The sequence below is a fragment of the Corvus hawaiiensis genome, chromosome 1 (assembly GCF_020740725.1).
Source record: "Corvus hawaiiensis isolate bCorHaw1 chromosome 1, bCorHaw1.pri.cur, whole genome shotgun sequence".
Lineage (NCBI taxonomy): Eukaryota > Metazoa > Chordata > Aves > Passeriformes > Corvidae > Corvus > Corvus hawaiiensis.
The window spans coordinates 4,955,181-5,016,128 of record NC_063213.1 but is presented as its reverse complement, the minus strand read 5'-3'; the positions used below and the strand labels follow the sequence as shown (position 1 = coordinate 5,016,128).

At 48.0% G+C, this 60,948-nt stretch overlaps 2 protein-coding genes and 2 long non-coding RNA genes across 6 annotated transcripts; 3 read left to right on the top strand and 1 right to left on the bottom strand.

The window, feature by feature from the left end:
• The first annotated feature begins 2,229 nt into the window (after window positions 1-2,229).
• LOC125334985 (chymotrypsin-like elastase family member 1) lies at window positions 2,230-7,874 on the top strand. Its single transcript, XM_048322226.1, has 7 exons — window positions 2,230-2,284; window positions 2,438-2,547; window positions 3,755-3,886; window positions 4,548-4,684; window positions 4,799-4,944; window positions 6,844-6,993; window positions 7,737-7,874. The coding sequence occupies exons 2-7, from the start codon at window positions 2,468-2,470 to the stop codon at window positions 7,761-7,763; spliced, it is 672 nt and encodes a 223-aa protein (XP_048178183.1). The 5' UTR covers window positions 2,230-2,284; window positions 2,438-2,467; the 3' UTR covers window positions 7,764-7,874.
• A 9,071-nt stretch (window positions 7,875-16,945) lies between these two features.
• On the bottom strand, window positions 16,946-30,954 carry CSRNP1 (cysteine and serine rich nuclear protein 1). Of its 2 annotated transcripts, none has more exons than XM_048318684.1 (5): window positions 30,884-30,954; window positions 23,818-24,013; window positions 21,234-21,493; window positions 20,457-20,753; window positions 16,946-19,443 (listed from the first exon to the last, which is right to left on the bottom strand). In XM_048318684.1, the coding sequence occupies exons 2-5, from the start codon at window positions 23,987-23,989 to the stop codon at window positions 18,460-18,462; spliced, it is 1,713 nt and encodes a 570-aa protein (XP_048174641.1). In that variant the 5' UTR covers window positions 23,990-24,013; window positions 30,884-30,954; the 3' UTR covers window positions 16,946-18,459. The 2 variants fall into 2 exon arrangements, with proteins under 2 accessions (XP_048174641.1, XP_048174549.1); XM_048318592.1 differs by lacking the exon at window positions 30,884-30,954 and adding an exon at window positions 29,837-30,117.
• Window positions 30,955-31,253: 299 nt separating this feature from the next.
• On the top strand, window positions 31,254-40,479 carry LOC125335110. Of its 2 annotated transcripts, none has more exons than XR_007207344.1 (3): window positions 31,254-31,338; window positions 32,938-33,092; window positions 40,104-40,479. It is a non-coding gene; the product is annotated as an uncharacterized LOC125335110 (long non-coding RNA). The 2 variants fall into 2 exon arrangements; XR_007207345.1 differs by having other exon boundaries at window positions 32,938-33,117.
• A 12,425-nt stretch (window positions 40,480-52,904) lies between these two features.
• On the top strand, window positions 52,905-60,518 carry LOC125335086. Its single transcript, XR_007207337.1, has 3 exons — window positions 52,905-53,111; window positions 58,465-58,632; window positions 60,238-60,518. It is a non-coding gene; the product is annotated as an uncharacterized LOC125335086 (long non-coding RNA).
• The last annotated feature ends 430 nt before the right edge of the window (window positions 60,519-60,948 follow it).

The window sequence follows — 60,948 nt, the reverse complement described above, 5'->3', positions numbered from 1 at the left end:
TGGACAGAAAAATGCTCACACACACTCTGGAATAACACTGGTTTGCACCAGCCCATGCTCTTCATAGCAACTTTTACACACGGTTTGGAAAGCCAGTATGGATAAGGATGCATAAGCAACATGGATGAGACCTTTCTGTTTCAGAGATAAAACAGTTTTACTGTATGGACACAAAAAGGGACCACTTGAGTTGGTTTTGTGGTGTTGGAGTTGGACATGATGATCCTTGTGGGTGCCAAGGGGAAACGCAGACATCCCTCAAGAGCTCTGCACTGAAACAATGCCTGGAGTGGAGGAATTCTGAAAACAGCTGTAATTCATCATCCCCAGTGTAATTTATTTCTCCTCTGGGCATTTACAACACAGCCCAGCATCAAAGCCACAGCGATGATAGCATGTGCATGGCTGTGGAGGACAGATTACAGACAAACAACTGCTCGAGATAAATGCCTGATGTCCAAAAGGAGAATAAGCCACTGCATTCTTAAACACGGTTGTTTGTAGGGAACACATAAAGCCTTTGGAAAAATAAATTAGTGGTGGAAAACGAGTGAGCTGGCCAGGCCTAACTGGGATGATGAGTGCAGTGAAGGTGAGGGGAAGAGACTGCTTGGGTAGGAGGCTGCTTTCTGACCTCCCACCAAAACTAACTGGAAGCTAAAAGTGGTCTGTGATGTGAGGGGGAAAATGTGCTCAATGACTAAAAGAGGGTCTCAGTGCTGAAATATCACACTGAACTTTTTATGGCTCCCACTAAAATAAAAATGATTTGTGAAAGAGGTCTGTAGGGGTTATATGGGAAAGGTCCTTGCTCGTGCATTCCATGGAGAGTGGATCCCATTAACACAACTGGGTGGGTGACCCTTGCTGTCTTCTCCGGTTCATTTCCTTAACTCTCCCTTTTTTTACTTGACAGCTACTCTCTGACTGCAGTTCAAGGTGAGCTTTACTTCCCACCCATTGATGACCTGTGTGTCCCAAGGAGATTTCCCCTGATCATGAACCCAAATCTCTGGGTTTCCATCAGCTGCAGGAATTTCTTGTTTTCTTCCTGTCTGGACACAAAAAGCAGAGCTGTGTTTATATTTATATTTATATTTATATTTATATTTATATTTATATTTATATTTATCTGAAGAACTTATGCATCTACTATGCTCCCTGATTGCACCTTTAACCATTACATGGATATAAATCATGACGTTCCACCAGCACAAAATATAAGGGACTGCAGTTAATGAGGATATGAAAAAAGCTGTGGTTTTGTTTATCTATTTTACAAAGATCAGTTCATGTCACATGGAGTAGCACAAAGCTGGACTGACACATAAATCTCTTACAAGGGACTAATACAACACGTGCACCCACAATTGCTGGTCTGAAGCATTGGCCTCTCCAGCCTGGATCTGCCCTACCTTGTTTTTACTTGATCTGAAAGAACTCCAAATTTCTCAGAATTTTTCTGCCTCGTGGCTCTGGGGGAACCATACAATGTGGAGGTGTTTGTGTAGCCTTGGCTCCACATTGAGCAGTTGGGTTCTTTTCCCAAGGCAACATTTTTTATCAGTTTAATAAGTTATGGGTATAGATAAGCTGTATTGATCCCAAATTTAGACACAGCTGCTTAGCAGATATTTTAGTATGAAAAGACGTTTTCCTGGAACAGTGTGACCATTTCATTAAAGATGTTTCAGCTTCTGGTTCTTCTCGGCTGCCTGGGTAAGTAGCAATTTATTTGAGCTGGGGAAGGGTGAACCTCTCAGCCTCTAAGTGGTAAAGATTAGATTTTTTTTTTTCTCTGCGGTTTCTGTGCTAGGGCAAAACCTAATGTGGAAGGGTTTTCCTCTATTATGGAAGCATTATCTCCATGGGAAAGGTTTGGGAGTTCTCTGAGGGAGCAAAAACCTGCAACCTGAAAGAAAGAGGATGTAGGTTGGTGCATCAGGGTGGGGTTGGAGTATGGGAAACAACTCAATTTATATCAGAGCTCTGTATCTTGAAGCCTGTTTATGGTCTTTTTCACTCATGGAGGCTTAAAGAAGCCTCCAGGATGGAGAGTGACCACAGTGTCACCACGTGCAAACATCAACCACTCCATCTTTCAGACCCGGCTGGCTGTGGTGACTATTTCTCTTTAGGAATCCACACAACAAACTGCTCTCCTTCCTTATTTGTGTTAGGGGCAATCTCTGGGACTCCCCTGAGGGATGCTCTTCAGAAAGATGCACTGGCAGAGCGAATAATTGGAGGCCATGAAGCCCAACCAAACAGCTGGAAGTGGCAGGTAAAGCTGGTGTCTTATATTTGAAAAACAGACTTAAATTTGAAAAAAAAAACCAGTGAGAAAATAACAGCTTCCACTGTCCAAAGCCACACACATTGTTTGTGCAGAGGCATGGCATGGCTTGGGTGTAAAATATGTTGTTGTTTGATCCAGGTGTCACTTCAGATTTCCTACCCCGAGGACATGGGATACTACGGCCACATTTGTGGTGGAACCCTTATCAGCAGCAAATGGGTCATGACTGCAGCCCACTGTGTCAGCATGTGAGTAGGATAAAAAGTGTTAAAACTCCTGTTCTGCTCCTCATTCTTGCTGCAGATGGGAGCCAGACCCTTTTCCTCCTCAGAGGTCCCCAGTTGTGCCCTGCCTTGCACAGCTGGACGTCTCCCTGCTCACTTAATCAGGGGCGCTGGAAAACTCTGCTTTAGCCTTGATTTTACATATTAATGGCTAACTTCCTGGGAGTGGAAATCAAGCTGATTGCTGATTTGCATAAGAGGAGGTGCATTTGCATGAGTGTGAGCATTCCTCATGGGTTTGCATCCCGAGGGCCTGCAGAGAGATGGGAAGATGGAACAAAAGGGGTGTTTGCTTGCTCTCAGGCCGTGCTGTACAACAAGTCTGACGTGCACGCCTCCAACAATGCCATGGGACACCAGAAAGCCAACAGTCCCCTTTAATTGCTCCTGCCTTTAGTGATTGCACTTACAAAGTGTGACCAGCTGGTCCTTCACACTCTGCTCCAGAAAGGTGCAGAGATGCAAAATGAGTCTTCTTGTTCAAGACCAAGCTCAGCACTGTGGTAGCTGATGCTTCACCTTCAGTTTCTTCATCAGCAAACTGCAGACAGCATGTGCCTGATTTGTAAAACCACTTAGAATCATAATTTAGGTTAGAAAAGGCCACTAACTAAAGGCCACTAACTAAAAGGCCACGAAAAGTCCAGCCATTAACCCAGCTCTGCCAAGCCCATCATTAAACCTTGTGGACAAGTGCCACACCTACACATCCCTCCAGGGATTTAAAACCACTCCACCACTGCCCCGGGCAGCCTGTTCCAGTACCTGACCACCCTTTCAGTGAAGAAATTTTTCCCAATATCTATTGGACATTTCCTCTCATTTTGTACTTTTTACGTGGGAGAAGAGACCGACTCCCACCTTGCCAGAACCCTCTTTTCAGGTAGTTGCAGGGAGCAACAAGGTCCCCTCTGAGCCTCCTTTTTCCCAGGCTAAACACCCCCAGCTCCCTCAGCCGCTCCTCATCAGACTTGTGCTCCTTCACCAGCTTCCCTGCCCTTCTCCAGACCCACTCACAGCAGATTTGGCTACAGTCTATTGGAAATCCTCTGATGGAAGGTGCTTTGGAAATGATGACACTGGTAGAAGGTCTGGGTGGTGCAGGACTTGCGCTGCAAACCACTCAGTGGGGAGTAGATTTTGCATCAATTACTCTGTGATTCCTTTGCAGGCCCCCAGATGTATCCTACCGGGTGGCTCTGGGCGAGCACAACCTCATGCAGGTGGATGGCACTGAGTACTACATTGATGTGGATGCAATCTTCACTCATGAGGGCTGGAATCCCAATGCCATTGCCAACGGGTAATTATTTTTAATGACATCGGGTGTTTGAATGACACTGAGCTTCCTGTCCCACTAGGGTTTATATGCATGTTCAGTCCAGCTCCCAGTGAGGCTGGATTTGTGGGAAGCACTGGGAGATGCTGCAAAGGAGATTCCCCAAATGGCTTCCTCTCTTGGAGGTGTTCCATGGTGTCCACATGGATGATCTCAGTCCTGTTTTGCCCAAGATGGGGAAAAGATGGGCCTGTTTTACCCATCTATGGGAAAAACAGATGAATCCAGGATGTACAGAAGATTGGTGGACTTGCCATAAATCACAGCACTGTGTGCATCTGATGAAGGAAAGCCAACAAGAAGATGCTGAAGGACTGTCTCAAACCCCCCTCAGAGACATGCCTGTCCACCCAGGGTCCACCAAAATTCACCTCAAACCTGTAGGAGACTTTTGGGGACTGTTATCCCCTTATCAGCCTGTACCATGGCCTCCTCTTTCTTAATTGCTTTTATTTTCCTGTCACCTGTGATAGCTGTAAGGAATAATTAATTATGTTTGCAAGGTGCTTGTCTGTTGTGCAGAGGCTAGAGCCCTGTGTGAGTGCTGAAATTGGACTGAGGATGTCTGATTCATGCCTCATCCAGGATTTTCAGTAAGGAATCTTTCACCTGTGGCCTGTTTCAGCTACGACATTGCCCTCCTGCGCCTCAGATCTCATGCCTATGACAATGGATTCGTTCAGATTGGAACACTTCCGCCTAATGGACAAATTTTGCCCAATGACTATCCCTGCTATATTACCGGCTGGGGAGTGATCAGTGGTGAGTAAGGGGGAAGGAGGATTCAGATCACCATTCAGATAAAGCCTCTTTCCTCAACCCCTGAAGCTGCTGGGCTAAGATGTCACCCTTTCTCGTGTCCCCTTTTCTGTGTAGTGAATGGTGACAGCCCAGACAGGCTGCAGGAGGTGGTGGTGCCCGTGGTGGACCACGAGATCTGCTCCCAGCCAGACTGGTGGGGATCCCAGGCAAAGGAGACCATGATCTGTGCAGGTGGAGACGGCGTGAGGGCAGGATGCAGCGTAAGAGCTCTTATAATCTTATAATCAGAGGGTTTTCAAGCCGCCCTCTTTCTTTTTTCTTTCTCTTTCACCTTGCTGTGCCTTCAGTTCTGGTTTTGCCATTTCTCCACCTGCAAGAGCTCTCCTGCAAACCCTGGCCCCTTGGCCGCTTTCTGCTGAGTATCTTCTGAACCAGGCCTTCTCCACATTCCTCCATCTCCCCAGAGATCAGAGAACAGAGAGAAAAACATGCAGATCCTCAGGGTGCGCTTCTCCCCTCTGATTTGGGAGAGTAGATTGGCCCTGTCTTTCAGCAGCATGTCCCAAGTGATCCTGGGGACAAGGCAGTCACCTCTGTCCTGACCCAAAGGATGAAGCTGCGGGGAAGTTTGTCCACTCTTCCAATGCTGTTGTGTTGTTGCACCCTGGGCCAGGCAGTGCTACCCCCTGCTTGTAATCCTTCTCCTTCCCATCCACTCTGTTTACAGCTGAGGTTGCTGCAATTTTGGGCTACGTCCAACAGCTCCCTCTGGCCCAGGTTAGGTGGAAAAAGATGATGTTGTGAGATTCCCATTATCCCAGGGGATCCAGGTGGCCTCAGCATCAAGGCAAGGAGGTTTGGCATGTGAAGTCAAGAAATACTTGCTACCTCTCCCTGTATTCCTTTCACTGTAGAGGTGGCTTCTGATAAAAGCAGCCATGCAGAGCCCTTAAAATATTGTGGGAAAATGCATAATGTGTGATTATGTAAATATAGGAATATAATATAGAAATATATAGAAATAAAACAGGTTGTACAATTGTCTCGGTTTTGAAAGACAGGTGTCTGCTAAGGAAGGCAGAGGCCCCCCTTGAAGTGGCAGATATAACCCCTTTTCCCTCCAAGTTATTATATTTTGAAATCAAGAGCCTTTAGGCGAAGATGTGGGGAATAGGAATAACAGTTCTTTACTATATATATATATGTATATAACCAGTCAAACAAAACGACAACAACTCTGGCAGTAACAGCAATCACAAACCCAGTGCCAGCCTTCTCGGCTGTCGGGCCCTTTCCCCTCGGGTGCAGTTCCGCTCGCAGCCGGCAGGGGCGCTGGCGGCTCCCGGTGAGCAGGGCAGGTGCGATGGTTCCCCCGCGGCTGCAGGGGGCGCTCCGGGGCGAGCTCGGGAAACCCGCGGCTCTGGTGCCCTGGGATCCCGGGAAGGATGGAACAAAGGCTTCACAAACCGCTGGGCAGCTGATCCCGGGCTCTCAGGAACAGCAGGCTGAAACGGCAGGGACGGACGCAAATCCCAGGTGGCAGGCGAGATGTATCCAGATGGGAAAAACCACGGAGGCCCAGGCAGGCAGGGCGAGCAGGGCTACAGCGTAGCGAAAGCTCGAAACAGCAGCGGAGCAGGGCAGCCACAGCTCGGTCTCCAGCAGGGCAGGGAAAGCGGCTTTTGGGGTCCCGGCGTTGTTTCCAGCAGGAAGAAAGAACGGCCAAAAAGAAAGCAGCAGCAGCTCCTTTCTCTGCAGCTTCTCTCTCCGGACGCTCAGAGCGAACTGTCCCCACACCCAGGTGTAGACAAAGGAGTAGCCAGGCCCGCCCCACTCCCCTTTTTGTCTTTCTTAAGTACAGCTATTTGTCCCCTAGCAACATGCATATGGGAGAAAATTCCTTTAACAGGAAAAAAAAACTAAGACTAAACTAAAACCCCAACAACAATTATACACAGTACAGTTATAGGTATGGGATAATTTTAGGTCTGTAGATATTTAGTGTATATTTTTATGTGGCTTAATTATGTCAGAACCTTGTTACAAACCACGTTTTGAGACAAGGAAGAGCCTCATATATTTTAACTCTATAGTGCTCCTTACCCCAGTCATTGCTCAGATAATTTGGCCGAATATTTCGTTTCTTTCCTCCAATCCAGGGGGACTCTGGTGGCCCTCTCAACTGCTACAGGGATGGCCGCTGGGAAATCCACGGGATTGCCAGTTTTGGGTTAGTTCCCTACTGTAACACCTACCATAAGCCCACCGTCTACACACGTGTGTCAGCCTACTTGGACTGGATCCGGAACGTAAGTGTCTTCGTGCCTGTGAGGTAACCTGGTGCATCTCCCCTGAAAGCAAGGGATTGCCAGAGGAATGTTCCATTTATTTTTCATTCAGAGGAGTTTTTTGTTTTTTAAACCATTAGGAGTGGAACTGGGAAATCTGGAGGGGTCTAAAATCAGGATATTTGGAGCTACTTTTGGTGTAGTCAAACAGTTCTAAGGAAGGAGCTGCTGCCTTGTAGCTGAAATGCTCTGCCGAGGACCATGGACAAAATTCAAGCCAGGCAGGAGCTGGGCTCCGTGTCCAAAAAATTATCATCACCATTCACCCAGACAAAACCTTGCTTCAGGAAACCACAGGAGGAATTAGCTGGATGGGAAATGCAGCAAACATAAAGCACCTCTAAAAGTGAAAATCCTTCAAATCTGCACTATCCACCCTCAGCTTTACATTTGGGAATGAACAACGAGCTCTTTGCTCCTGAAATAATGACTGGCACTGCCTTTTCCCAGACACAGGGGATGGTTTTGTGGAAAAGCCTCTGTAAATTGTGGGTTCTTCTGGAAGCAAAGGTGGGGAGAGGTATTTTAAATCAGTGTGGGTTAGAGGGAGGGCACTGTGGTCCATAAACCTTTTTGGATGGGAATAGGTTGTTGCATCAGTCCCCTGGCCCAGCTGGGAACAAGCCCTTCTTCTGAGCATTCCCTGGCATGGAGACTTGCCTTATTCTGCTCTCTGCTGAATTAATCTGTTTTTTGCTTTCCAGACTATAGAGAAAAATGGAGATAACTAGAGAAGGATCGCCTGGTGCATGAATATATGAGAGAAAATGGAGTATCTGTGCTCATTAACCCTTCTCTCATCCCTTCTGCACCTCTCTGGGCTATTAACAGCAAGATTTGGCTAATACTGGTGTAATAAAGTCTCAGTGAATGCAGCTAGTGACCTGTTGGTGTGTTTGCTCACACTTAGGCTCTGGGTCAGAACCCTGTCAGCAGGGAAGGAGGCTCAGGGAATGCCCCAGTCTGTGACAGTGCCCTTAACCTGGGGCTGGGCAAGGCTGTCATTTTGGCACCAAACCTGCAGAAAATGGTCATGATGGACTTTTCTCGTTGAGGGGTCCTTAGGGATAGCCCCACCAGAGGCAGAGGTGGTCAGGTCGGTGCTTCCAGGTCGGTGGGAGCAGAGCAATGTGTGGTGCTGCTGGGCACAAGTGTAAATGCTCCTTTCCTGATCTATTCTCAAGCAACCAGCAGAGGTTTTGCTCACAGAACTGGGTTCTCTTCACATTCCCAAACAAACAGCTTCAATCAATCACTGCTCATGGAGAGAGCATTTGCCTCAAGTGTATTGGCAAACTCAATCCGTAGAAAGCACAATCCATCCAATTTACTCTTAAATTTACTCTGTACAGGATGATTTTTTTAATTCATTTTTTAAGACTGAGAACATAGAAAAGGGCATTGCTGGAGGGTGCTTTTCTAGGCAGGAAGCAATAAATTCCGTGTAAAACAATCCCCTGTGTGGTTAGGTGTGCAGGGGCCCTTACTCAGCCAGCTGAGCAAGCCTGTCTGCAGTGAATATTTCCAAATATTGTCCACTCCCTATTAGAGACTGGCAGGGCTGGTAAATGGAGGGAAGAAGGAGGAAGAGGAGGTGTATGCGCACAATAAGGCAAGATTTATCTTCTGATCAATTTCAAAACCACCCTTTCCCATCCCTGGAAGAGTTTAAAGCCAGGTTGGATGGGGCTTGGAGGACCCTGGTCTGGTGGAAGGTGTCCCTGCTCATGACAAGGGGGATTGGAACGAGGTGACCTTTAAGGTCTCTTCCAACCCAAACTATTTTGTGATTCTGTGAACTACGAAACTATCCTCTTGGAAAACACAGGAAATCCTACATCCCCCCCCCCTTCCCTTTTTCTGTGTATGACATGCACATTTATGGATGAAGGGTTTCGATTTAGCTCTTTAATAATTTTAAAGCACCTATGTCCTATCTCTCCTAAAACCTGCACACACCTAGGGCATAGCACTATTTTAGCAAAATCCTCTCTCTTTGGGGGATGCACAATTCTCCTCTCCAGAAGCCACTAGAGGGCATTGGCCAACCAAGGGAATGTCCCACACGGTTATCACCGACTGCTAAAGGAGTTTTTGTGGGTCAAGACTGATAACGTGCCATGTCTCAGCCTTGCACTCTGCCCTCCGTGTTTGTTTGCAAACCCTCAGATAAGCAATGACACACACAGGAGCTGCTTTTCACCTCTGTTTCCCAGAGCTCTTCTCTGCAAACTGTTAAATCTTCCTTATTATGGCAAACTAAAATGAAACCGGTGGTATTTTCTGTAAGGCTTGTGAAGGAGCAAAGTCCTGGCTGTATTTTTGGCTCTCAACTTTGTTAGGCTGCACTTGGCAGTATCTCCTGGGTTCTCAGCAGTTTGGGAGTTCTCCTCTTCTGACAAAGTAAAAACCCTTCAATCTCAGTTTTTCTACCCCTTAATATTACTGGATGGTTCTTGCTCCTTTTAAGAGCATTTGTGACTTCTGCTGCTATGTCACAGAATCACAGAATGGTTTGGATCGGAAAGAATCTTGAAGTTATCATCTAGTTCCAGCCCCCACTGCCAGGGACAGGGACACTTCTGAAAGAGCCTGGGTGTGGTGTGCTCTGTCCCAGGAATGTCCATTCTAAGAGCACTGAGCAGCCCTGTGTCAGGAGCACACTGGCACCTGAGATCTTGGCTTGACTGTATTCAAGTTTTTCCTTCGCATTTCAGAAGGAATTGAAAGGACTTTGATCAAAGGCTTTGAGAAATGGCAGTTTTTAAAGGGAGCCTCTCGAACGACTTCCAGAATTACTCAGATGCTGAGAAGTGAAGTGTTGCTGTGCCTGATGCCTGGGGGGGTCTAACCTTGTGTGCTTGCTGTATGGGAGGATTTGGGGATGTCCCAGGGGGTCCCAATTTCTCATCAGCCTCCGTCCCTGGCCAGGGCTGAGAAAAGCTGGGAATCACTGGAGATGTTGCTGCTACTGGGACCACGCCAGGAATTTAGTGATTATGCACGTGCCTTGCCACAACCCAAAACACCACAGCCATGCCCAGTTTGTCCCCTGATGTGACAGCAGTGATGGGCTGTCCCTGCTTCTGCCCACAGTTGTCTCCACAGGGCATCAGGTGCTTGAAACCTCTGGTCACAAGCTGCCCTCAAATCCAGGCTGGACATCGCTCCTTTAAATCCTTCCTCCACATAAGCAAGCGCTGGACCTGTTCCTATGACAGCCAGGAGGAGAAACCTCAGGCTGTACCCACAGGAGCAGGAGAATCAGGTGCTGGAGACGTACAGCTCTAATTCAGGGTCATTATCACATCCCTGGTGCCAAGAGCAAGGTTTTCTTTCCACGTTTTGCTGACAGGAACAGCTTGTGCTGCTCAGCCATGATTTATTGTGGAGGATAAGAGGGAGGCAGGAGCTGGCAGCACACGGGCAGGGCATGTGTGCCTCTCCTGTGCCTCATTTCCCTGTCACTATCCAAGTGCCTGGCTAGAGCTGCTTGTTCCTCAGCACTGCTGGGCAAAGCTCTGATCCCAGGAGCCCACCTTGGAAAGCCTGTGGAAAATGCAGCACTGCACAGGATTTACTGTGTGGACATGATAGGTTTAACAGCAATGTAATATCCAGTGGTACTGGGAAAACACGGCTGGGCACAGTGTTATAATGCTCATAGGGAATGTCCACATCCTTTTCCTGCTTCATCCTCACACACTGCGTCGTGAGGATGAAGCTGAACCAAGGAATGAACTAGATTTTGGAAAACTGGTGCTTTCCACGTCCCTGTGGAGAGCAGAAAAAGGAGACAACCATGGCAACAGGAGAAATAGCTCCTGGGGGGCTGGCTCTGCCAGGTGTAGGGTGCTCTGGTGAGGTGTAAGGCTGGCTGCAACACTTTGAGATATTTTGGGAAGTAAGGCTGCAGATGCTGTGAAACAGGGGGTGCACGGGTCAAATATAGGGGTCTGTGCCTTTAGGGATGTCTGAGAACATTCCATCCCATTATATCCCATCCCATCCCATCCTTCTGTGTCAAAGGGGCACAGCTCTCCTGAAGTCCCTTGTCATCTCACCACCCCCATGGGGATGTCTTCATAGCCTTGAGCACCTGAGCTGGCCCAAAATACAACAGAGCTCAGGAGTTCCAAGTCACGCAGAGCTAAGCTCAGCAATAGGGCCCTCAGCCACACCATGGCTGCATAGAGATATTCTGGTTACAGACATTTCCTCATCCAAATCCTACCCTGGCACTGCTGTCCTTTATCAGAATAACCCCCAAAATCTCTGCAGTTGAAATTTTACCACTCCTTCACCAGTAATTCCTTGCTCACTGGCGGGCAGAAATGATGGATATTTGGGAGTGTGGCTGCAAGGGGCTCTGTTGCCTCTTGACAGCCATTCAGCCTTAATTACCAGAAAGCACTTTGGGATGCTTTGACTATGAAAAGCGCTTAGGTACCACTAAATTTTCATCTCTATTTACTCCAAAGTAGTAGCCAAATATTTACTTCCAGGGAAATGTAACAGGTAGTAGTTTCCTTTGCAGGGGATCTCAGGGGAGCAGGTTTATTTTGGAGGGAGAACCTTCTGTGTTATTCATCCTGTAGTATCTTACCCCCAGTGTGTGGCTCAAGTGGTCCCCAAGGAATCAGCTGTCAAGGTCATCTCAAGTCTTTCAGCCTCCTCAGCTGGGCTGACCTGAAAGTCTTCACAGCCTCTGAGCTTGTGACAGAATATTTCAGCTCTGCTGGTTGCAGATGTTCCAGTTTTGGTGGGTTTCATGCACCTACTGATGTAATGGAGTCAGGCAAGTCCAGCACAGGCATTTTGTCCTCACTCAGCTTCCCCAATCAAAATAGAGGTGCATCCATGGTGGGGTTTTGAGCATTTACCTTCTGGAGATGGTTTCATCCAGCTGAGGATGTGTGTGACAGGCCAGTGAAGCCCCAGAACATCCGCATCTCTCCTCCAAACCCCAGTGGGCCATTTAAGCCTTATTTTGTTTTCATTTACTGTGATATCTTTCATATACTGTGAGATACGTGGTGCCTCGGGTCCCACAGAGGAGGACAAGCATTTCCCAGGAGCAACTTGGCCAGCTGAGAGGCTGGGAGAAGGAGGCAGCTGCCCAGTAGATGGCAATACTGCCATTTACTCAGCAGCAGGCTGGGCGGGGTAAAACAAGCTGATGGAGACGTGTGGATTAAGCACCCTGAAAATTCCTAATGGTCGTAGCTGTGAAGGAGACTCACAGAATCATCTCCTGGTCTGGGTTGGAAAGGACCTTAAAGATTATCCAGTTCCCATCCCCTGCCATGTGCAGGGACACTTTCCACTTTCCACTATCCCAGGTTGCTCCAAAACCTGTCCAACCTGGCCTTGGACACTTCCAGGGATGGGGAATCCAGAACAGCTCTGGGCAGCATCTCACCACCGTCACAGGGAAGAATTTCTTTCCAATATCTAATCCAAACCTCCTCTCTTTCAGTTTAAAGCCATTCTCCCTTTTCATTTTAAAGCCATTGCTCCTTGTCCCATCACTCCATGCCTTTGTCCCAAGTTCCTCTCCAGTTCTCCTGTAACACCTTTAGGCTCTGGAAGGGGCTCTGAGGTCTCCCTGGAGCCTTCTCTTCTCCAGGTGAACACCCCCAGCTCTCCCAGCCTGGCTCCAGAGCAGAGGGGCTCCAGCCCTCAGAGCATCCTCATGGCCTGCTCTGGACATGCTCTAGCAGCTCCATGTCCAGGGAGCAGCAGTTTATCACAGCCTCTGTGCCAGGAGGAGCTTACGTTTCCCTTGAAATGTGAGGCCAGAGAAGCCCTAGGGGAGTTTCTGGGCTGGCTGGAGATGGTCCCTCTGCAAGGTGCTGCTCTTAAAGCCCTGCCCACTCTGCTTTTACAGGGCTGCACCTTGGAAGGGGTTAAACCAGCTGCAACCCACAGTTTCCCCCGTCCTTGGCAGGGCTGAAACCAGCCAGCTGTATGCACCCAAACCTGTCCCAGCCCGGTGGCACCCAGCTGGCACTCCCGCCCCGCTTGGCACCAGGCAGTGCTGCTCCTTCCCATCCCTGGCAATCGGTGATTCACTGACCCCAGATAAACCCGTCCATGCACTCCCCACCTTGCTTAGGGCTTCACCACCCTCTTGATTTCCATTTATTTTCTTTTTCTTTCCCTGCACGCAGCCACCCCGCCCGCCCTGCTCGCAGCACCCGGAGGCGCAGCATTACTCATCGCCCGCTTTCGGTTCGTTCCGAGGTGCCAGCACGGGTCGGGCTGTGCGTGCAGCCACCAGACTAGAAAGCATCTTGTCCCCGGGTGGCGGAGCTGCCTCCGGAAAAGGGATGAGTCATTTGGCGACCCGGGGCCGCCGGGGACGGGAACAGGCTGTGACGCCAGGCTCGGTGACTCCAGACCTGGCGCCGTGCGGGAATGAGAGTCCCGAGGACTTTCCTCATCAGGAACAGCTATAAAATGACGGATAGGATGGACTTTAACTCCGTCAGAGGAAAAAAAAAAAAGAAAAACCAAACAAAAAACCTCAAACCAAACAACACAGGAGATGCAGGGCAAGGTGAGGGCAGGGGTGTTGGCTCTGCAGCACTGGGGGCATTTCCATAGGGCCAGATCCTGCATGCCGAGGGCTTGTGCTTGCCTTGGAGGCAGGAGATCTGGGGGGAAATCTCTTTTTTTTTTTTTTGTCGCTTGTGTGGCTGATAGAAGGAAAAGGGCACGTTTGTAAAGCGTGTCTGAGCAGCGGGACACTGCCGTGGGCAAGGGCGTCTCAGGTCTTCTGCAGGGGCAATGAAAGCATTCTCGGCGGTGCATCCGTGCTGGCTTCGAGACCTCTGCCACTCTAACTGGCACTTCCTCTGCCCACCCCCGTGCATTTTCCATGGAATTCAGCAGAAGTTGTCCAGAGCTGAGGTTTTAACTCAGACCTGGAGGTTAACGTGCCTTTCCCAGGGAAAGGGCACTGCAGAATTGTCCATTATTGGCAAATTCCCATGTGAGTTTTAGTCTGTCACTGGTATGGGATGGGAAAAAAACCCAAGGTTCTGCACCTGGGTCAGGGCAATCCCAATCCCAAGCACAGGTTTGGTGGAGAATGGATCGAGAGCAGCCCTGGGGAGTAGGACTTGGGGGTGTTGATTGACGAAAGGCTGGACACAATCTGGCAACGTGCACTGGCAACCCAGAAAGCCCCAACTGCGTCCTGGGCTGCATCCAAAGCAGTGTGCCTAAAGGAGCTGGAGAGGGACTTTGGGCAAGGTCACGGAGTGATAGAACAGGGAGGCTGGCTTTAAACTGACAGACGGCAGGTTTCCATTAGATATTAGGAGGAAATTAATTACTATGAGGGTAACCTGGCACAGGTTTCCTAGAGAAGCTGTGAATGCCCCATCCCTGGAAGTGTTCACTGCCGTGCTGGATGAGGCTCAGAGCAACCTGGTCTAGTGAAAGGCATTGGGAGAGGGGCTGAAGTAGGTGATCTCAAAATAATCCCTTCCAACCCAAAGCATTCTATGATTCTGTGATTCCCCATGGGGACGCCCATGCCAGAGGCTGGTTGATGGGATGCAGCACCTTGGGGCTGTTCCAGCACTGTCCCTTGCGGGTGATGGGTCTGGTGATGATGCCTCGTGCCAGGGCATGCCACAAAGTCATCACTGTGAGCCAAAATCCCACCAGTGCTGCAGCTGGAGCTGTATGATGGGGACTATTCCTCTCCCAATCAGAAAATAGTTAATTTAAGAGGGAACTATAGACATAAACCCCATAAAAGAAAAAAAAAAAACAACAACCCATAACCAAACATCCTTCTGGGTGGGTAAACAGCCTGGGCTTCACCGCGTGTTGCACAGCCTCCATGGATGAGCCTCTTTTCAGTATTTCTGCTTCTACAGCTCAGTAAATAATTTGTAACAAATAGTTCATTCAATTAATTGAGCTTCTCTGCTCTGGGGGCAGATGGCAACCTTTAAAAATGGATTCCCAATGGAAAACTAGACAATGGCATTCTTTGGCCAATTTCCCTTGTTTTCAGGTCAATGGTAGTGGTTATGATTTATGCCTGTGCTGACAGCCACAAACCCATGGGAAAGGTGCACTTTTCCCCATCTAGATTCCTGAGATTTATTAAAATCCTTTTTCCTTTGTACCATGGGCTGCTTCACATCCTCCCCTCGTCTCTCTGTGCTGTTGCCATGACCAGGAGTATTTTCTCTGTTTTTCCCCGGGGGCACAGGACCATGGTGATGCTTCTGTCCAGCTGCATCCTTCCAGGTCCCAGGGGTCTCATGGAGCAATGAGAAATGGTTTGTAACCCATAAGGGAAAGTGGTTTCCAGGGTTTCCCAAGATTTCTCCTTGGTGATGTGGATGCTGCCATGGCTGTTGTCTATTCCATCATCCCTTAGAGACAAGCCGCCACCATCCACAAGCCCAAAAAGTTTGGGAACACCACATCCCATGCACTGATTTTTACTTTATTTAGGGAAAAGAGAAAAGGTTATTGTGTCAGCAAAGGACATGGGAGAAGACACTGCCGTATTCAAACAAAATTCTTTTATTGAAAGTGTAATGGAAATTTCTTCATATTGCTTTGATGAAATGAGAGACAGCAGCTGTAGACAAATATGCTTTTTTTTATAAACAAATGCAAATGGATAAGGTAAAAATAAAGCATTTTTTTTAACTTGTACCTTTAAGCAACATAATCACAATATATACACAAAGAAAGCTAAAATAAAGCTATGTTGAAACCAAAGCGTTTCAACCAATACATTAGATAATTACAGATTGTGTCAATAAATACCCAGTTTTAAAACTGTTTAACAGGCAACTTTTTACACAGATACCGAAAAGAAAAAAAAATTATATATTTACAATTCAGTGCCCTGGGGAAAAAAAAAAAAAGAGAAAAAAAATCTTTTTTTTTTCTTTTTGGCACCAACACAAATAAAAAGAATAAATTATTGAAAAAAAAAATCCACAAAGGCAGGAGTCAATCCCAATCATTCATTAAAAAAAAAGTGTGTGTATATATATATATATAAAATATAGGCATATATTTTATATATATAAATATACATATGCAGAGAAACTTAGGAATGTTACAAAATATATTAGTGCCAATAAATACAGAATGGTACCAGACTTTCAACTGTCAGTATTTTTTGATGCAGTCTGAAGGATAAGGAACTACCACCTAGGAGATAATTGAAAGAGGGATTTTTCAGTCTGAAGAAACAATGACAACAACAAAAAAATAACAATAATAATAATAAAAATAATAATAATAATAACAATAATAATAATAGATATATCCAGGAAATCCTCCATCTGCCAGTAGTATTCCTACAGTCGCCCTCCTGCCCCAGGGGCGATGCCTTGCGGGAGGAAGCGGCGGCGAGCGCGGGCTCAGGACTCACTCGTGGCCGTGGGGGGTCAGCTCCACTTCCAAGTTGACCGGCTCAATACCAGAGAAGATGTACAATTAAATAGCAACAAGAAGGATTAAAAAAACCCCAAGCAACCCATGTTTCGTACGCCAGAAGTTTCCTAAATTGCTGGCAGGTTTGCAGTGAGGCACCTGTCGATGAGCAGGTATCCAAGAGCACCATCCCTGTGGTCGGGGATAGAAACAGTTCAGCCAATAGAAAAATCCTCAGATCTGTGTTTTGGGGTTGTTCCCCTTTGTCTGTGTGTCTCTGCACCCCCAGAAGTTCCCTCCAGCTGCTCCCAGGGCAGCAGGGCTGGGACACCAGAACTGTCTCCTCCTCCTGTGCTGGTAATGCCGGGAATCACTCCCATCACCAAATTTTCCAAGGGGGACTTTAAAGCCGGCAGGTTTTGAATCCGTTTAGCTTTTTCCATACCACTGGTGTAGGCACTTAGTGTATCACTGATGCTCAGATTTTTTGTCCAGTTACATCTCATGGCCAAATAGTGTCATGTTCTCAGACTGACTTAAATAGCAAAAGGCCAAGGCAGCCTCCAGTATCCTTCCTAAAACACGATGATTTATCTCATTTTAAAAACCAAAAGCCTTCAGTTTTTCAGCTTGGTCTTCAGGTGTTGCTGTTTCTTCCCTCAAAAACTGTACTCACAGAATAAATAACCCAATAAAATTCATATCCAACTGTTTTGCTTGAATTACCCGATTCACCTATGTAAAAAAATAGCACAATCAGTGTGACCCACTGGATTTTGGGGAGTCCGAAGGAGCACTTGCTGAGGAGCTTGAGCACAGCGTTGCTGTTTTGGCTTTGCTCTCCCAAAGCCCCTTGCAAGGGCTGCCCAGGTCCTTATGGTTACACCTCCCCACTGCTGCTGACAGTTCCTCTGCATATTCAGGCACCATAACTGATGGGGAAAGATCTCATGGCCAAATCCTTACAAAATTAAATAAATTATAAAATAATTTACAAGAAAAGGGGTTGGGTTTTGTTTCGAGCTAGTTCATGTCATTTCTTAAATAGTTGAAGGTTTTGCTTGTTTTGCTCTCCACAGTGGTATTAGGCAGACCAGACACCATTCTCATGTCTGCTACAAGGCCGGGAGAAACCAAGGGATGTTGCATGAACTCTTCCCTCATCCCTCCCCTCCCACCCACTTCTGTTCAGTGTTTTTAGAAATGTGAAGTGAAGACCAAACAGCCAACATTATTCAGACTCAGAAAAACCAGGGTCATCTTCCTCTTGAAGACCTTATTGCCCTTCCAGGTCATCGACAAACCACAGTGCTATTCACGTACTACAGGTAGAAAATAAATAAATACAGATATATTATGCAAAAAAATATGATTGTACACATAATACATCTGAGGTATTACCAATTTAAATAAGGTTTCATGCTAGTTCAAGCTTCAGTGGCTAGTTAAATTCTGGAACTTGCAATAAATAGATGAAGAATGATCATGTATATAGTGTATGGATCTCTTCTGTAAACCTCGTCAGATTTAAACGTAAGAGTGTGTCGGGTCAACTCTTACGCAAACCACAAATTTTCACAATAAATACAGCTTCAAAAAGTTGCCTTAAAAAGTTCCTGCAACACTGAAACGTTTCTAGAAGGGGCTGTATGGACGACTGGCAACGTTAGCGAGGAGTATTTCTCAACAGGTCTTTTCATACAAAACACAAGGAAATTCTCAGGTGAAAGTCTGTTTCCCTCCCTCTCCTCCCCACCCCATCATGAAAGTTTAGAAATTTTTGCACAAACAGCAAGAGAACTGATTGTAGCTGCAGTATGTCAAAATGACCATGTTCTATAAAGACCAAAAATAGTTCATTTGCTTAGAAAGTCTTGGGCTGTTGCTGTTTTTTCCTCCTTATATTTGAGTAGCACACATCATCCTTTCAGTGAAAGTTTGCCTGTCCAACTGTTTCTCTGTTTTCCTTTTGGCATCAGTCCTTGCCCGAGCCATGCAGGTGTTTCACACTTTCACTGTCTCCATCAGCGATGACTTGATGGCATCCTCCAAAAGTTGATTGTCTGTGAAAGGGGCTGGGGTTTCAGGGACGGATTCGGACAAACCAATGAGGGACTCCAAGAAACAGGAGCCCTGATCTCCGGCTTGCGGGAAGCCAGGGAAATTAGGCAACTGAAACTGTAATGCTGAGAAGTTATCCAGGTTCTCGTACTCCTTTAAGGAGTTGTAAAGGGGTCCCAAGTTATAGTCTGAGAAGGACTGGAAGAAATCCAAGGAATCAGAGGAAAGGCTGAGATCGGCATAGCTCTTGGAGCAGGGCTCAGTGGAGGATGAGGCGCAGCAGGACAGCCCCTCGCACCTCACGTGGGCTGCATCCTCCAGCAAACCCCCACTGTCCTGGTTGGCATTCTCATCCAGGCACTCCGAGAGGTGGGACAAGTGGCCAGGGACAGGCTTGGCCTCGCTGCCGTGGTCCTCAATGAAGAAGTCGGTGGGGTGGAAGCAGCTGAGGTCATCCTGGCCACGCCCGCTCTCCTCCTCGGCATCCGAGTCGTTGAAGTGGAGGATGCGCGCCAAGCCGTCGTCATCCACGTCTGACTGGGATTTGTCGGAGGGGAGGCTCTCGTAGGGCTCCTCCAGGTCCTCGCTGGGGTGGGAGGAGATGGAGGAGTCTGTCATGTCACTGCTGCAGCTGTTCTCCCCCAGGGCCTCCAGGTCGGGGCTGAACTGGAAGGCAGGTGCCAGCGGCACTGCATGCTCCTCCAAGGAGCCCTTCCCTGCCACGCATCCCAGCGGCGGGAGCCGCTCCCGGAACGGGGGCTCAGCTTCTGCTACCTTCTCGCTGCTCTGCTGCTGCTTCTCCAGCTCCAGCTTCATGATGGTGTGGATAAAATGTGTCTGCACGCGGGCCTGGTTGAACTCGATCCTGCCCTCGGTGTTGCCACAGCCATCCTTGGTGCAGCCACAGGGGAAGGAGGTGTGATCCATCTGGCACAGGGAGAAGCAGAGGGGGAGGATTAGGATGGAACCCAGTGGCACAAAACCAAAACTGCCCGTGACTCGTCTGCCCTGAGAAACCAAGTGGCAGCTGAGGGGTTTAAAAGCAGGAAAAAAAAAAAAACCAAAAAGAGACACTCTGCTCTTTTGAAGAGGTGTCACAAAAAGTTGGATTTCAGTACAAGTGAAGGAAATTAAAAGATTCCAAAAAAAAGGCAAAATATAATGGTCCAAAAGGAGACATAAAGGGGCAAAAGTGAGTTTTTTCTTTATTGCTGTTTAATGATCTCACTATCTGGTCTGCAGCAACCACTAGAGGGGGGCTGTGACATACACATGGAGCACCCGTGTGCACCCACCTCCGCCACCCCCAGCCTCCAAACACGGCACCGAGGGAGCGAGCAGCGCCCAGAATAGGCATTGAGGCTCCCCAAATACAGCTGGGCAGGCACTCGCAAAAAATACCCTGAAAAATATAACTCACTAATTGAATACAGAGGGATTATCCCACAGTGCAGGTGGCCTGCACAGCTCGCTGTGGGCTGACGCTCAGCTGACACTCCCACGTTTGCCTGAGTGTGCTGAGATTTGTGACACACACCAAAAGAAAAAAGAATTAAAAATAAAACCTGGAGGAGGGGGAGAAAGCGCAGCCTCGTGTGAGGAGCAAGAAGCTCTTCCTTGAAGACATTCCCACGTGGCCCATCTCCAACAGGAGATCAAGCAGGTGTGAGTCTCGTGGGGATGCAGAGCGGGGACATTCTCACTGCAGGCTCTGGCAGCGTGGGAATGGCTGCACGTGTGATTTGGGAAGAGGACAGTTTCGAGCAGAGTCTGCCTTGCAGCCTGAGGGATGCTCCAAGATCTCTCCTCGCCTCCAAGCGCAGGTAGGAGCAGATGGATTTACAGGCTGCCCCAACTTTGTCCAACTTGCTCACACCCCCCTGCTCTAACGCACAGCTGGAGCCGCGGCATCCCCCCGTGCCCAGGGGCGAGGGCAGTACCTGGCATTTAATGCCTGCCAAGCTGCAGCTGCAGGTCTCGGGGTCGCAGACCTCGCGGCAGTCACAGCCGCAGTCCTCCCGCGACAGGCGGATGTTGTGCAGCTCCCGCTTCTCCTCCTTGTCGATCTTCTTCACCCCCACGGCCTTCAGCAGCGCGCGCCTCTTCTTGGCGGGGTAGGGCTGCAGGAAGAAGCCGTCCTCCAGGTCCACGTTGCTGACGTCAATGTCGTCGTCGGAGATGTCCTCGATGGTGAGCTGGTTGGCCTCTTCGGACTCCTTCGTGCCGTTCATGGTTAGCTGAGGGCGAAAAATGGAGAAAGCATTAGGGGCTTGTTTGGGACTCAGAGCCATTGGAACCCCCAGCTCAGGGAAAACAAGAAAGGAATGACCTCCACCCCATGGTGGCCAGCCTCAGGATCAGTATCTAAGTCAGAGCCCACAGAGATGTGACACCTGACTGAAGCTGTGTCCTGGGATATCAAGTATCTAAATGAGAAATGAAAAGACTTCAGGAGATGCCAAGAGGATTCTCAAGTGGATCCCAGAATGGAGAGCTACTACCAAAAGAGTAAAAAACATGTTCAGCATCCTTTCCATCACCTTTCAAAGGTGGAGAGCTAAATGAAGATTCCCCACCAGAGCCTGTGTTTCTTGGAGACCCAAACTGAGAGCCAAGGATTGATGCCCCCAAGTCTCAGAGGCTCTTACTAAAAATTGGCCAATTAACTAACAACATCCACCAGCTCCTCATCAACCCAGCCCCACGCTCCTACTCACTTTCCATTTCAACGCTTCCAACTTCTCCTCTTTTAATTTCTCTTCGAGTTTTCCCCGACGGACGTTTTCCTGCTCCTTTGAAAACTCTGCCAGCGTGAACTGCCGGGAGGAGCTGTGTTTGCTCACCATCCCCAGGGTACAGCCCCCACGGCTAGGCACACTCGTGAAGCCCTGGCAGCGTGGGAAGTAAAACACAGTGACCCGGTCAAACTCCACATTGTTCTTCTTTAGTCGCTTGGATTTCTTCAGGATAGATGTGGCTAAAAAGGGGAGAATTAAAAAAAAAAAAAAAAGAAAAAGAAAGCACGAAGTCAGTGCTGCCATGCTGCAGATGGAATAGAAATACTACAAACAGGTGGGACTTGCAAGTAAGTCTCTCAACAGGGACACGATGGGACAGGGCTACAACATTGCTTGGTGGTGTTTTAGGAGCTAACACTTCATGTGGGATGAGGATGGAGAGGAAGCTAAGCCAAGCCCCGCTGCATCGGAGTCACCGATGAGATTCACCGTACGCGGCGGCTGCTGCTTCTCCTTCCCGCTTGACTTCCCCCAGGGAACATCCATTTGCTTATTCTTCACGTGTGGCACAGCATAATGAACAAGCAACCAGCCATCCTACACATCTGTCTCTCTAAATCCACTCTGCCCCATGCTCAGGAGCCCCTGGTCTGCTCCCAGGATGCCGGGGCATTGGCATTTCCAGGGCTGCATGGCTCCAGCTTTTGTGGCAGGGCAGAAAACAGCCCCAATGTCTGCTTTTTCTGGTACTTCCTTTCACCATCCACTGGGAGGAACTCTGAATCTATGGTTTAATCTCCAGAGACTCATTTGAGAGCAGCTGCAAAGATGTTAATCTTTGTGCAGGTGATCCCCGGGTAAACATGGCAATACATGGCTCCGGTTTATCTTAAAACTGCTGAAACATGCTACACACCATTTACAGCAGAGCCTCTCCAGAGATACCTGGCCTAGCACATCTGCACGTGCAAATGCAGCAGATGGAGGGGGATTAATTAGTCAGGGCAGGTTCAGAGTCAGTGAGTTTCCACGAGTGTGGCTGGCCAAGAAAGGAAAGCGAGGCACAGCAGCCCTGGGTTGCAGAGCTGCGTGAGTGTGGCAGGAACAAGAGCCAGCTATACCCAAATTTGTGGTGGGGAGGTATTTCTGGTCCCATGCTCTGCTGGTGCATGGGTGCTTCAGCTGCCTCCATGGAAAAAAATAACCCAGAAAGGATGGGTGACTGCTGCAGAGCTGGGATCAAGCCTGGCTCCTCTGGTGGCAGAGCCACAGGCAGCTCTACAGTGGGATCCAAGGAAAGGACTACAAGAACCCGAGGGGCTCAGCTGGTTCGGTGGGCCCCAAGGGCTGTGAAAGTGCAAGACTGGACAGTTAACTGCACCCACATTTCACAGGTCTCACTTGCCAAAATACAGTGTTTCGGTTTCATGTGAAAAAAAAAAAGGAAAAAAAAGTGTTCACCCAGCTGTGTCAGCAGCTTCTGCTCAATAGCTGGGGGTTCACACTGGGCCCTGCAGTCACTCTGATCATATCTTTGCACTGTGAGTTGCATTTTCACAATAACCTTGACTCAATCTCCTAAAACACGAGCTCTTTATCAGTAGGCAAGTTAACCACCACGATCGTCTATTGGCCGAGCTGCTGCACTTTGGCATTTGCTTCTCTCTCCCTGCACCCCTCCTCCGAAATTGTTTTCCCATTCCTGACCCTTTTCCAATTGAGCCAGAGAATACAAAAAGTTCATTGTTTTGTCACAAAACCTGGGAAGACAAGCAAGAATGAGACTCTTTATTATTACAAGACTTCTAAAGCCTTTTCAGACCGCTGCGTGTTTGTGTATGTCTGCTAAGTGGACCTTAACTGCTATATACAGTGGGTGTTCAGTATAATTTACTAGGTTGGACTATTTCTCCTCCATGAAGATGTTCCTCTATTGTACTTTTTATTTTTCTCTTCACATGGCAGATAAAGGGCTTTACAACACTGCCTTCTGTGTGTTTTCCTAAAAGCTCTCAAAACTTATATTGCTGGGAAAACAAAATAGCTTTTATCTGTACTAGCAGCGGAGGCAATGTCAAACGTGTCATGTTCTTTGGCAAAGTACCAAATTCACATAGGAAACAAGTTCTGAAATGGTAATTACGCTACTGGTTAATCATTTTTAAAAACCAGCATTACGGGCCTTCGCTGTCTGATTAGTTTTTTTCCTGTGAAACAGCTTGACAGGGAATTGAGGGTTGGTGGGATGGTCCTGCAGCAGGGGCTTGGAGGCACCCACATGCCTCTGCACACCCAGGTCCTTGGGTTTCCATGCCTGGAAACCCAGACTTCAGCAAAAACATTCTAAAGGAATAATAAATACTGGAAGGAAGGGCTGAGGAAGACCACTGTGGGGAGGCTGGATGATTATAAATTGGTGTCATGACAGGTAGCTGGCATCACAGCCACTTCTACCCATAAGGGTGTGCTCCAAGATGGTCTCTGTGTGGTCACGACCCACCAACACCCTATAAATAAACCAAGCAGAGGCATGGCTGATCCTGGGAAAGCCAGAGGTACTCACGGGTGAAGCTGGACGTTAAGGCAGAGCTGGGCTTGGGCTCCCCACGGGAATTCTCCTCATCAGTGTCCCAGCCTGAGGATGCTGAGGAGGAGAGGGGGGAGCAGGAGGAGGAGGAGCAGTAGGTGCTGTCATCCCCCAGCTCTTCGTACTTCCTTTTCAATACTCCGCTCATGGTGACGCCGTTTTTGTCATATAACTGGAAAACAAAGGAGAAAAGCAAAATGAAGCCAGGGAAATACTGGCAGTTTCCAGTGATGAGCAGGACAGCTGTAACCCCCAGCAAGGCTTCCCCATCAGATCCACCTGGCCGTGCAGATGTGATCCCCAAAAAGTGCTCCCCTAAAACACCTCCCCTTACTACACTCACTGTGCACACCTGTGAATTTCTCTCCCATTTGACAACACTGCAGAAAGAAAATGACCATCCCAGACAACAAACTGTCCAGAAACCAATTCAATCAACACAAATGTTATCAAACAGTAAGTATTACATTTTGCTTACTAATTCTTTTATGCTCACTCCTCACCCAGATCGCTTTCTATGCAGTTACAGCTTTAACGTCTTGCTAATTACAAAAATAAGCCAGTTTGCAGAAAACAATCTGTTGGCATGATTTACTTGCTACAGCCCCCCGGGGAAACAGACTTATTAAATGAAGCACTGAAATACAAATATATCAACTGTGAAGAACAGCCCTTCTCCTCACGGTGCCTTTCATAGTCAGTCCCCCATTCAATAAGCTATTCTTGTTTAGGCTGGGTTATGTATCAAGCATAGTAGCAATTAAAAACAACGCAGCTAATTAAAAACAAAGGCGCTCTGTACTTGCCTAGATTCCTAAATTTCCTGCATGCTTTGCCCCTGCTCATCTTAAAGGGAAAAAAATAAAAGAAAAGCCAAAAATAACTGCGTTGCATCTTTTAAACTTCGCTTTTATAAAGTTTGTGCAAATTCAGAGGACAAAAAAAACCCCACAAAAGCTACAGACTTTGCCCACAGTAGGTTTGGACAACAGTCTCAGGCACAGGGTGGGATTCTTGGGGTGGTCCTGTGCAGGGCCAGGAGTTGGGACTTGATGATCTTTGTGGCTCCCTTCAACTTAAGATATTCTATGGTTCTAATGGGTAGCAGCACCCACCCAACCTGGGATGCTCCTGCACTGATGACAGATCATTCCCCCTTTTAGACCCTGACAACACCACCCCAGCTGCCCCTGCTCCTCCAGAAGCCACTGCCAGCTTATTTTGGTGCCAGTGAGCCATCCCCAGAGCCGAGAGCCAGGCTGCAGCCAGAGGGGTGACTTGCTCTGGCCCCATCCCACCAGGCTGTAAGGCACAACCATGATGGGAGAGATTCAGCCCCAGCCCAGGAATTCCTCCCAGCAAGGAGGGGAGAGCTCCAGCCACCCCATAATACACAAAAGCTAAAGCATCTCTACAATTTGGATAATGGTGGGACAGTAGACAGCCCTGGGACGGTGACAGTGCAGATACAGGGGTGCCAGACACCCAGTCCACATCCCCTCCCACCACATGAAACTTCTCCACCGGCCAAATTCATTCTTTGCAAACCAAACACTTTCTCACTCCGCTTTGCATGTCTGAAGTTAATTAAAGCCTCTGAAAAAGAAAAAAAAAAAACAACAAAAAACCACTAAACCTGCCATTCTGACAGCCCTGAGGAGGCAGCACAGACACCACACCAGTTTCAGAGCCTCCCCACGATGGGATTTTCAGTGTCCCGACAGCACTGAGCAGTATCACGTTGCAGGACAGGAGCACACACAGTTCCTTCCAAGCCCTGCACCAACCCTCCCTTAATTATGTTTACCACCAGCTTCCCAGGAGACAATAGTCACCCAAAAGGTCAAAAAAGTCCCTGGATGAAGCACTTCCCTGGCCTGAAGAAGTTAATCATTCTCTGCAAGGCTTACTTACAGAGCCAGTATGTCCCCCATGGTCCCCTGAAGCTGGGGAGAAGTGATCCCTCCATCCCTCCTCCTCCTCCTCAGCAGACCTGGAGCTGCAGGTGGTTTTGCCACAGAGGGGTTGTTGTTTTTTTGGCCTTAATCCAAAATAGATGCAGAGAAGGTGGATTTGGCCACTGTCCAGCCCCAGCAGCACATGTCCTACCCGACACCTGGATTAACCCCTTTCCTGCCTGCTCCACAGCAAAGCTGAACTCACAGGCAGCCACATAACAGCAAATAACAAACCTTTGATTTGTATTATTTTTGTGCATGTGCCTCTTGTTCTGTCTCACATTTGCTTTAAGAAACAACCAGGAGCAAAGAAACTCTCCAAATCCACGGCAGGGGTCTGAATCAAAGCCTGGGCTGCAGCCAGAGGTTTGCAGACCCCACTGCCCACCTGGAACAGGCAAAAACTTGGCAAAAAAAATCCCACTTGTGTAGCTTGAAAGAGCATCAGTTCCTGCTGCAGAGAGAATGCTCCAAAGGACAGTGAGGGATGACAGTGAAGGATGCTACTATAGCCAAGGGAGGGAGGCACCAGCTCCCCAAAATGCCTGTAGGACACATGTCCAACAGCAAATGCCCTCAGAGATGCGATGCTGACCACATCCAAGTCTCGTGGGAGACACCGGAGGGTGATGGAGCAGCCAAGGTCATGCTGCTGAGACAGGGTTAACTCCCAGGCCTGGACCAAAGATGCAGCAGCCCTGATGCTCAGGTCACCTGCCAACCCAAGAGCCCATCAGGGGCTGCACCACATCCCCCCAAACCACCCCACAGGGAAAACCAGAGCACTCTCCTCCAGCCAGCAAATCGAGCTACACAAACACCAAGCTGGAGCCAAGGCAAGCTGTGCATAAGATGGTGCAATTCTATTTATTTATTTTTTAAATACTGTCATCAGCCAGGAGGATGAAGGGAGGTGTGTGCAGCTCCCCATCTATGAGAATGAGCCAAATGAATAGGGAAAAACCCCACTTTTGGCATGCTGTCTTCTTCAAGACACCTATTGTTTTGTTGATGCCAAGTAGGTGTTGTGCAAACAGGAATCCCAGCTAATGGGAAAAAGCTGGTGAACCTGCTGCCCACCAGCCAAAATATATTAATTTTCCACTGTTACACCTTCCCCCTCATTGCTGATTTATGGCTGTGATGTTTTCCAAGTCACATTTTCAAATCCCTCTCAGGAGCGATGTAGTGGAGCTGCACCCATCGATGTAGGCATCTACCCTACCCCAAAAAATCCTCCAGATGGACATGTTACTGTCAAAGCCAGGATGATCCTCTGCTCCCCTCCTCTCCCTGGCACGTGGGGACAGAATTCACACCAGCAATTTGGATGCTGCCTTTAAAGCCATGTCACTGAGGCCACTGGTCACTCAGCCAAAAAAGCCCAGACACAATGCGGATATTTTAATTGCAGTAATTTTGCAAGGGACCTTAAACCCACAGCGGTGTCTTACAAGCAAGTCACAAAAATGTCCACAGCAGCATGGAAAAAATAAATATCTACATCTGAGCTTGCCACTGCAAATCTCTGCAGGTACCACCGAGTGCAGGATTTTACCATCTTCTCCTTCTCTTTTTTACATAACCTGAAATAAAATAATCCTATCTTCCTTTCAGTTGCCAAAAAAGACATTCTGTTCTTGGCTAAGACTTCTTACTCATCTATTTTACTGAAAACAGCTTTTGGAACAAGTACATAATGCAATGGATCAAACCCGCAGGAATTCCTCTCTGGCACCAGAACTCCCACTATCCTGGGAATACTTTCTAACAAATATTTAGCCCAGATGTGCATTCCTTTCTTTCTCTCTCCCTCCTTTTTTTTTTTTTTTAAAGCATTAAAGTTTGGGGGGGGGGGGGCGAGGGGGGGCAGTCTAGTTGGGGGGAAGGGAATCAGATCTGCAAAGTCCCATTTCTGGCACCCAGCAAGTCACAGGGCAAAGCCCTAACACACTGGAATGCAAGGAATTAATGTTTTAACTATCCTCCTCTTGGACGACGTCTCAACAGTAAATATTTCGAGTAATTTAGATTTAAGAAGGTTTGGCATTTGTTTAGCCAAGTGCAGAGGAAGGCAACTAGAAGTCCCTACCAGTGTCCAGTCTCCAGGAGACTGCACAAAGAGGCATCGTGGCTCTGGGCAGAATTACGAGGAGAAGATGTTTCAGTGCTGTATTTTGGGGCTGTAGATGTGCTTTGAAGTGTCAGGCGATCGCAGCAGTGCAAGCAAAGCAAAGGAAACTCCTCACGGCGAGTCCAGCAGCTGCCTTTTGCTTGTGCCACAATTCCCATGGTATCGCAGGAGAACACCCAGGAGCAAGAATATTTCAAATTTTGGGGTTCTGTCGGTGGAGCATCCTAAAGAATGGAAGGCTCCCAAATCTGTGCATGAGTTATTGAAAGCAAAGTTTCTTTTGCCAACTGACTTGGGGAACATCAAGAAAACAACAGTACCTCTGAACCCCCAATACTCAGCACAATGCACTAGAAGTATTTGTTTTCCAGTGACTTTTTGAGCTGGTTTCCTGACTTTCAAGCTCAGCTGCCTGCCTGCAGCAAGACAAAGTGGCCTCATCCCAGGACACCAAGGTGGACTCTTCCCAGCACACCAGGACGAGGGCTCGGGTGCTGGGAGCAAGTTAAGGACTGTGAGTCAGAGCGGCTCCCACTCCCTCCCCCAGAGCTGCAGTGGCTGTGCAGGTCTAGCAGGAGTAAATATTAGTTTAAAAAACACCACTGCATATTTTAGCCAGGTATGGCTCCGAAGGCAGCTCGTGGAGCAGAGCTGGGGGAGTTGCTGGGGTTGGTGCTTGTTTGCACGCTGCCGTTTATTGTGGGTAAAGAGACCTCGCTGTGAGAATCACCAAAAAGTGCTGCGGAGCTGAGCTTCCCGCTCAGCTATCCCAGAAATCTGATGTCTAACAGCAGTGATGATCCCAGTAACACCTCTGGGTTATTTAATTATAACCACACTATCAGCACTGATTCATTGCTCGATCATTTAACTATTTTAATTCTTTGCATATTTACTTAAGTGGTTTCCCCTGTGCCTCCGTGACAGCCTCCTGATGACAACACTTCCCAATTTCGGGGCTGACTGGAGCCAAGGGGAGCGGGATCATCCCACCAGGACCCTCCAGGGGACAGTCCCACGCGTGTTCCCAGCCACATAAAGCTGTGCTTTCCAGTTCAGACCAGATTATTTTCACCCAGCTGGGTCTAAGGTTTCATAACCTTGCTCTGGTTAAAAATAGCCTCTGCCTACTATGCAACAGCAAAACCCAAAGTACGTCGTGCTGTGGAGTGGGAGCATGAATCAGCCTGTAGCACCACGAGTTTATTCTCCTGTCAGAGACTGAACAGGCAAAACACCTTCCCCGGAAAGAGCAGCAGAAGTGTTTACCCATCTCCTAATATCTGGAAGGCCACAAAGAAAAAAAAAAAACAACAAAAAAGGCTTGTCAGGTTTTTGTACCAAGCCCTTACTTCTTGCTGACAGCTTGAAAGGTAAGTAAGAAATTTTAGCAAATGCATTAAAGGTTATCTGACACGGCCCAAAATGAAAGGAGGTTCGGATGTACTCAGCGCAGATTGTGCTCTAACAAACAGGAAAACAGCGAAGTGTGCTTTGTCTAGGAAAATCCTCTATTTGATCACACCTCATGAATAATTCACACCAGGTTTCCATATTTGTCCTCCTGTAGGTACACGCTGTGCGTTACCTTCCCTGCTATATATACGCACGCATTTCCTGTGCTGAATTATTAAAGGCTTTGCCGGGAGCTGCGGAGTCTCTCCGGGAGGAGAGCAAACCCAACCATCCTGAAAATAACCCCGCTCCCCACCCCACACACACACCTTGACGGGCTATATCAGCAAACTGCTCAGCAGAGAAAATTAAAATAATTTTCATGAAAAAATAAAGTAATAAACTAAAATAATAATTGGACATCAATTCATGGTAACAAATGACAAGACTTAACCTCGCAGTGCTGGGTTAAGGGTTGGACTCGGGGATCTTAGAGGGTTTTTCCAACCTTAAGAATTTCCTCATTCTGTGACTTCGAGTTTTGTAAACGGCCGTGAGGCTTTTCTCTCCATCCATCCCACCCAGGCGTTGGCATTCCAGGCGTTAGTAAGGCTGAGCTGCTTTAGGAAAGGGCTGTCCCTGTGTGTCAGCCTCTTCCTACAGCGACATTATGTAACTCGGAGGTGACAGACACTTTTGAGGATGCCGGGGGTAGAGGAGGGAGTGGGGGGCGCAGGCAAAAAAAATTATAGAAACCTGAGAGAACTTAGAAGTTGGGGGCGGGGGTATCCTTTTTTATTTTTCCTCCTTTTTTTCAGGTGGGCTGTAAAAGCCGCGATGTTTTATTTCGGGAGGCGGGGGATGTGGGGGGTGCCCCGCTCCGTCTGTCCGCCCGTCGGTCCCTCCGTGCGCCCGTCGGTAGGTGTTGCTGTAGCGACGGGAAAGCATCCCCAGCCGGGCGGATTTGGGGAAGAGCGAGCCGGCAAGGCTCCCCCCGCCCCCCCAACCTTTCTCTCAACATCAAAAAATTGGAACCGCGGCGGTGGGGATGGAGCGAAGCCTGGACTTACCGGGGCGGGGGTGAGAGGGGAACTCTGCGCTACTCCTAATAAATATTATAAAGGTGTTCGGGTTTCTGTACAGCACAGCCGACGGGAAAGTGCGGGGGGGTGTGTCGGGGGCGCAACAAACCCCCACCCGTTCCCCCAAGGAACGCCGTCCCGCTGCCCCGGAGGGTCCCGGAGCTTCCCGGCGGCTCAGCCCCAGCCGCAGCCCCGCCGGGCTCCGCTCGCCCGCGGGCGAGAGCAGCGCGGCCAGACGGCGCCGGGGCGGCGCGACCGCCGGGAACGGGCGGCGGGCACCGGCAGCGACCCCCGGCCGGCGGGACGGCTCCGAGCCGGCTCTCGACAGCCGAACCCCGCGCCGGGCAGGCACCGACCGGACTCCGCAGTCGCAACCCCCGGTGGTGAAACGCGAGCCTCCCGCTCGCCCCCCACGCCGTCTCCCCCGCATCCCCATCCCCATCCCCATCCCGGCTGTCCGCGGCGGTCCCTACCTGCGGCGGCGGCGGTGTCGGCGCGGCGGCTCCGGCTGCAGCGGCGGTGCCTGGCGCGGCGCCTCCCGCTCCGCTGCCGGGGCCGGGCCGGGCTGCGCCGCCCCGCGCTGCCCTTTTCCGTCAGTGGAAAACTCCGGGCTCTGACGCAGGCGGTGACAGGAGCGGGGCCGGCCGGCCCGCCCGGCTTCCTGCCCCCGCCGGGCGGGGCGCTGAGTCAGGAGCGGCGGGAGGCACCGCCCCGCATCGCCCCGCACCGCCCCGCATCGCCCCGCACCGCCCCGCATCGCCCTGCACCACCCCGCACCGCCCCGCATCGCCCCGCACCGCCCCGCATCGCCCCGCATCGCCCTGCACCACCCCGCACCGCCCCGCATCACCCCGCACCGCTGCGCGTCCCGCGGGGAGCTGTGTCCCGCCAGAGGCTGAGGAGCCACAGGGACAGGCTGGACCCCAAGGTAGATTTGAGTACCACCGGGAGCTGAGGACCCCAAAATGGATTTGGGTCCCACGGGGAAGCTGTGTCCCACAAGGGCTTGGGGAGCCACAGGCACAGCATGGACCCCAAATTGGGTCTGAGTACTGCTTGGGGTTGGGGACCCCAAATGGATTTAGATCCTGGAGAGGGGTGTCTATACTATGAGGGATTGGTACTGCTTGGACCCCAAAGTGGCCACGGGGTGCTGGGAACCCCAAAATGGATTTGAGTCCCACAGGGAAGCTGTGTCTCACAAGGAGCTGAGGAACCGCAGGCACAGCATGGACCCCAAACCACATTTGGGCACACAGGAGTCTGTGGACCCTGAAGCTGCTTCAAGGGCTTCAGAGCCCACAAGGGGTTGTGAATCCACAGGGAAAACTTGGACCCCAAAACAGGTTTGGGCACAACAGGGGCTTTGGGTCTTATTAAGGGTTGAACGCCTACATGGCAAAGGTTGAACCCCAAAATGGATTCAGGAACCACCGGGGGCTGGGGACCCCCAAGTAGGCTTGGAACTGAAAGGGTTTTGGACCTTTCAAAGGGTTAGGGTCCCTGCAAAAGTTTGGGATTTGGGACCCATGGGCACAACTTGGACTCTAGCACGTATTTAAATACCACAGGGGGCTTGGGAACCCGGAGTAGGTGTGAACCCCAAAAGGGGGTTGGGTGCTTCAAGGGGTTTGGAGCCCATGAAGGGTTGGGTGCCCACAGGCAAAACCTGGACCCTGACACACATTTGGGTCCCACAGGGGATTTGAGCCATGCAAAGGTTTGGCAACCCATACTGAGGGTTGGACTCTAAACAGATTTGAGTCCCACGGGGAGCTTGGGACCCATGGGTAGGGCTGGGCTCTGAAAGGGATTTGGACCCCACAAATGGCTTGGGTCTCTGCCTGGGATTTGGGACCCACAGGCACAACTTGAACCCCAGCATGGATACGGCTGTTTCAAGGGGCTCGAAGCCCACAAGGGGCTGGGGACTCACAGGCAAAACTCAGACCCCAAAACAGATTTTGGGCATCACAAGGGCTTTGAACCCCACAGTGGTTTGGGACCCACAGGCAAGTCTTGGATCCCAGAACAGATTTGGACACCACAGGTAATTTGGGACCCATGAGCAAGGCTTGGAGCCTGGAACAAATTTGAGCCTCACAGGATGGTTGGTCCCACAGGGATTAGGGGTCCCACAAGCAGGATGTGGCCCCCACAAGGAATTTGAGCCCTATACTGTGCTTGAGTTCCACAGGAGAAGCTTGGCCTCCACTATGGGTTGAGGTCCAAAAGCAGGGCTTTGCCCACAAGCAAGAATTGGCCCCAGAAAGGGCTTTGGTCCCTGGTGGTTGGGATGCAGACCTGGGAGTCATGTTGGATTTGCCTTGCCTAAGAAGGTGGATGAGACTGGGTTGGGGTGTGTGGGATTATTCCCGTGCTCCATTGTGGGCTCCTTGGCTCCCAGAGGCTGCCCACACAGTGCTGCAAGCCAGAGTGCTGACGCTTCTTTCCAGGAACGTTATTTTACTTGTAAACCTCTTGGGATGCTTTTCATGGTCTTTTTCATTATTTTTTTGTGACACAGGTGTCTCATGGGAAGTGGTGCTATCAGGATTTTCTGGCCTTGCCCCTGTGTGTGTCAGTGATTCCTGTGGGCATGACATCCCTACTGGTCACCCCAACAACAACACTGCAAGGGCGAGGGTGAGCTGAGAACATCCTCAAGCTGATTTTCCTGCTGTACGTGGTTGATTCTTCTCTCCAGGTGCTTCACCCCTCTACCTGGCTCACTCACCCTGTGTCTCTCTCCTGAGCCCATGAAACAACAGCTGGGTACAGAGGCACGGGAGGGATGAGCTCAGCTTTTTCTTCAAATATGCAAATGTCAGGGAGGTAATCCATAATTCAAGGTGGTGCCCTGATGACGGGTGGGTCCTGTCTTTGAGGCACAAGGGCCTTCCTGAATATCCCAGCGTGCAGCCCTCGATCGCCGAAGGAGCGGTTTCCCTGAGGTTTCACTTACCATGTTTGGACATGGCCATGATTAATATTTCCTAACAGGAAGAAGTCATGCGTGCAGGCTTTCCTCTTTGGGGTTTGAGTCGAGGGTGGCCAAGTTCAGGTTGTACACTGGCTCCTCGCTTCCTCTGCCTCACAGGCTACACCCTCCCCGCCAGCCCCGCAGTCCCCCTGGGCTGAGCCCAGAATGGGTCCTGGCGCCAGGGAGGTGTCACCACACAGCCCCTGGGGGTCCAGAGAGCTTCGATGGGACTAGAACAGGCTACAATATCACCTGCCTCTACACGGTGTCTGTGGGACGAAGGGGGGGTCATTTGCTGCCCTCCCCAAGCTGAGTTTGGCAATGAAACCCAGGGTATGGGGGAAAGGGGATATCCTGGAACACAGCCGGAAAGGCTGCCAGCAACCCCCAGGTTACACATTTTCTCTTTTGCTTCTAATAGTTTTGATGAAAGTAAAGCCACTATGAGATATGAGTCCCACACAGGGCAGAAATTATTTAGTGATTCAGTCAGGCGATGAACAATTCTGCCTCCACACTGCCCATAGTTGTGTGTGTGTGAAAGAGAGGGGGGAGTTGAAACAAAACTTATTTTTAAAGCGGCAATTTTTAATTATTTTTTTAAAATCAACCTAGAAGCACTACTACCTCAATAACTGGAAGCTTACACAAGACGATAAATAGCCATCAACCAATCTAAGATGTTTTCCTGTGTAGGTTAAAAGAAGTATCTCAGTTTGACTCAACATGTATTTTGCTATTTCTTCTCTGAGCCTCATTCCTCCAACAAATTAATTCATGAGAAAGAGAGAAAAAAAAAAAAAAAAGAGAAAAAAAATTTCTGTTTCTCTTTACCCTGAGCCAGGTTGGCAAGGTTTTTAACGCAGCTTTTTCACCTCTCGAGGAGCATCCTCTCCCTGCAAAGCCGGAGCAGCTCGCAGCCCCTGCGCCCAGGAAAGCCCTCTCTGCTTTGGCAAGGCTGCTGGCAGCAGCGGCCCGGAGCTGCCTTCCCTGGCTGGGCGCCACGCGAGCGCTGCTCCGGCGGGAGGAAATTCCCTGCTGACCGGCCGCGGCAGGGATAAGTGCCCTGGCACGGAGCAGCGGCCGCAGAGCAAGCGCAGGGAGCGGGGAGCCCAGCGGGAAAGGACCGGGGGAGGATTCGGCGCGATACACGAGCAGCGAGATAAGAGGTGTGAGTTGGACAAGCTCGGGATGTCAAGCTCCTCGCTGCTGGTTTCATGCTCGCCCTGCAGCGGGAGAAGCGCTTTCCCTGGGGTTAAAAGCCTCTTGGTGCTTAAGGATGCATAAATCAGGAATATCTGGGCTTGGAGATAGGAATTTTTTTTCCTAGTTTTATGTCACATCCCTGCTGCAGTTCTAAAAAGGCTTATCAGCTGTATCTGGCTGTGATTGTGTTGCTGGGTAATGTAACAGCCCATCTCAGACTGACAACTCAGGGACATGGGAAAAGAAACCATGGCTAAACCAGCCCAGCTTGAGCAGTCAGATGTCCAGCACCACCCCCTTTGTCCCCAGCTCACTGTCTGACCCTGGTCCTCATTGATTTTAGACCAACACAGCTCCACCATCTTCTGCAAAGTTGCTCCTGTTTTGACCTGATGCTCTAAGACAGTCACATCTATAGGATTTAAAGCCGTGTGCCGTGGTGTTATGCACCTGCTGGGTAATTATTGATACTTTTACCAAAATGTGCTTTCTTCATGCTGTCAGTCCTTGGTAGAGATCGGGACAGGGTAATTCAGTGCTCTCCTACATCCACAGGCACCCTGTGAGCTTGAGAGAGATGCAGAATGTGACCTGTTTGCTGGTGAGCGCTGATATAATTGTTAGATTCCCAACAAACACACAAAAACTGTCACCCTGAGCGAATAAGCGTTAATTTAAAACGCAGGCATGAAATGGGAATTGGGAAAGCGCCGCATCGCTTCAGCCGCTTGCTAGCGATGGTTAGCGGGCAAGGAAAACAAGTATGACAAAACCCCACGTTATGCAGACAGCTGGATTCAAGTGGGGCACCTGTGTCCTCAATTAACCCAGCTCCCAGTTAACTTTGGTGCCATCAGAAAGCCTCACACCAGGGTTTGGAGGTGGGAAGCACAGGAGTGCTGCGTTTTTCACTCCTTGACATTTCGTGAGTCGTCTGTTTTAGCGCTGAAACGTCTCAAGTGATGGGACCGCTGCAATTTCTCTTTCAAGGGTATCACTCTCACACAATAATTAAATCTCTGGCTTTCAAGCATAATTGCCAATGACAGTGCCTCCAAAATTGCTTCTTTATGCTCGACTGTATGTTCTGTCTCCTGGCAGAAAGGGCTTCTGTAAAAATAAGCCAGGGAAGAGTTGTGAGTGACAGCAAAGGCAAAAGGAAGCAACACAAACTCCATCCTTTTCCCCCCAAAGGACAACAGCTGTCCCTAAACATGGAGGTGGCCAAAACCTGCACAATCCTGGATGCCTAACAGGCCCAGGAGGAAATGGTAGCTCACAGCACAGCTCCATCATTACCAGGCCTGTTGGAAAACTGCAGTTTTTCAGCACTAGGACCTGTCTCCTGCTCCAGGTTGGTAATTGGTGGTGTTGGCCATGAGCCAGGCAGCACTCACAGCTCTGTCTTGAGAGGACAAAAACCTCCATTACTTTATGCTCTCTAATTCTCCCAAGGTGTGCTGCTGTCTATCAATGGAGTCGCCATGAGGTAATAGAAATTACAAACCTCCCCAGACTTATTTGTCTGAAAGCGTTTCTTGTAAAAATACTTATATGAGTCTCCAGAACCGTGGCACATGAGAATGGCAGAGAAGAGAAAGTTCGCAAATTAAATTGCAACAAAAGGCTCTTTATCGTAAACTATGGGGGAGACTGGGTGAGAGGGTTATTTCACTTCTGTTGGGCTGGCTGGTGACAGCAGTTAGAGAGAAAAAGTGGGGGTTTTTTTGTCTTTTTGTCACTTTGCAGTGAAGCTGCTCTAGACCCTGAGCTGGGTAGGATGATGGGATTGGCCAGACACTGCTGGGCATTCATTTCCTGCGCTTGCCAGTGTCTCCCTGTGAGCTTTGGTAAGCCCCTGCCCTGTCACTTTGGTGGCTCACAATGGCAACATCGCAACTCCAGTCTCGCTGTGTCTGGCTTTTGCCTGCAAGGCCCCACCAGCCGCTGCCCTCCTTGCAAGAAGCACCCTAAACCTTTGTCACACCCCGTTCTTAACCAGCAAAAACCATCTGGAGCAGACATATTTGCAGTGATGTGACAGACAAGCTCTGGAGGAAATACCTGAGCTGTCTGAAAAAGTTACTCCCCCCCTGCCTCCAGCAAAGGCTGATGAGTTGAATCCGGGATCTCGGCATGATCCTATTTTGATGCAAAGTCGGAGCAAATGGGCTGGACTGTGAATGGGAACATCTGGGGTGCTGCACACCTGCCCCCATGAGTGCTGGGGTGAAACCTCCAGCACAGGAGAGGGCTGCAGTGGCTCCTTAAGAGTAAAGAGTTTCAGAGCAGAGAAGTCAGGATCCAAATCCATTAGAAATAACAGTATGACTAAAGCTCAATTTTCTCCTCTAACAAAGGTTTTCACAAGCCCACAGTATGGGGCATTGCTGCCCCTGAGCAGCTCTTAGGATGCTTGAGCTGGACTGAAACATGAGTAAAATACATGTGAAAATTATGTATACACAGGTAGGTGTGTGTGCATCTCTTTATATTTTACTTGATTGACAGAAATCACAGCCAATCTCCCAGCTAAAAAATGCTTCTCCTGTGTCACCAAGAGCTGGAGCAGCATTTGGTGGCCACAGTGGCTACAGGTGATGCTTCAGTGCTTTCTCCTCAGTGCCAGACCTCTAGATGATGGTGCTTGTTTAAAAATGGAAGCTATCAAAAGGGCACCAGGGCCACATTTGTGTGCTGGTTTTATCTGTGAGCTGTCATTATCCTTCTGACACTTGCAGGACACCCAGAGTCACTGGGTTTTAGAGTCAGATCCTGGTAGCATGAAAAACTTACCCTGAAAAGGGCAACTGTGTGGAATTAGGTACAGAGAGCTAATTATTATTTGTCTTTGCATGTTCTGTATGGGTTTGGTGGCAGGTCATGCTCCCAAAGTCCTTGTGGTCAGTGTTGGGACTTCTGAGCCAAATTCTCATCTGCTGTAAAGCTCTTTAACTCTCAACAAGGCCACTGACAGAGCTGCCATGTCCAGGGCTATTGGTGTTCCCAGTGTAACTGGGCCTCATTGTTCCCTGGGAAGAAGATCCTGATTCTTACCCCCCAGTTTTACCAGGGGGAAACTGAGGCAGAAGGGGGGGCACAGGCCTGAGGCTTTGAGGCTGAGCCTAAACCAGTTCTTGCCAAGCTGCCCTGATATCAGTGCAGGGGAAAAGCTCCAGAAACAGAGACTCTGGATTACCCCATGCAGCAGCTCAGGGGTTTCTGTAGGAATCCTAAACCCTCTCTGCAGGCACCTACTGAACACAGGTACTCGGGCAGGACAAGCACTGCCCTGCGAGGTGGAAGCTGCAAGGGAAACCCCCCCCTGAATAGTTTACGGCAAAATATTGAGCCCTTGGTAATTTCATTGCCAGCCAAAACAGATGACCTTCAAAACCTGGAGGCCTGACCTCAGAGGACCTGGGAGCATCCACCTGTCCTCCCATCTGCAGCCGGGAGCCACTTGCATCAGTTTTGCTTAAGTAATCTGTGACTGATCTGGCTTTTTCCTCCTCAGCTTCCCTGCCAATGCTGGCCCCCCAGCGCCCTGCACTTGCCTCGAGATGCTGTTCAGCTCTGGCTCCTCTTCACGGAGCAGCGGCTGCTGTGCTCTGAAAGGTTACACAGCCCTCAGCTGTCTGCTGCCGGGTCTGCAGGAGGAGATTCCTGCTGTGCCCCCACCATCTCAGCACCCCCTGACCTCATGTGGGGTGTGACGGGCAGAAACTGGGGCACAGGGAGACCTCCTGCCTTGCTGGGGCTGCTCTGTCAGAGCCACTGCACTCCTTGCTATGAATTAAAACCCACAAAAGGGGTGGCAGACATCATGGGGGTAGTGGTAGTGTGACTCAAGTCTTCTCTGGGAGGCAATGCTGGGCTGAGCTGGCCTCGTGCCCCTGCATGAGGGGGCATCTCACTTTTTTGGGACACTCTGTCAGGGGTATGTAAATCTCCTAAATCTGCAGTGCTAACAGTCCTGGAGGACAAAACCTCCTGGCTCACACAGTGCCCCATTAACGCTGCAAAGGTCTTAGGGAGCCAGACAGCCCCACAACATAGCCTGCCCCCAGTGCAGCAGGGTGGGTGATTTGGGGTTTGATGCATCTCACCCCACATGAAGGTTATTTTCCCCAATCATCCTGTAAAACTGAGAACCTGCATTTGTGCTTCTGCCCCTCAACTTTCCCCAAAGAGTAGAAATGAAGATGTAAGTTATACACACTTACAGATACACTTATTAACATAATGTGTACATTGCGGTGACATCTGTGGTTGGTAGAAACCTCTGTAAGACAACAGGATAAATTATTGACACCTCACTTAACAAGAGGCAGAGGGAGAAATGGAGATGAACACTGCTCTTTTGAGGCCGAAATACCCACAAACTCGTAGGAAATAGGAGCAGCTTGGCCAGTCCAGCTTAAACCCAACCATGCTGCAACTCAGAGGGGATTACGGAGGGGAAATAAACCTGAGTCCATTTGGTTTCCATTCTGGTTTTTGAGTTCCTAAACATTTGCACATACAGGATTTTCTTCCAAACTGTGGCAGCTGCAAAAACGAGTTCTCTCCTCCAAGCAAGAGCCAAGATTGCTACGTAATGACCTGACCCCATGAGACAGACTGCTGAGAAAAGGACCAAAACTGTGGCAGTTTCCCTGCATGGGCAATGTGCACATGCGTGCCCAGACGTGGGATTTAGGGGAAGGCTTTGGTAAACCAGCATTGGCTACATGCAGTCTGGAGTGCAATGAAAAGAGCAGCCTTTTTCTTTCATAAAACACTATTTTATTTTGGAAATGAATCCACTCAAGGCAACAGAAAGAAAAAGATTTCAAGAATAGTATAAAAGTGGAGGTCAAGTTTAATTCAGAAAGTTAATGTTGCAGGGGGCCTGAAGTAGGTTTTCAGGGCTCAGCTTCTCCCCACAGGTGTGATTTTCTGTTCGTCCATGGTCCTGAGGAGTCCATGGACCTGAGGAATCTCTGCCCTGCCTGGGGTGCAGTCAAGGTTGTATCATGCACTCTGGAGAACACCACAGCTTCAACTCCACAGAGGAACACTGCAGGGGAGAAATAGTTCTTGAAGTCAAGCATTATAATTTACTAACAGGTTTATTAAAATCTTATTAGAAGATTATTTTTTAAAGTCCGTTTTACACAGCTGTTGTCCTTCTGCTGCTGTCTAATCCTGGAAAATCTCGGTGAATGAGTCATTTGCACTTACTATCTATTACACCCTCTTATTATAAGCCTGAGTGTGTTTGCATTTGCTTCAAATAATATCACTAGAGCCACAATGGTGCCATAAAATCTTCCACATCTCCACTTTTGGAGTCTCTTTTGCTGTTGGAACAGAGGTACCACACCTGAAGGTTTCATGGGGTGGTTCTGGGGCTCAGAAGGACTCAGGGAGCATTTCGTTTGGAAATAACCTATAACTTAATTCCCCCAGTCCTGATCTTTAAGAAGAGGTTTTTAATGTCTGCCTTTTGTGTTTGGTAGGTCAGAGACACATTGTGGAGGATCAAGGATCTGCAAAGGACATTCCTGCTTCCTGAAGACAACCTCAAGCACCGAATATTTGTGCCTCATGACAAGGAGGACATCTGGCAGTTGTGCCTCAGGGATATCTGAAGGCCACAATGGGGTTTTTTGCTTGGTTTTGATATCTGAAGGCTGTTGAGCATTAAATGTGGCCTTCAGGACAGGACCTTGCATCGCTGCTTTGTTTGGTTCCTGGACATGATGCTCCTACTTCCATGACCATTAAAAAGAGGATAAAGGAGAGCCCAATATAAGAACATCAATTTATGGAGTGGTGCTGGTTAGCAGAACGTGAAAACACTGTCATAATAATAAAACATAATATTGGTGGGTACAGAGCGTGGTTTGGTCACAGCTTTTGTTCCCAGCTGTGCCCTCTCCCTTTACCAGTTGTGAGTCTCACCATCACTTTGTGATGCAGCCCCAAAAATGCCCAAACATTCCCTCAGTCCATTCTCATCCTCCTCTTACCCACCCAGGAGGACTCAGAGGGAACAGGGACATGGGTGGAAGCTGCCCTGTCGTGAGATGGGCTCTTCCAGCCTGTGCAAACTCTGTTCTCCTGACATCCCAGAGTGACCCTTTCCTCTGGGTCATTTGGCCAGAAGTCAAGGGAACAGTATTGCTCCGAATGTAACTACAGGAGGGGAAAAAAAAAATCATATTCAAGGTTTAAAATCACTTGCTGCAGGGGTTGTTTCCATTGGCAGAGTCACCAGAACCAGCACAAATGATTCAAAACATTTTGTTAAATGAAATTCTCAGATGATGTCAGAGCTGAGGCTGCTTTAGCAAAACCAAAAGAGAAGGAAGGTTGAAACTAAAAAGAAGAAAAAAAAAAATTATACCATTTGATAGAGAGGGATTAGGAGCTTATTTTTATAGGCTATCCAAATATTTGAAAATTTGGAAGTTCATAGTTCCAGTGCTTTAGCTCAGCTCTAGTCCTGCCAGCCCCTTAGTGCAAGTCACACAATGCAGCCAGCTGGGCTGGACTCACTAAACTCACAAAGCCTATTTTCTGTTATCCAGCCCTGGCTCCCATATCCTATAGGCTCACCAACAAATCCCACCACCTTTGCCTGCCTCAGTTTCCCCCTGTCAAATACAGAGATTTCTATTCTGTGCTATAAAGTGCTTTGAGATTTGGCACCGAGAAAATCAGGGAAGCATCTCCTCCTGTGTGGGTCCTGACAAAAGAGCAGACTGATCACTCAAACACAAACAGCAGCTCTTTGTGGGACTCTTTTTTTTCGTACACCACCCGTTTCTGTTGGACACAGAAAACCGAGGATGAGGCTGCTGAGATGCTGTTTTCTTTCATGCCTGGCACCTGCCTGCTTCTCCAGGGCCATGCAAAATAATCACGTCTTTGTCACAGCTCGGCTAACCCACTTCATCTTTATTGATTAATAGGTCATAATCCTATTTTAGTGAAAACATAACCATGCCCATGGCCAGAGGATTCAGGTATCGCCGACGTGGAGATTACAACCTCTCAGTCTGCACACAGAGAGTGAGATGGACTGTCAGAACAAGAGCACTTGTTAAGAGGAAAATCAATAATGAGCTATTTGGGGAGGGAAAAAAAACAAATCCCCACCACCACAAATGCATTAAACATAGGCTGCAGTGCTCCAGCTTTGTATAAGCCCAAATTAAACGTGACCATAATAAACTGTTTACTTTCTTTGGGTTTACCCAGTAGAAAGGAGATTCCAGTTTGCCGTAACGCCTGTGACAGTGCAATGTTGGGTGTAGTTTGTGGGGATATGGTTGCTGTTAGTAAGTTTTGCTGGAAAATACTTCAGCCTTTTCCCCTCCTTCCTTTGGAATTGTAGCTAATTGTAAAGTGTTGGAGCTGTAGCCTTGATTAGTTACATCCTCACTGAGGAGTCGGTTGCTCAGGAGAGTTTGGAGATGTGGAGATGGGGTGTCCTGCTTTTCTCTTCCCTTCCTTTCCCCTGTTTCACATTGTTAAAATCCCACGCTGAGACTGAGGGGATTTGTGCCAATCTTAGTGTCTTTGATGCCCAGGCAGTGCTTACCTTCTCATCCCCCACCATTTGCCAGCTTCCCAGGGACTGCTTGTTATTGCATGAACACCCAGCCTGGAGCATCAGGGAGGGATCAAAATCCTGTCCTTTGCAGGCAGCCCACAATGCACAGAGTGCTGGTTTCACCCCCGGCTTTCAGGCAATGCTGTTGCTCTTCAGTTTCCTGGCAAGGGTGTGTTTGAGAACGGGTGACCCCACAGCTTTTCTCCCTCTCTGGAGCCAGAGAGACACAGATTTAACAGTAAATAATGAAAAAGAACTAGATTTCCTTTGTTATGCAGCTCACTGAATGAGGTTTCCCACATCTGTAGAAGTCACCACATCTTTTATGAGATTTGACTGTCAGCAAGATGTTATGAATCCCAGATGTTAAAATATGGATTTATTTATAACTCAGAGCCTATAATAGAGCACTCAAAAAGATTATATCCAGCCCCCCTCCTCAAAAGATCTTCCTGAAATAAAAGCCTTAGCTTTTATTATTTTTAAATTATTATTGCCATATGATTTATCTTGGATATTACCTCATTAAATGTCCTTTAATTACTGGGGCTTTAGGGCTGGTATGCATTTGGCTTCGGGGAGCATTGGGCAAGGAGAGCTCAGCACCAGTTCTCCCATCCTGAGTGGGATTGTTGCTGCTTGGAGGCTGGAGGGCAGCGTGGGCAGAGGGGTGGCATGGGGAAAATTCAGCTCCAGGAGTTCCTTGGCAAAGAGCAAGGGAGGCCCAGCCAGCTCCGGGCACCTGCCAAACTTGGAGCTGGAGGTGTTTGGTATCCATTGCAGCCCCAAGGAAATGCTCTGGTCAGTAAAAAAGCAGTTCCTCACAGCTGGTGACCATTACGCCGAACACAGCGTAGGACATGCCACAGCTGCTATTCTGCCGGAAGATGGAAATGTTTTTGGAACCGCTTTCGGAGCATTTGTTCCACTAATGCTCTCTCCCTCCCTCCTCCTACCCCTCGCTTTTCAAATTGCTGCAAGGAAAACCTGCAAGTGGAAGAGGAGGGGCCCTCCATGGGCACAGGCTACACTGAGGGCTGGGGTGCAAATATTCCTCTGGATTAATTCTCCAGCAACATCTCCGGGCCCCAAAGGGAGCTTGCGCTGCTGGGAGCTGTGCACTTGCACGCAGCAAGAGACACTCTGCCACATCTGTCTCATGCTGCAAGCAAAGAGGGCAGGTCTGAAGGGAAGTCAAAAAGCCTCATCCTGCACAAGAGGAACAGAAAGTCAGTGATTTTCCCCCAATGCACACAAGATGCTGGTGGCAGCCTCAGGAATCATGGAACAAGTGCTTGAGGCAGTGGTGGCTGAGAGCAGCCTTCCTTCCCATCCTCCCTGCTCCCTCCTTCCTATCCTGCCTGCTCCCTGACACCTCCCCTGCCATGGCAGCCCCAGCTCCCTTCTTGTTCAATAACCCAGATTTTGGAAACCCAGTCTTCCATTCCCTTCCCTTTCATTTTTGAAGCTAGATCATCTCCTGGGGCCGGCTAGGAGAGTGAACCCAGTTCAGAGATGGCAGAGAGGGTCTGGCCAGATGTGACCATCCCATGAACCCCTTGGTTGCCACCACTGCAGCCTTTAAGGATCAAACCCATTGTCCACACTGCAAAGGTGTTCCAGCTCTTAGATCATGTCCAGCCCTTTCCAGCTTGCAAGCGATGGGCTGGAGCAAGGCTGGTGCCTGGAATCCCAAGACCTCCAGGCTAAGGGCCAGCTGGACAGGCAGGAAGCACACAGCCCATGAGCCCTGCTGAGCTTAGCTTTGCTCTCGTGCCTCACCAGGTCCATGTTTCCCTATAGAGGTAGTGGCTCTCTTCGCTCCTGGGCTGGGGCAGTTTGGTGTTTTAAAGGCAAGGTGGGAAGGAGGATGCCTTGAAATCATACTTGGGGGTGGGCCTGTTTCACTCTGGGATCTGCAGAGCTGGAAACCTGTACCTTATCTGCACCACACCAGCGATGAGCAGAGGGAAAGGCAGGAAATTGGCTGTCAGTGCTGACACTACACAAATCTCACAGCGCTGTGAGGAGGAGCAGCAAGTGGGTAACGGGGAGAAACTACCTGGGCTTGGCACTCCCTGGCTCCTGGGATATGGTACAGAGAGGATCAGAGCTCTGGTGTAAATCAGCACAGCTCCTGAAGAGAAAAATCTTTGGCGTGAGCTTATGGGACACTCACCAGCTTGTAAATATTTTTCTGGCATATCAATTTGTGTGTCATGGGATTTAAAACCTTCATCACCCTAACGTTTCCCATCCCGCAGAGAGCTCTGATATGAATATGATATGCACTTGAGAAGGTCTGCCAGCAGTGTGATGTTACAAAACTTGTGAAATGCCTCACTTAACCACAATATTATGCGTTTTCCAAGCCACATACCTATCTATTACAAGGTCTTTCAGATGGAGCTATAGACAGCCTGTGGGTCATGAGATCCTGACCTTGGTGTGTTTTTACTCCCTTCTTCTCATGAATTAACTCCTGAACTATTGACTCTCTGTTGAATGGATAGCAGAGTTCAGCCACATTTTACATACAGGCTGCTTTTCCATCCTGTATCTCAACAACTGCAAACCCCAAGGACGAGTAAATACTTCAACCTCAGCCATAAAATTGATGTGTTGCAAAATGAACAAAATGGGTTTAGTAACTTACAAGGAAGATACCATCAAGTTCATAATGAGCCAGAACTGAGTTTTCCTGTCCCTCTCCTCAGCAGTGAGGCTGAGAGCTGGGAGCAGATCATCCCCTTGCAGATACTCAGTTAATGCCTTATATCTTCTTCACTGAAAGCAAAATCCACCTCTGGTTGTGTTAGATCTCAGCCTCTTGAGCCCATCTGAAAGGAAAAGATTGACTTAAGAATCACAAGATGTTCAAGGAAAATATCCAACTTAGTTCTCTTCTTGCCTCCTGGTTTTTGAGTCTGCAGGCAACTCCCTGGTAGGTTAAGGAGCTTTCCTCCGCATTCAGAAAGGCCAAAAAATCATCAATAAAACATAAAGTTCCCAAGACCTTGTGAAGCACAAAAAAAAGCAGTAAAAGAGCAGATATCATCCAAATTGCCAGTACCTTGTTAACACATCAACAGCCACATTCCGAAGCTGCAGCAGGGTGCAAATGGGCAGGGTAAATGGGGCTCCAGCTGCAGGTTGAACCCCTACTTTGTCATTAAATAAGGGGCCCTAAAACCTAGCGTATAAGACTGGCGTCACTAGAAGCCATGCAAGCTATTTCTACACTGCACATCCTACTAGACAGAACCTTTAAAAAGTCAAAAATTAAAACTTAAAAGGTTCTGTTTTCTTAGAGGTCAGATGGAAAACATTGTCAATTTCTTCTGTTTCCAAACCCTGAGTCCTCACACGCTGGCACCAACTGTTGGTTTCTCTCTTGTTTCTTTTGCCTCTGTTTCACGAGTTCTTTTACTCAGAGTTTGCATTAAAAGGCAGAAGATGCTGAGTTGTTCTTCTAATTTGATGTTTATTATTTTCTTATCTTTGGTACAGCTGCACGGGATCTGCTTCTTAGTTAACAAGGTGGAAAATGGCCCTGAGTTCTAACTTCCAAGGCCATTTAAAGTCCAATCTATCCAATTAGGGAATGCCAACTAGTTTATTTTTACTTATAACCCAGTAACTATTCATTTATTATCTGCATTGTGGGTTTTTTGAACCAATACCAAACCACACAGATTCGTGAAGAAGAAGGAGAAAAGAAGAAGAACAAACCCACACCCAAAATCCTCCATTTTGTTACTAAATCCCATAAACCTGATTTTTCTACAACTCTACATATTCCACCCAGCGATATAACTTTTAATTACACAGCAACAATCTCAGTGTTATCCCATAATTTGGGAAGCCTTTCCCAAGGCCTCAGGTCAAATGCAGTGTGCTTTTGAAAATCATTGCCTGTCAACACTGAAAGATTGAAATTATCTGAACCCAGGATTCCAACAAAACATAGCTTAGGGTCTGGTAAAGAAATTCTCCTTATTATCTGGAAGTTGCTTCACTAAGTATTGAAATAGCTTCATGTATTCCCAAGGCTTCCTAGCCAGCCTGGCTTTGAAAAACACCCCTCTGTGCTCCTCTGGCATCAGAGATGAAAATTTTGAAGCTTTTAATGCTGAGTCTTCATGTCTAACTGACAATGAAAACACAACATCTGTCTCCCCACTCCAAAATACAATAGATGCAGTGGTGGCATATTAATAAATATTCTCAATAAAAAATACCATGAAGAAATAGTAGGGTGAGCTTCAGGGCAGAATGTTTCCATCATCTTGGCAGGGCAAAGTCACTGATATGCACCCCCAGATTAAGCTGAAAAGGGGAGCAGAATGGGACTGAACCCACCTGGTGCAACCCAGGGGAGGCAGGGAGCTGGAGAGATGTGTAGGATGGCTTTGTCTGCCATCCCAGGTGATCTCCATCAGGTATAAACAGGGCAATAATACTCCTCTGTCCCAGAGATGGCTTATCAGGAGAGGCTGGTGATAGATGAACTCATGTCACATCCAGGCTGCCCACACATGTTGTCACTGGGGCACCTTCTCTGCAGACATCAAAGGGGCTCCTGCTAGCCCAGGCTGGCAGACTGGTTCCTGCTTCCTCCCAGGCCTCCTGGAGGGAGGTGATGGCAGCACTTGAATGAGGCTTGGCAGTAGGTGGTCTGAATGCTCTGGTACCTCCCCAGAGCCTGGGATCAAACACCCTCCCAAGAGCACCAAGAAGTTGCTCATTCCCTGGCATCGCTTTTGGCCCATGCTCAGGCTCCCATGTGGGCACAGTTCAGGGCATTGCAAGGGCCAGGGGGTGGGACCTCATAAGCAAGACCACTCTGTGGGATGTTTTGAAGGGTCGGGGAGGAGGTGACTCTGGATATGAACCGTGTTCTTATATTTATCTCTAAGGCCAGGTGGGTCTGGGTCAATCTGGCCCTGCTTGATTTGCTGCTGCAGCCACAGCCAAACCCTCTCACTGGAGTTAAAGATGGCCCTTAAAGACTAAAAAAACCATATTAAAAGGAAAATAGGCAGCTAAATTAGCATCACATTTAAGCAAACATCAGTTCAGCTACGGCTCCTAATGCCTGAAGCCTTGCTGGAGCTATGGCCAGTCACAATGAACTCCCTTCCCCCACTAACAATCCTTAAAAACTGATGCCTTGGTTCCTTATAAAACATCAAAGTAAGGAAATAAAAAGGAGAGAGGAACGGGGGAGGTTAATATTTCCCCAGGTTTTCTCAGCCAGCCCGTGTGTCTCTGAGCAGAGATCAAGGCTCCGTGTGTTTGGGATGTCAGACACTTGCCTGGGATTTCAGCCTGCCCCAGCCACAGATGTTCTGTGTGCTCAGCCCATCCATATAGAGCATTTTCAGCAGCCTGACAAGCCCAGGATATTCATGTGCTGCATAATTTTTTCCCAGGAAATCCTATGAGAATCCTACAAAGCGGGAATAATAAAATATACATGATACATCAATGTTCACGGAACGAATTAGCCTTAGCTGCACTTCATCTCACTTCTTGCTCTTCCTCTGTCCTGGCTGGAAACTCCCTAGGACAGAGTGTGCTCCTGAGTCCTTAATGTTTAGAGGGTGCTCTGGAAGTCCCAGCTTGTGGGTATGTCTTGGTTGTCACACAGCTTCGCTGAAGCTGCCTGGGCTCTCTGTAGAAGGATTGGAGATTTAATTAAAGCAAGATGGCAAAGTGTGGCTCCTGTGCTTCCAGGCTGGATTTTGCACTTCAATTTCCATAAGGGCAAAGGATGCAATGAAAAAGGGAGAAAGAACATAAGTGGAAGAAAAGGGAGGATATGCTGCATGAGGAGCATCTGGATTCATCTTGAAGGGTTGTTTTGGAGGTTAATTTTCATGTTTTAAGGAGCATTGACATAGAAAATGCCCTCTCAGAAGGAGAACAGAAGGTTTTAAGACACATATACAAGGCAAGGCTCATTAAGATTGCAAATCAAATAAGAGTCCTCCCCAGCAACAGAAGAAGAAGAAGAAATTAAAACTAAGAAAGTAGGTTTAGATTGGCTATTTGGAATAAATTCTTCCCTGTAAGGTGGTGAGGCCCTGGCACAGGTTGCCCAGAGAAGCTGTGGCTGCCCCATCCCTGGAAGTGTCCAATGCCCGGTTGCACAGGGCTTGGAACCACCTGGGATAGTGGAAGGTGTCCCTGCCTGATTTTTACAGTCTCTTCCAACCCAAACCATTCTATGATTCTGTTATAAATCTCTCGTAAGACATTTCCAGACTTTGTTTTGGTATTTTCATGTAAGTTTGTTTGCATCATTTGCCCATAATGAGTCACCTATTCAATAAAATTAGTTTAACCAGTAAATACAAATATCTAATTTTTCTACCAATCAGCTGAACTTCACTCCAAAAACATCTGAGCTGGTGCTGCAGCAGGTTCCCCCTCATCTTTGCATCCTGGGATGCTCTGGTGACACGGAGAATTTCCCTTTCCTTCCACAGCAAAGCAGCTTTGTCGGAATCACTGCTGAGAATGAGAAAATATTTCATATGGATATCATGTGCAAGGTACCCAGACCCTGCTTACCTAATCAAAACCACAGCAGCTTGTACTCAAATCTTGTTTGGGACTGACCAAAGAGGCTGGGAAGGCTACTTTCAATGCCCACTGTCAAATATCCACTGTCCTTGCTCCGAGCCCAGCTGGCTGGAAAACTCCAGGGCTCTTGAGGCAGTGCTGTCAACCAGACATGTGCTGTGACAGAAAAATAGGTCAGAGTCATCATGTTGTGGTCTGATTCCCAGTGTGTAGCCAAAGGCATTTCTGTGACTGAGTCTTTAAATATGGGGGGGAAAAAAATGGAGATGAACCTTAGGGATGCTGCAATAAGCACCGTGACATTTTGGCAGCACGGGACTCCTTTGGACTCCTTTGGTCATGGGGCCTCCTGGAAACAGCCAAACATTCCAGGAATGGCTGTGGGGAAGTGCCTGGAGCATTTTAGCCAAGACGAAGCTCTTGGACCTGAAGCAGAGCTCTTCAAAGGCACAAAAGGAAACCTAACTCCTCTTGAATTTCATGCTTTGGAAAATCTACCTAGCCATAGTATTTTTTGCTTGACAGGCAAACTTAGGCTCAGGTTTCTCCTTTTTAAAATAAGCTTGACAAACTAATTAATTAAAAAAATCCAGCTATCATGTTCTGCTCTTGCATGTGACACAGTAACCATTAAGGCATTAGGAGATAAATTTATCTGAGCTCCAAGGAGGAAGTTCCAGGTTGTACCTGGTTTACATTAAATAGTAGGTCAACCTGGTAAAGTATAAAGTTAAGCACACAAATAAGTCTCACCAGGACTAGGGAAAACATTAATGTGATTAAATATGTCATTAAGTGATGACTCAGAAGAGCCAGACTAGAGGACACCGCAGAAATACTCCAGATTTATTTCCTCTATTCTTCTGTCTGGATGAACACATCCAGGGGTTCAGGCACACCACAGAATCCAGGTAAATCCTGCAGAACCTGAAAGGCAGAATGACAAAACACAGTGCAGACAATGTCCATGACCTGGCAGATAAAGACTGACCTGCAGAAGAACTGATTTAGCTGTGAATTTTCCATCAGGTGAGCTCTTTGATCCTGGCTTTCCATCCCAGGTCTAAGAGGCAGAGTAGGTAACTTCATGGCCCTTTAGGGATCTGTTGGATACTGGACACATTTAAACCTAATAGACTTACATGTTATTTAGGTTTATTCATTGTAAGGCCTGGAGGAAATAATTCTTGGGTTTATCACTCAAATGTATATAATTTAGGAAAAAAAGAAAAGTGTGATTAAAAAAATTCTGTAGATGGAAAATCAAATACAAACCTTAGAAATTGGTTCCTGGGATTGACAGTTCTTATTGTTGGAAAAATAAATAAATAAATAAACAAATATTGTTTCTAATAAAAATTTGTCAGTCTCAATTTTTTTCATGTGCAATCTTATTTTGGCCATGTCAGGTAAGCAGAATATCCTTCTGTCATCTTTTGATGCCCTACCAGAGTCACCCCTAAGCTATTTCCTTGCTTTTCTATACATCTTGAGGGCCCTTTAAGCCTTTCAGTGCAAGCTATATATTTAAATCCTTTCACCAGTCCTGTGACTCCCTCCAATTTATTAACACTTCTTCCATTTGCCCTCTAAACCCCTGGAAGATATTCTCCAAAATTTTTGCTTCCTGGGCTGCTGTGCTGCACAGTAAATGTGAACAGAAAATCTTCATTCCTCAAAAGATAGATGTACAATATATATTAAATATTGATTGCCTGCGATGAGCACAGCAACCAATCAAGGGTCCCACTACCCCAATCTCTTCTTTCTTTGGCCATTCCCAGATTTCCCCATCACTTGCAGACAGTAGTAACATTTTTTCTGCAGAATATCAGTAAAAGAGGTTGAAGTATAAGACCAAAACAACTCTGCAAAGCACCACTAGAAGCACAGGAGCTCAGTGAACTGTCTCCTGTTGCAATTAGAGTTTGAGATCTATCAAATGTCTTGTTCTTAGCAGATTTTATGTATGCCAAGTGGATTTAATCAGCTTAAAATACCTTGTGCTACTGATACCTTTATAAAGTGCCAGCTCTATTAGCACTGTTGTCCCTATCAACAGGGAAAAGGTAAGTTTACTTTGACAGGATCTCCTTTCCATGAACCAGTGCTGATTGGTATTGACTGCATTAGTGTCTTTATTAATCTGGTACATTTGAACTGATGTACTTATCAGCAGTTTATTATTGTGCTAGAATTGATACAGTCTCCAATTGTAACTCGCAGACACTCTGGAAATAATGAAATCCAATACTAATAGCCCTCGGGCAGCTTGGTGAAAATCCTGGGGTTCAAGTTATCCATTTAGCTTGAGTCACTTGCTGCTTAATGACCACAACAAGTATTGGTGGAGCGGAGGTATTTAATTTTCAGCACACAATAAGACTCTGTCACTGGGCTGTTTCACTAGTACAGCACAGAGGTACTCACTGAACAGTTCTTCCCTCTGTCCTTTTGCCTCCTTTACCAATATCCTACAATTTCTGACTGCTCCTTTTTACTTATTGTTAAAATAATCTTTTCTTTCCTCTGAATGTGCCAAGTTTGACTCAGTGAGTGGGCACACAGACATTACCCTACAGGTAGGGCATATGCATTTTGGGGCAAAGGCAAAACATGCTTCGCTGAATTTGTAATTATCAGTCACATATTTCCTTAAATTCTTTCTCTTTACTTATTTGGCTTGTAAATTATATCAGCCTTAGGAATCTGGCCATTTTTGGCAGCTCAACATGCATGTAGTGTGCCCATATATGTGTGTGTACATGCACGTGGATTTTCTCCTCAATCTGCTGCTTTTTGTGTGCACATTAGAAAATCTGCATACTCCCAGTTCAACTCCTGCTTCTGTTTAATTCAGGCAGTAAAGGAGTAGCTGGAGATGTCCTAGGAAGATAAAGGAGCTGGGTTCAGGAGCCATAAAAGCCAAACATCTGCTGGAAAGCAGGACACTCCCCCCATGGCAGAAGCTGGTGCTGGATACCTGCCAGCTTCTCCTGCTTTCCCACACCAGGATTTTTTCAGCTGTCCCTGCTGCAGCAGCAACAACTTTAACTTGCAGAAGAGAACAAGGACTCAGAGGTGTCTCAGAGGGGTGTTCCCCCCATTCCCATGTGCTGCTGGGAACTTCTTAAAACTTCTTAGAGCTTTGTTGTTAGAATTGATATTCATAGAAATATAAATTCCTGTGTATATTCCTCTTTTCCTTACCTGATGAATCAAATACTTGTCCCCTGACTGGGAATGCATTTTGCTTCCGTGGAGAAGGAGCTTCAGAAGTAGACCAGGTTAATTACAGGTATGACCTCAAGGTTCAAGGTTCAACAGTCAGTATAAAGGAACATCCTTCCTTTGGAAAAATCAGTGCTGGGTTGGCCAGTGTTGGAATAAAGACATATCTGGGCAACATACCTGAAGGTAACCACCCCCTGGGCCACTGGGATCCCTCTCCAGGCAGCACCTGTAGTTGACCTACAGGTAGTGCAGCAATAAATTTAAATGAAATGGTTATATTTAGATTTTTTTTTTGTCTGTGAGCTGAATCTCATCCCACCATGCCTTATTTCAAGCCCCAGTTTACCCTTAAATTATCATGTCTACACCCTGTTATTCTGAGTACAGCCCTTCAAAGACCTCTGCTAACCAAAGGTGTCTCACCACCACCTTGGTGTCCTCTCCCCTTCTCATGCTTTCCATGGGTTCCTGATTCCTGTTTGTTTTGGAAAAATCCACGTTTCTCAGATGCCCCAGACCAGCCCTGTGATTCCAGCTGGACTTGGATCCTATCCCATCCGTACAGGACACCAAAGCTGGCACTGCTTGAGCTTCACCAAATACCTTGGCCTTAGAGGACTCGAAGCATTGATATTTGACGCAAGATGTGGGGACAGCCCCGATTCATGATGACACTCAGTGAGCATCCCAAGAGCTTTCCTAAGCCATTGGGTGTCATCAGTAACGTCAACAAGAAAAAGGTCAGCGCATTTTGTGGGCAGATCTCTGACCTCCTGGGCAGCTCATGATTTCCCAACGCTCCTGTGCTGCGACAGGAGTGATACATTAACTTGATAAGCTTGTGCAGGTTTGGCCTGAGGAGTCTCTCCAGCTGTCTATCTTCTGCTGTTCTTTTTCTTGTTAGACCTGCGAAGAAACTGAGTTTTCAGAGAATTCTATTGTTGCTGTAAAACATAATTTGCTCTGCTGCAGAGCAAGCCAGGCAGAGTGAGCTGTGACTCTTTTCCTTCCTTGCTGGCTGCCTATCTGGCATCACTTTCCCTCATAAGCTGGGCTCTTAAGTGGAGACAGTGCATCCAAGGTAAGGATATTACCTCAAACCTCCTCTCTATAAATAGGCCTGGCTGCTGCCCCGAGGTTGCTTGTTCTGCTGTCAGAATATGGCTAAATGGCTACTTACGAATTCCAACATGTGCTTGATGTGGAGATTACAGCTGCTATCCAAAACAAAGGAGCTTTCTCTCTCACAACGTGCTGCTCCCTTTATGAGGCAGTTTGGAAAACTCTGGTCTCTTGAGAGGGTTTAATCCATGCCCTGGTGCTTCTTTTGTGTGAGGACAACACAGCTTCCTCCAGACCTAAATGAAAACAGGACCCTTGAGTGTCTGTCAGAGTATGTTTGGTGCCCTGAAAATCACAGGGGAGGAAAGGTCTGATCCCTGGGGGGTTCACCTGTGAAGCAAAACGAAAAGATGCAGGGTTATGTCAGCACAGCACAGGATGGTGAGTGCAGGGATGCCAACCTGGAATGGCCTCAGTGCAAGAGTGTGGCATTGCCTCTGTACCCCCCAGGAGCCAAAGGAAAGATGCTTGGTTTGGGCTCAGGACTGTGCTGATGTCTGTGAGTTGTGATTAGCTGAAGGTAGTTAATGAATATTGGTTGGTACAAAAAGGTGAGGTTTTGCAAAGAAAATAATTTGTTCAGTGCCCCTGCACAGCTGCGTTGTCACACAGGGGCTTTAACAGAGCCAAAGAAAGCTCTGCTTTTCTTGTACTTTGTCCTTACACTATTTTTTCCTGCTTGAGGCAGTTTTCAAAGGAAGTGGGAATGGCTGTGTTCCCTTGATGGATGTGGGAAGTGGGAGATGAGGTGAAGGGGTGTTTCCTCCTGTCCCCCAGCAAGTCCAGGCAGGATTTGAAGCAGGCTGCCCCACCACACATCCTGTGATAGAGGAGAACTTCCCTCACACTGAGGCATCATGGCAAAGCCTAAGCATGACACAGCAGCAGCAGCAGCTCCTAAATACTTGGAAAGCCTTGTCCTTGCTGGTGTGGTGGGGCTGAAGCATGGCTAACGCAGAAACAACTTCCCTTTGAGTTCTGGCAATGGAATTTGGGTGTGATTTATTCACGTATGCTGGGTTGGCATCTCCAGCTGCCGTGGCGACTCTACAAAAAAATATAATTAACTTTCTCTCTTGGCAGCCCCAAGGCAGATGGCCATCACGGGCCCGGCAACAGCAAGCCAGATGGCACGGGGAAGGCAGTGGCTGAGGGGTGGCCGTGCTTCCCGACCCACCAGCTTTGCCACGGGAGCTGGGTATATTCTGTGGGTGGCCAGTATTTATATTTGCTTGTAAATTACGGCCCTCAAAATGCTAAATGAGTCTGGCTGCAGCCTCAGAGCACAGCCTGGCTCCTGTGGCCACAGGTTTGAGCCATGCAAGCGGAGCCACGCTCACCTCCCGGTACAAAAGAGTCCTTTGTGCATGTTCTCCTGCTCCTCAGGCGTGCACTCCTCGGCTACTCCGATGTCCCGTTGCCTCCAGCCGTGCCAGTGCTTGTGACTCAGCTGGACTCAGCCACCTAGAGCTCTTAGCTATCAATCATGACACCTACCACTTGTCTCTTGCCATCTGCTCTCCTCTTTTCTGACATCTCCAGAGCTTTGCTCCTCACCCACATGCCATTTGGTTCCACGTCTCGTGGAAAGCATCACCCGGGCAATGCTTCCCTGCTCTCACCACTGGAGCTCCTTGCTCTGGTGGGAGGAAAAAGTGGCTCTTGATGATGGGAATGCTGATGGTCTGCCTGTGTTTCAGCCTCCACTGTCAAGTCAATGCCAGCAGCAGCCAACACCTCTCTCCACCTACAGCATCCTAAGGCAGGGTGCACAGCCTGAGTCACTAAACAAGGATTGCAATCATTTCAGGGAGAGAGGACTCATCGTTCAGGCTCTGCTGATATTGCCTTTAGCACTCAGCCTGGAGTGCTCCCATGTCCTCGATTCCCCCACTGGATGTGGCTGTGTCAGTGCCTCAACCTTGCCACATGACATGAGAGGCAAACCTCAGCTCCCACCTGTGACCGTGTGCTCAGCTTCCTTCCCGCTGCACTCGTGTCCCAGCCAGGGTGACAAGCAGCTTCAATTTACTGGGTCCCAGGGGGTTTCATTTTGAATGTTTTATGCAGCCAGGGCACGGCTGAGGTCCTGGGGGCCGTAGCATCTCCTCCATCCTGAACATGTTTGTAGGCGTGGCAAGGCTGTGCAGGGCATGTCCTTGGTGTGAATAAACATCCAAAGGGATGTACTTTGCCACTTCTCTCGCACTAATGCAGCTCTTGTTAGCTGATGATTTTTGATGGAGATGTGTGTGCACTAATGGGAGATTGCCAGGCTAGAAGTAATTGAAAAAAAAAGTTCCTTTCAGCATGTTATAATCATTCTGAATTATTAAATAGGACAGAATTTTTAAAGTCTAATTCACTTTTCCATTATTTATGCTGTCTGCTTCAGTTTTATTCTGTCTTTTGAGAGTTATGAATCCACCAGAAAGTTTCACTTTTGGGTTGTGATGATGTCGGTGTTGGAGGCTGCCAAAACTCCAACGCTGCTCATCTGAAAACCCCGTATGAGGGCTGCACCCGTCCCCATTTCCATGCACAGCACTTAAATTTCAAGCCCTTTTTAGCACTGCACCTACAATGGAGGAATTTTTCCAGTTGCAGCAAGAGGCCACTGAGGATCAGAGAAAAAAGTCAACACATCAAAGGTGCAGGGCAGGGAGCAGCACATGGGCAGATCTGTCCTGCAGTAGGTATGTGATCAAACAGATAAGTGTCCATGCCTTCAATCAGCGCTGTCTTCCAGCCCCTGCTAATACATCCCAGCTCTAGCTGCAGCCTCTGCTTCTTAAATGCTCTGAAACAAAAGGGTTTTAAACCGTAATTTACTGTTTCTTTTTTTGACATATTTCTAAATCGGTTCAATATGGTGGTGAACCGCTAAACTGAAGTGTTTGACTTGCTTCCAAATCGAAGTGATCATAAAAAAAAAAAAAAAAAAAAAAAAAAGGAAAGGTGGGGGGGGGAAGAGAAAATGCAAGGAAAAGAGAAGTGCTCTGCTAGTTTGAATCAGTCACCCCTGCACTGTGATTTAAAACCAGTGGAGCACTTCAAGTTTTCATAAGCACTTAGCTTTGGAAGCAGTCCGAGCCCCGAACACGTGCGTTTGCGGAATCATTTACCATTATTAGAGAGTTTGAATGGTGCTTGAGCTCTCCCTCTGCCCCGATAAGCACTCCGGCTGCCTGTGATTAGTAGGGTGGTTTCAAGCTTGTGCACAGTTGAGGGTGATTATTTTCAAGCGTGCCATCGCCTGTCCCTATCTCCAAAGATCTGAGATCTTCCAAATTCATTAATTCCTTCAGCTCATCTGAATGGAAATTACTAACTAGACGTGGTTCCCTCAGTGCAATTTTACAAAGTGTGTCACAGAGAATAATAAATGTTTGCAGCCAGGGCAGATGGAGCAATAACGTGCATGCCACAGAGCACTCCTGTGCTGGGTCAGACCTGTTATTAAGATATGTGATTGTGGAGACTCTGTGCTTCAGCCACGGGCTGGGAAGTTCTGGTTTTCGATGCCCCAGTGCTTGCTTTGAGCTGGAAAGGGCAGAAGGACAGTGCTTGATATTCCCATGTGTTTTATAGCTTTGTGTTGTGCTGCACTGATGGACAATACTTGGCTAAGCTAAGCCCAGGGTTTTGCACCAGCACAGAGGAAGTCAAGGAGGTTGTCAGATGAAGCTGTGCAAAGAGCTGATCTTTCAGGTTTGCTGGCTGACCCAAGCAAGTTTAAAAAAAAAAAAAAAAAAAAAAAAAAAAATTGTGTGAATTCAGGTTGACTAAAGATGGAAATGTTTTGCTTTTCTGAGCTAAGGAAAAATCTGAAAGAAACAACCCTGTTTCTTGTTTTTCACTTGTTAAGCTTTTTGGTTGCTAACTGCTTGCAAATTTTGCAAGAAAATTCTGTTGCAATAAGAAAAATGGAATTGCTTCGACTTGAAATCATCTCAGCAATTTCCCTCAGGTCTTTTGGCGAGGTGGTAAAAAACAACAAAAAAACGCAAACACAAATTCCTACTTTTCCATGGAAATTTTTGGCTAGCGGAAAGACCACATGGTCCAGTGTAAAAAAGACATGAAATGTCCAAATTTGTGCATGAAGCAATCTGGGTCAGTGACGCTGCTGCAGCCCAGCTCCCTGTGAGGGCTTTGCAGGAGCCCAGAGCTCTGCTGCTGCCGGCAGGGAAGATGCCGGGAGTTTGAACTTTCGAGAGGGTCCCTAGATTCCTCCATGTGGAAAATCAGAACAATCTGCTGGCAAAGAGGTCAAACTGGAGGCATAAGAAAGATAATCCCACCCCTACCTCCTCCCAGACGTGCAGCCAATGATCTCCGGTGCCCTGGCCCAATCCAGAGCTCCCCTAGCCCATCTCAGGACATCAGGAACTGGCTTGGCTCTAAAAAGGAAAAAGAGAGGGAGTTTTCCCTGGCAGACAAAGGATGGGAGTGATACCCTCCGTGCCTCTGGGACCACCAGGCCCCCCGTGCAAGGGGCTATTCTCTGTGCTATCCAAGCAAGGTTTGAGTGCTGTGAGGATCAGGCAGGAGTCCCCAGCCCGCCCTGGCTCTTGGCCAGGTGTCATTTCGTGATGGCTCCACTCTTTGCTGACTGGTTTGCAGAAGAAGGGTTAGGGGAGGACCAGGTGTTTGGATGTCCCTGCTCCCTGGGAGGTTGCAGTCCCAGCTGATCCCACTTCTCCAAGGCTCAACCTTGGGCTCCTGTGCCCAGCCCACGCTCTGTAGAAACAGGTGTCTCCAAAGGATGGTCCTGGTCCCCTGTTCTCAGGTGAAATTACTGTCTCTGTTGCCTGTAAATATTCAGCTACCTGAATTTCAATCTTTCCTTCAAAATACTTGCATGAAAAACTTCTGGGGTTGGGTTTTTTTTGTTTTGTTTTTGTTTGTTTCCTGTTCTGGTTTGGTTTGGGTTGTTGGTTTGTTTTTGTTTTTTTTTTTTGCAAGAGCAAATTCAGAAAATATTTTTGAGAGGAATGCCCAAGTAAAACCTCAAAAACATTGATTTTACACATCCAATATTTCAGTGTCCCAAAGAAATGCATAGCAGAAGGTCTCCCATACCTTTGCGAGAAAATAAAACAATTTTGGGCCAGACCTAGCAAGCATTTCTTGAAAGGAGAAAGTCATTTGTTTACAAACTGCCCTGATATTTGATAAACCACTGAGAAACTGGAGCTGAAGAGAGTTAATGCTTTTTGGAAATACAAGAAAGAGTTTGGAAGATCAAGACAGAGACATGATAAAGGGTGACAACCCTTGGGTAGCTGTGCTGATGTCTTTAATTACAGGACTGCAGGAGGGAGCGAGGGCAGAGGTTCCTGTGCTGACCACTGGCTGCCTGGATGATGCTGTTACAGCTGTTTCCCACCTCTGTGCCTCAGTTTCCCCTTCTTCAAGTTGGAGGCTGGGATTCAGTCCTGCCCTGCAGAAGCTTTGAGCTGTGCTTGCACCTTGCTGTAAGTTCTAAGAAGTTTGTGGTATTGTGGGGGTTTTTTTCCCTCCTAGATGACTGGGTCTCTTTTGTCTCATTTTACAATCCTAATGGAAGGGAAAAATGCACTTGAATTTGTTCTGGAAGGGGAAAGTCGTTCTCATTATTAAGCTGTTATTTTTACGAAGCTGTACCTCGCAGGCCCTCAATACTTATGTTATAGTCATCAAAACCCAGGATGAGATCCCATAAACCATTCTTTATAGTAACCAGATGGTCATCAAGGCTGCAGAGGTACCTGACAGTGCCTATTACAGGGAAACACCTGCACAAACCTTAACCCCCTCTGTGCCAGCCCTGCCAGTGGGGTGACCTCTCCTGCAAAAGCTGGGTAGTTATTTGGGGGGGATATTGTCACAACCCCCCCTCCCCAGACCCATTAACCAAAGCTGTCCTGTCAAAGGGATGTGTCCCCAGCCCTGACTCCTTCCCTTTTATTTTTAACCCCTTCTTTGAGCATAATGTGAGTAGGTGGAATAGCTGCTCCAGCCTTCCTGCATCTATTAGAAAACTTGGTTGAGTTTTTCTTGTCTTTCTGCTTTATTTCTGGGAAATGCCACTGGGAGGGCTCTTTGGCAGGACCCCAGCTCACTGTGGACAGGGCTGTGGGCTCACATCACCTCTGAGAACCTTCCTGCTGGCAGAAGATGCTGGGTCCCACCAGCCTTCCCCATGACACTCAGTGCAGCCCCTTTTGGAGTCCTCTTTCCTCCCAACTTTGGGGTTGTTGGCTCACCTGTGATACCCAAAATGAGCTTGTGTGAGTGTCAGGACAGTGTTAACTTGTGTCACCGTGCCCAGGAGCAGTCAGCAGGCAGTCCCTGGGTCAGGTTGGCCGGCTGATGGCAGGAGGATGTTCAGAGGGAATGCTGAGCAGAGGATATCCCACAAAAAGCATAACCCATCCAGGCATGTCAGTGCACTGACAGCCTCTACGTGACTAATAATTCCTAATAGCAGCAGGTTCACAGCACCTGGTGTGGCAGGGAGGTGCTGTTACTGAAAGGCTTGTTTCATCTCTCCTAAAAATCAGAGATAGACTGGTTTTGCCTTCTAAACCAGTAATTAAGCAGAACTGGTAAAAAAAAAAAAATAAACTGAAGCCCTGTAAGGAAATACACATTATTGGCTTTGCAAAGCTGGTTTGAACCTGTTTTGATCCATGTGTATCCCAGCCTCCTTACAACATCCTGCAGCAGCCAAACACTTGATTAAAATAATATTGTTCAAATCCACCCTTTCAGGAGAGACAACAACTTCTGAGAAACAATTACGTTTTATTTCATATTATTCCTTTTTGCTCAGAATGAGCTTTTATAACTGTGAAAGCAACATCCCCCAACCACAGCATTAAACTCTGTGGCTTCTGAGCAAGGGGGAAGCACTGGGGCTCTTGCAGTCCCCTTCTTCCCTGCCAACCTGATGTAACCTTCATTGATGTGCCACTGTTCTGCATTGCCCAATTCCACTTGAAAAACAAACAAAAAAAAAAAAAAGTGAGAAAAGGGGAAAAAAGTGAGAGAGAAAAAAAAAAAAAAGAAAAGCCCTTACTCGTGGGTTCTTTCCTCAGAAAGCCACACCAGCTCCGGTTCCCAGAGGATGAGTCACGCGCTGACGTCCAGCATCCTGCCTCTCACCCCGAGCCCAGGGCAGGACGGAGGAAGGGCGAGAGAACCTTCAGAGTTCCTTCTGTAACCTCACCTCGGTGTGCTGGCAGTGGCCGGGGGTGTGGGGATGCCGTGCTGAGCACCATGGAGGGGGAAGTGCAGCCCATCCCTCCCCCAACACCTTCCCAATGGGATCACCCCTCTAAATAATAAACATGAGCAAGCAGGGGTTTTTTGCCCTTAAGCAACAGGTGTGCTATTATCCTAAAAAAGGGCACTAAATGGCTTGGGAGATTCCTGTAATAAGTAGTTATCTCTTCTTTCTGCAGTTTTTAAATCGTGTAGGTGTCTGTTTTCATTATTTGGTTACAGATATGCACTACTGATTTCTTTGGTCTAAATGCTCAGGAGTGACTTTCTAGCCTCAATTTTTTGATGTCTGGTGAGTATTGATGCTGCCACTGGTGGAGTCACCATCCCTGGAGAGATGTAAAGGACATGTAGATGTGGCACTTGGGGACAGGGTTCAGTGGTAGCCTTGGCAATGCTGGGGGAATGGTTGGACTTAATGGTCTCAGAGAGCTTTTCCAACCTTAGTGATTCCGTGATTCTGTCTGTCCCCTAAAAATCATGGGTTACATTTGAAAAGCACAGTCAAAAGTGATTGGAGCGAT

What these genes read in the sequence shown, in the direction of transcription:
- CSRNP1 (XM_048318592.1), bottom strand. Translation starts at nt 29,923, where the DNA reads ATGCCAACGCCTGGGTGGGATGGATGGAGAGAAAAGCCTCACGGCCGT. An exon ending in AGAATGAGGAAATTCTTAAG is followed by an intron (nt 24,014 to 29,836) that starts GTTGGAAAAACC and finishes TTTGTTTTCCAG; the next exon opens with TTATATGACAAAAACGGCGT. An exon ending in TGGAAGCGTTGAAATGGAAA is followed by an intron (nt 20,754 to 21,233) that starts GTGAGTAGGAGC and finishes TTTCGCCCTCAG; the next exon opens with CTAACCATGAACGGCACGAA.
- LOC125334985 (XM_048322226.1), top strand. Translation starts at nt 2,468, where the DNA reads ATGGGATACTACGGCCACATTTGTGGTGGAACCCTTATCAGCAGCAAA. An exon ending in GCAGCCCACTGTGTCAGCAT is followed by an intron (nt 2,548 to 3,754) that starts GTGAGTAGGATA and finishes ATTCCTTTGCAG; the next exon opens with GCCCCCAGATGTATCCTACC. An exon ending in CGGCTGGGGAGTGATCAGTG is followed by an intron (nt 4,685 to 4,798) that starts GTGAGTAAGGGG and finishes TTTTCTGTGTAG; the next exon opens with TGAATGGTGACAGCCCAGAC.